The sequence below is a fragment of the Erythrolamprus reginae genome, chromosome 13, assembly GCF_031021105.1.
Source record: "Erythrolamprus reginae isolate rEryReg1 chromosome 13, rEryReg1.hap1, whole genome shotgun sequence".
Taxonomy (NCBI): Eukaryota; Metazoa; Chordata; class Lepidosauria; order Squamata; family Dipsadidae; genus Erythrolamprus; species Erythrolamprus reginae.
In genome coordinates, this window is record NC_091962.1 from 10,136,270 (window position 1) to 10,207,768 (window position 71,499).

The 71,499-nt window shown below is 45.4% G+C and overlaps 2 protein-coding genes across 2 annotated transcripts; one reads left to right on the plus strand and one right to left on the minus strand.

Annotated features, from left to right (window-relative positions):
• Positions 1–1,234: 1,234 nt before the first annotated feature.
• On the plus strand, positions 1,235–9,865 carry LOC139175209 (calmodulin-1). The gene is made up of 6 exons (XM_070766180.1): positions 1,235–1,486; positions 2,970–3,000; positions 5,481–5,624; positions 6,758–6,864; positions 8,212–8,347; positions 9,175–9,865. Exons 1-6 carry the CDS (start codon positions 1,484–1,486, stop codon positions 9,201–9,203), a joined length of 450 nt encoding a protein of 149 aa, XP_070622281.1. The 5' UTR covers positions 1,235–1,483; the 3' UTR covers positions 9,204–9,865.
• Positions 9,866–12,124: 2,259 nt separating this feature from the next.
• On the minus strand, positions 12,125–56,357 carry RPS6KA4 (ribosomal protein S6 kinase A4). Its single transcript, XM_070766181.1, has 17 exons — positions 56,123–56,357; positions 47,562–47,636; positions 44,983–45,201; positions 44,757–44,872; positions 43,194–43,301; positions 41,982–42,062; positions 40,468–40,571; positions 39,124–39,274; positions 37,720–37,881; positions 31,757–31,882; positions 30,362–30,495; positions 29,328–29,421; positions 27,435–27,605; positions 26,119–26,310; positions 22,462–22,621; positions 20,304–20,467; positions 12,125–17,818 (listed from the first exon to the last, which is right to left on the minus strand). Exons 1-17 carry the CDS (start codon positions 56,169–56,171, stop codon positions 17,612–17,614), a joined length of 2,313 nt encoding a protein of 770 aa, XP_070622282.1. The 5' UTR covers positions 56,172–56,357; the 3' UTR covers positions 12,125–17,611.
• Positions 56,358–71,499: the final 15,142 nt, after the last annotated feature.

The following is a 71,499-nucleotide window of genomic DNA, read 5'->3' on the forward strand; positions in this document are numbered from 1 at the left end:
CCAATTTTCCTTCTTTCCTTTCCTTCTTCCTTTCCCCCTTCTTTTCTCTCCCCCTCCAATTTTCTTTCCTTCCTTCCTTCCTTCCTTCCTTCCTCTTCCCTTCCTTTCTCCCTCCAATTTTCCTTCTTTCCTTTCCTTCTTCCTTTCCCCCTTCTTTTCTCTCCCCCTCCAATTTTCCTTCCTTCCTTCCTTCCTTCCTCTTCCCTTCCTTTCTCCCTCCAATTTTCCTTCTTTCCTTTCCTTCTTCCTTTCCCCCTTCTTTTCTCTCCCCCTCCAATTTTCTTTCCTTCCTTCCTTCCAAAAGGGTGATGAGTATGGTGCTGCAAATGATAAGTATATACAATATATATGTTCAGTCATGTGCATCCTAACATTAATCTGCTTTGAAGTAGATTTTCCCCCCCTCAGATCAGCACCTTCCCAGAAGGCTGTGCATTTACAATAGATGGGACTTGTGTATATCCCACAAATCTCACCTCCTTCCTGAAATATTGGGTTGGGTTGCTCTAGTGCAGTATTTCTCAACTTTCAGTTCCTGTAAGATGAGTGGATTTCCAATCCCAGAATTCTCAGCCCACCTGCTTGTATGCTGGATGGGGAATTCTGGGAGTTGAAGTCCACCCATCTTCATCACTGAAGATGTGAAGCACTGCTCTAGTATGTGTTCATTCTCAAGGTCACTTTGGAATAAACGAAATGCTATTTAATATTTAATGTATTATTTAAAAATTTATTTATTTATTTATTTATTTATTTAAACGGTAAATGTGGCTATTTTGAATATTTAATTGAATTATTGCCAAGAATTTTTTAAAATTACTCAACCAGTATTATTGGCTGGCAAAAGTCTAAAAAAAATAGTGTTTTGCAAATTTAAGATTTTTCAACTTCCAGAATTCCCCAGCCAGGTGACTGCATAGTTTAGCACCTTAAATATACTCCTCCCCTTAGACACCTTTTTTGGTGGCTTCCCTTTTAAATCTCCCTCTCTTTATTGACAACCGACAGTACAGTATTTCTTTCCGGGTCAGGCCTCCTCCTCTTCCACCTCTTGACTCCGCCCCCCCTTTTTTAAAATATTCCTCCGCCACCCCCCACCCCCCCGCCTGTTACGGCTTCTCCTTTAAGCAGCCCCCTCGACGCAATGCAGGGGAGGCTGAACCAATGAGGGCCTGCTCAGCGGGTCACGTGAAGGGCAGAGCGGGAAGGCGGAGCTAAGGACGAGGGCCCGGATGGAGGGCGGCGCCAATGCAAATCCGGCTCGCTCGCCGGGACTTGTTTGGCGCGGCGCGATTCGCTGGCGCGGTGAGGCGGTGCCGAGCAACGGTCGCCGCCTGCCGTTGGGAGGGAGCGCTAAGGCGCATGCGCGAAAGAGTCAGCATCCTCGGCGGTGGCGGCGGCTCCTTCTCCGGCCAGCGGCGGAGGAAGACGGGCGGGATTCCAAAGCTGAGAGGACGCGGCGCTGCTCCCTCGCCCGGTCGCCATGGTGAGGGAAGGAGGCAATTTTGTGGGGGGGGGAACCCCCCCCGGGCCGCGCGTGAAGCCCAAAAGGGGCGGGGCAGGAAAGGGGAGGGGCCGAGTTTGACTGAGGGGACTATTGAAGACCCTCTGCCCCCCCCCCATATATACTTAGAACCCCCCCTTCAACAAGAAGTATCCTCCTCCCGAGACAACTGAGGGGCTTTTGACCAGTGGGGGGGCGGGTAGAGGTCTCGGGAGCGGCCTGCGAGGCGAGGCGAGGTCAGCACCACAGGAGGGGCGGAGCTAGGTGAGACCACGCCCCCTTGGGAATGGTGGGGAGAGCTGGAGGGGGCTAAGAAAGGAGGGAGGGGTTTCTGATGGACACCCCCCACCCAATTTTACCCAGTTAATATTACCTTTATTTATTATTTATTTACTGGATTTCTACACTACATATGAAAAACAATATACCATATCTTGAATCCAATGAATTAATTAAATATCTTTTTAAAAAACCCATAAAAACCAACCATTTCATACACTCAACATTCTCTCAACACATTGGTTGGCCAGGGGGCAAGGATTTAATGGCTCCAGGCCTGGTGGCATAAATGAGTCTTTGGACTCTTAAGGAAGGCGAGGAAGGTGCGGGCAGTTCGGATCTCCAGGGGGAGCTGATTCCAGAAGGCCGGGGCCCTCACAGAGAAGGCTCTGCCCCTAGGCCCCGCCAAGCAACATTGTCTAGTTGACGGAACCTGGAGAAGGCGGACTGTGGGACCTGACCGGTCACTGGGATTCATGCAACAGAAGGCGGTCTCGGAGGTATTCTGGTCCCATGCCATGTAGGGCTTTATAGGTCTGTAGGTCAGTGGTTCAAATCTCATCACTGGCTCAAGGTCGACTCAGTCTTCCATCCTTCCAAGGTGGGTAAAATGAGGATCCGGAGTGTGGAGGCAATAGGCTGGCTCTGTTAAAAAGTGCTATGGCTAACATGTTGTAAGCCGCCCTGAGTCTAAGGAGAAGGGTGGCATAAAAATCGAACAAATTTTTTAAAAATATTTAATCTTATCAATTTACAGGTAGTCCTTGACTTAATAGCAGATTGGAATTACTGGAATTAATTTAATAATAATAATAATAATAATTTATTAGATTTGTATGCCGCCCCTCTCCGAAGATTTACAAGTGGCACTGCAGAAAGGGACTTATAACTGTTTTTCACACTTACGACCAAGGCAATGTCCCAATAGTCACGTGATGAAAATTCACACTCTTGGCAATGGGTTCACATTTACGACCTTTGCGCCATCTTGGAGCCCATCGCCAGGCATCCGAATGTAAATCGCGTGGCCATGGGGATGGTGTCGCTTTTTGCAGTGCTGTTCTAACGGTCGAACAGTCTCTTCACGGACTGCTGTAAATTGAGGACTGCCTGGATACTATAAGGAGGAAGCTGGCATGATGAGAAGGGAAGTCTTGACTTTTTATTTTCTTGTTAACTTTTGCAGGCTGACCAACTGACTGAGGAGCAGATTGCAGGTAAGAATTGGACCTGTCTGTGGAATAGTTGCAGAATTGATTCGGATAGCTGGGAAAAAAAACAGATCTCCAACCTAGATGCCTTGCAAACTCAACTGTCTTTTAGACAAAGACAGTTGAGCAGTCCCACAGTCAGCCATTCTTCCTCTGAAAAACCGAGAAAAAGCGTGTGATCTCCTTTCTCTTTATTTATTTTTGAATTATTATTTTTTTAATAATTCATTATACGAAATAAAAAAAGAAAAGAAAAACAAAACAGTAGGGGAGGGAAAAGTGTAGGAAAATTAAAGAAAAGGCATTGACAACCAACTCAACTTTGCAACAAACCTATCGAACTGGCAGAACCAAAAATTGAAGTTTCCTTTTTTCCCCCACCTTGAGTGCAAAAGTCCTGAATTTGTTTCCAGGTGAAAACAAAAGTATTTGTGCTTTTTTCCCCCTTTAATCGAAACATCTGTAGCATCTGCTATCTTTTCTCATAGGCTCTTCTTAGGAATTCATCCTCTTTGTTCTTTTGTGGCTACTGTCATACAGCTGGGTGCCCTCTGGATGTATTAACTCTCAGTTGTGGGAAACTCTCCCGCCCCCACCCAATCAAATATTTTGGGGAATATTAAACTTCAGAAGAGAAGGATTTAGGTGTAGTGATTTCTGACAGTCTCAAAATGGGTGAGCAGTGTGGTCAGGCAGTAGGAAAAGTAAGTAGGATGCTTGGCTGCATAGCTAGAGGTATAACAAGCAGGAAGAGGGAGATTGTGAGACCCCATTTGGAATACTACAAAATACCTACAAAAAGATATTGACAAAATTGAACGGGTCCAAAAACGGGCTACAAGAATGGTGGAAGGTCTTAAGCATAAAACGTATCAGGAAAGACTTCATGAACTCCATCTGTCTAGTCTGGAGGACAGAAGGAAAAGGGGGGGGGGGACATGATCGAAACATTTAAATATGTTAAAGGGTTAAATAAGGTCCAGGAGGGAAGTGTTTTTATAGGAAAGTGAACACAAGAACAAGGGGACACAATCTGAAGTTAGTTGGGGGAAAGATCAAAAGCAACATGAGAAAATATTTGACTGAAAGAGTAGTAGATGCTTGGAACAAACTTCCAGCAGACGTGGTTGGTAAATCCACAGGAACTGAATTTAAACATGCCTGGGATAAACATATATCCATTGTAAGATAAAATAGTATAAGGGCAGACTAGATGGACCATAAGGTCTTTTTCTGCCGTCAGTCTTCTATGTTTCTAATATTAAAATGGCAGGACGGAATATTTCCCCTAAAGAGGAAAAAAAATCCATAAGGGAGTCAGAAACCAGCCAGTCTCCCTGCCCCAAGCCAAAACTGAGGAGGCTAGCTTTTAGAAATGCCGATTGGGTCATCTAGTCACAAAGACTTCTGGGAGTTGGTCCACAAGTCTTAAGTTGCCAAGGTTGGAGACCGCCACTTCAGAGCCAGCCACAACCCCATGCGAACCCAGCAGGTATAAAACCCACCGATTCTCAATTCAATTTTGTCAGCTGTCCCAGTGCCGCACACTGCTAGTGCTTCTGCTACATTTAATGAACCCAACTTTCCTTCTAATCGGCCTCCACTTTATTCCTGGCTTGGAACTGGAACTTTCTTCCAACACTAACAATAATGTTCACCTTAATTGGAAGAGATGGCAGACCTGTAGGGCATCTGGAAACCAAGGAAGGCTGAAGACTTAAACCAGTTTGGTTTTTATAATAATGGGTTTTTAACTGTTTTTAGTATTGGATTATTATTATAGGCTGTTTTATTACTGTTGTTAGCCGCCCCGAGTCTGCGGAGAGGGGCGGCATACAAATCCAATAAATAAACAAATAAACAAACAAACAAACAGGAATAAGAGCTTAGAAATGCAAATTGGTAAATGCAAATCAATCTATCTATCTATCAGTCAATCTGTCTACAATCATCTATCTTCTATTATCTATCCATCTACTATCTGTGTGTCATCTACTATCTACTATCATCTATCATTTATCTTCTAATTATCTTCTATCTATCATCTACCTTCTGTCTTCTATCATCTAGCTATCATCTTCTGTCCAATTATCATTTATATATATATCTTCCATCTGTTATCTATCATCTGTCTGTCTGTGTCTGTCTATCTATCATCTTCTATCATCTCATTTATCCTGTCTAACTATCTTCTATCTTCTTCTATCTGTCTTCTATGTATCCTCTATCACAGTGTTTCTCAACCTTGGCAACTTGAAGATATCTGGACTTCAACTCCCAGAATTCCCCAGCCAGCATTCACTGGCTGGGGAATTCTGGGAGTTGAAGTCCAAATTTCTCCCAAGTTGCCAAGATTGGGAAACACTGCTCTATCATTTATCTTCTAACTGTCATCTATCTTCTATCGATCTCCTTTGCTTTGTTAAAAGTTTGGACAGAGGTGGCCAATTTGGATCTGACCTGGCTTTCTTGATTGTTCCTTTCAGAGTTCAAGGAAGCCTTCTCCCTCTTCGACAAAGACGGCGATGGCACCATCACCACCAAGGAGCTGGGCACCGTGATGCGCTCCCTGGGTCAGAACCCCACCGAGGCAGAGTTGCAGGACATGATCAACGAAGTGGATGCAGATGGTGAGCAGGGTGGTTGGGAGGCTACTTGGGGAGAAGAACAGAGTTGGAAGGGACCTTGGAGGTCTTCTAATCCATCGCCACGCTCAGGCAGGAGATCCTATATTATTTCAGGCAAATGTCTGTCCAGTGTCTCCTTGAAAACCTCCAATGTTGGATCAACATCTAGAGGCAAACAGTTCCACTGATGAATTAGGAAATTTCTCCTTCCTTCTAGGTTGCTTCTCTGCTTCATTAGTTTCCATCCATTGCTTCTTGTCCTGCCTTCAGGTCCTTTGGAGAATAGCTTGGCTCCCTCTTCTTTGTGGCTGCCCCTCAAATATTGGAAGACTACCATCGTGTCACCCCTTCATTACACTACTCATGCCCAGTTCCTTCATATACAGTGTCCCCTCGATTTTCGCGGGTTCGAACTTCGCGGAAAATCTATACCACGGTTTTTCAAAAATATTAATTAAAAAATACTTTGCGGGTTTTTCCCCTACACCACAGTTTTTCCCACCCGATGACATCATATGTCATCGCCAAACTTTCGTCTGCCTTTAATAAATATTTTTTTAATAAACTTTAATAAATAAACATGGTGAGTAATAATCTGAATGGTTGTTAAGGGAATGGAAAATTGCAATTTAGGGGTTTAAAGTGTTAAGGGAAGGTTTGTCATACTGTTCATAGCCAAAAATAGTGTATTTACTTTCGCATCTCTACTTCGCGGAAATTCGACTTTCATGGGCGGTCTCAGAACGCATCCCCCGCGAAAAGCGAGGGAACACTGTATTTTAGCCTCCAGTCCCCTAATCATCTTTGTTGCTCTTCTCTGCATTCTTTCCAGAGTATCAAACATCTTTTTTATTTCATGCCCACAGAACCGGGAGCAAAAAAAAAAATTGGATTTCACCACTGCATTGACTCATATTAAAGTGATTGTCCCCTTGGACAAGAGAGAGGAGAGGCTAAAGTTGATTTTTGCAGAGTTTCATCTTGGGGGGCTGTGTGTGTGTGGGGAGGAATCTAAATGTCTTTGTTGGAGAATCGAGCATTGTGTGTGTTGCATTCTCGTGCCTGGGTAGCCAAGAGCTGTGTTTATTTTATTTTATCTTTTTCTAGTCAGTTGATCTGACTGATCCTTTTCTCAGGCAACGGCACCATCGATTTCCCAGAATTCCTCACCATGATGGCCCGGAAAATGAAAGACACAGACAGCGAAGAAGAGATCCGCGAGGCCTTCCGAGTGTTTGACAAGGCGAGTTTGATTAATTTTGGGCTCTGCGTGAAACTTCGGCTGCTCCTTGAGTTGCGGCCACAACGGAGCCCCAAATTTACGTTGCTTGAAACACTGGCGAAGCGAGTATCGCCCCATTTGGTGACTTTTCTTGCCGTTGTTAAGTGAATTATTGCATTCATTAAGTTTGTCGCCCGGTCGGGAGATGACTCTTCCCTTCCCTGTTGAATTTGCTCATCAGAAGGTCCCAAAAGGGGATTGCGTGACACACCCCGGGAGCATAGTTCCCTCTAAGCTGAGCAGTCAGCAATCGCTCACTTAAAAATCATCATCAACTCAGAGTTTTCCAAACCTGCCCAGAAGCCGAGAGGGAAAGAGTGAGAGGGAAGGAGAGAGAGAGGAAGAGAGAGAAACAGATAGAAAAAAGAGAGGAAGGAAAAGAAAAAGAAAAAGAATGGGAGTAAGGAAGAGAGAAAGAAAATCAAAATCTAGTTTGAAACTAGCTCAACTATTTAAGTGGCATTTTGATATTGATAGAGTTGCCCTATTATGAGCTCACTGTTATAGACACACAGTACAGTATTTTATTTTGAAATTCTCTGAGGCAAAACAGGGTGGGTTTTTTATTTATTTATTTGTTTGTTTGTTTATTTGCCGCTCAGACACTATACTTTTCCGCCCCCCCCCCAAAAAAAAAAAATTAGAGGGAACACTGCCTGGGAGGCCGCAACCGTCATAAACCATGAGCCAGTTGTCAAATGTCCAAATTTTAATCGTGTGATCACGGAGGTTCTGTTATTCAATTCAATTTATTAGATTTGTATGCCGTCCCTCTCCGAAGACTCGGGGCGGCTCACAACAACGATAAAAACAATATTATAATGGCACAAATCTAATATTAAAAATAACTAAAAACCCTATCATAATTAAAAACCAAACAGCACATACATACCAAACATAAATAATACTAAGCCTGGGGAAAGATGTCTCAAATCCCCCATGCCTGGCGGTATAGGTGGGTCTTAAGTAGTTTACGAAAGGCAAGGAGGGTGGGGGCAGTTCTAATCTCCGGGGGGAGTTGATTCCAGAGGGCCGGGGCCGCCACAGAGAAGGCTCTTCCCCTGGGGCCCGCCAGACGACATTGTTTAGTCGACGGGACCCGGAGAAGACCCACTCTGTGGGACCTTATCGGCCGCTGGGATTTGTGCGGTAGCAGGCGGTTCCGGAGGTACTCTGGTCCAATGTTAACGGTCGTAAGTGTGAGAAATGGCCCTGTGACTTTGAACGGACACTGAATGAATGGTGTTAAGTCGAGGCCTGCCTGTGTCTCACCTGTCCTTCCTTCCTTCTCTCTCTCTCTCTCTCCAGGATGGCAATGGGTACATTAGCGCCGCCGAGCTGCGCCACGTGATGACTAACCTGGGCGAGAAGCTGACGGACGAGGAGGTGGACGAAATGATCCGGGAAGCAGACATTGACGGGGATGGGCAAGTCAATTACGAAGGTAAGGGGCCCAAGGCTCTCGGGCACCTTCAGCTGAGTGGCTGGAGAACCTGCCGTCTCGTGCAGGTGGCATTTATTGCAGGCCCAAACGGTTTATTGAATACTCATACTGGGCAAGCAGAGCTCTAAAGAACACTGAGGACTAGAAACGGATGAAGGAAAGGGAGGTTCGGATTCCCCTTTTTGACAACCTGCATGAAAAGAGATGGCTTTGCGAGTGTAGTTTTGTTTCCATTTTGGTGCCTCGTCTGCTTTTAAGTCTGGCTGACTGGGGAATTCTGGGAGTTGAAGTCCGCCCTTCTTCAAAGCTTCCGCGGTTCAGAGACGCTGATCTACAGATGCAGATGAACAGGGTTGAAAGGGACCTTGTGGGTCATCTAGTCCAGCCCACCCCGCCGAAGCAGATGCGACACAGTCATTTCAGGGCCAATTTTTAACCTTTTATCTGCATCTTTTGCTAATGAATATCCTGCGTCTGTCAAGACGGCCAGGGAATCCTGGGAGTTGAAGTCCTCCCTTCTTCAAAATGGCCGGGAGTTGAGAAGACAGTGACCTGCAGTAATTTTAGACCAATTTTTAGGGGAAACCCCCCCCCCCTTTTATTTGCACCTTTTGCCCTATCCGTCAAAGGGCCAGGGAATTCTGGGAGTTGAAGTCCACCCTTCTTAAAAAGTGACCAACGTTTGAGAGGGACGGATCGTCAAACAGTCTTATGTTCTCAGAACAATTTGCTCGTCTACATAGATTCCTTCAATGTGGGGATGGTGTGTATGTGTTCCTTTCAGCAGCCCCTGACGCCCTTCTCCGTCCTCTCTCCTTGCTCCGTAGAATTTGTACAGATGATGACCGCCAAATAAGACAAGCCGCTGCCTCTTCCCCACCCCCGCCCACCCCTGTTCAGGATGGAAGGATGGTCCGCTTCCCGCTGGGATATTACCCAGCCCTCCCTGTCTTTTGTCTGTGTACAACTCACGCCCCATTGACGCTGTAGCAGTTTGTGGCTGTCCCCTGCTCTGCCTCCCTTTCCCCCCACCCTCCTTGTGCCGCGGTGGTGGCCGGGGACGGTGCCTCCAAGCCCTCCGCGGAGAGCGACGGGGCAGAACAAGCTCCGAGTACGGGATGCCCTTTGGAGAAGAGGTGGGTAGGAAGGTGAGGCCGCCTCCTCTATCCCCCCCCGGTTCAACCCCTGCCTTGCAACCCACAGTCTTCCTTCCCTCCACCCCTTCATTCATGGACTGTTGTCGTACGCAGCCTCGGTGCCGACTCCTGCCATCGAGCGTTGTCTTCCTAGGACTATCTGCATCCTCTTGGATATATTGTAATTGTTCACCTAACCGATACCATCCTCTCCGCCCCACCCTCTCCACACCCTCTCCATAGCTTCAGGGAATGCTTCTGTTCCATTCCAGTTGATGTAAAGGTTTCTTTTTATGATTATGATTATTTTTTTTATTATTATTTCTCTCCCCCTCCCCCTCTTCGTTCTTCTTTTCAAATAAACTTTGTGTTTCAAATCTGACGGAGCCAAATCTGCTTGTGTAAAAACCATGCCCCTGAAGCTGTGCTGCTTTTGGGGGTGGATTTGGGGCAATTGGGGCCTGGGGTTGTGATTTGCAGCAGCCGAGAAATCGTTGGTTGTGAATTGTTTCGTCCCACCTAAAAGATGCCACTTTCACCGCACAAGGAGAGCAGAAGACTCCTTGAAAGGACCGTTCCTGGTTTTCCCTTGTGACCTGCCACCTCCCGCATAAGGAAAACCTGACGTTTCCTGCCAGCATCATCCCCTCCTTTGGCAGCGGCGGGAGTTACGGTCCAGCTCTGCTGAAGAGGGTCATTGAAAAGGAGGAATTTTAATTTCTCTAAATTGCAGACTAGAGAATGAAAAACCAGCTCTGGCGATTTGTCGGGAAAAATTGGGAATAATAATAATAATAATAATAATAATAATAATAATAATAATAATTATTATTATTATTATTATTATTATTATTATTATTATTATTTATTAGATTTGTATGCCGTCCCTCTCCGAAGACTCGGAGGCGAGGGAAACCAAGGGAGAGAGAGAGAAACTATCAATATAACTGGTGAAGTTTTTAGATTCCGTCCAAAGAAAATTCGAAGCAAATAGGTAAAATTTGTTGATTTCTGCAGACCCAGGGCTGTTTTCTTGCAGACGTTTCATGACCAAACTAGGTAACATCAGTGTGCTAGGGTGGGGTGGGGTGGCGCTAGCTCATTTTATTGGCTCCGTTCAACCCTCAGCTCCATACATTCCCCTTCATGGGTGTTCTGTCTGGGTCACTCCGGAAGCTATGACCAACCCAAAAAGATAAGCCAGACACACCGGTAAAATTCAAACACAGTTTTATAATGTTCAAGAGAAACGAAGCTAACAGAAAATGTCCTTACAAAGCAGGAAAACACTGGAACTCCAAATATATACACGAAGGCAATTGTCCATGCATCAATATAGGATTCTTGCTGCCAAGACGAGGCTGTAGATAACAGACATACACCTCCCACGGTTCTTCAAGACTGCTGGGCCACGAGCCAGGAACAGAGACGCCGAGAAAACAATGCAGGTTACAGCAACTCCAAACTGATAACACTCCACATGGCTTCAAGAGCTTGCCTGCCTTATAAACCCTTCCCTGCTAATGAGGACCAGACCCAAGCCCTGGTGTTCTGTATTCAATGCTGATAATATTTCTTCAATTGATCCTTCCTTTGATCTAGACATCTCTGTCGCATGTTAATGACAGCTTGTGCTTCATCACCTAATGACTCCAAAGACTCCAAGCTACTGGCTGGGGAGAGCCCCTCCCCGGGGCTCCCATGCTGTTCTTCCTCGTCACATTCCTGACTGGACTCTCCCCCGTCCGACTGCCCAGCCCCCTCCTCTTCGCTGTCACCCTCCTCCAGGCATGGAGCCAGCAGAGAGGCAGCTGGTCTTTGATCTGCCTCAGGCTGAACCACAACAATGGGTACCACACAAGTGTCAAAGGTTTCAAAATGGCAGAAATGTGCATTCAGGCCCACAACCAAGGAACGGCTGCACGAATGCCTATAAAAAGAGAGCAGTCCCCACGTCCTTATAGTCCTGATGATGTCACCTAGTTGGGTAATAAAACATCTGGTAATGACCTTTAAAGCGCTTCATGGCATCGGACCAGAATACCTCCGGAACCGCCTTCTACCGCACGAATCCCAGCGGCTGATAAGGTCCCGCAGGGTTGGCCTTCTCCGGGTCCCGTCGACAAAACAATGTCGTTTGGCGGGCCCCAGGGGAAGAGCCTTCTCTGTGGCGGCCCCGGCCCTCTGGAATCAACTCCCCCCGGAGATTAGAACGGCCCCCACCCTCCTTGTCTTTCGCAAGTTACTCAAGACCCACCTATATCGCCAGGCATGGGGGAATTAAGACATCTCCTCCAGGCTTTCTTATATTTTATGTTTGGTATGTATGTGTTGTATGGTTTTTAAATTGTTGGGGGTTTTTAATGTAATTATTAGATTTGTTCCATTGTTATACTGTTTTTATTATTGTTGTGAGCCGCCCCGAGTCTTCGGAGAGGGGCAGCATACAAATCTAATAAATTGAATTGAATCTGCAAAACAACCCCCCCCCCCCCCCAGCCAAGCTCAGAGAAACACCAAGTACCCCACAGCCATCGCCCTCTCTGCCCTCCCTTCTAGCATTGGTGATGTTCCCTAGTTGGGCCATGAAACGCCCCCACCCACCACCCCCAAACACCCGAAGGAGTCTGAGAAAAAGCGATTTGGCTTCAAAGACGATTTTTATTTTCAAATAAAAAATACACATGGTTTGGTTGCATGGGCCGGGACACGGGTATCTCCGGGCCTCTTGTGCTACTAAAAAGAAGGATGTTAAAAGGACGGCCCCCCACTTGCTCGTCTCCTCCTTGGCACGGAGCGGAGGGGCCTATATGGCAGTTAAGACATACACACGTATGTACAGTTGCGCGTGCACACGGATGTCCCTTGCCCCATGGAAGAGGAGCCTCTTCGCTCCCCACGGGAAACAGCTGCCGAGTTGCAGACAAATGGAAGCAGCTGGCCAAACCATTGAGAAGGACCACCGGCACTACACCTAGTCTTCCACTTAACGACCACGATCGAGCCCAACATTTGAGTTGCTGAGTGAGACACAATAGCAGTACTGCTTAGACTTATATACCGCTTTGCAGCCCTCTCTAAGCAGTTTACAGAGTCAACCTCTCGCCCCCAGCTGTCTGGGTCCTCATTTTACCGACCTCGGAAAGGACGGAAGGCTGAGTCAACCTTGGGCCTGTCAGGATTGAACTCCCGGCAGTGGGCAGAGTTAGCTTTCAATATTGCACTCGGAAGGAAGGAAGGGAATAGTACGTAGACTTATACACTGCTTTACAGCCCTCTCTAAGTGGCTCACAAACGGGTTTTGCACTGCAGTGGATAAGTTGGTAACCCGACTGATAAGTGAACCTGGCTTCAGATCACGTAACCCCCCCCCCCCCCGTCACAAAAGTGGGGAGGGAATTTCGCATGACCTTGGGAATGGTCGTAAGTATAAGCCAGTTGCCAAAGCGCCTGAATTTTGATCTCGTGATCGTGGAGATCGTTTAGTGTGAAAAAGCAGGTCCCCTGTTAACTTCTTTCTCTTCTGTTCTAACTTCAAAAATGGTCACTAAATGAAACCATCTCCCCAGATGTTGAAGTCAAGCGTGGAATTTCTTTCTTTCTTTATTATTCAGGGAGAAAAACGAGCAGCACCCCTCCCTGCCCGATACTTCTTGTTTTAAAGCACCCAGCACGCTTCCTCCTCTTTCCCAGACCCAAGACAAGTAGATGTATTGGGCACTTCCAATTCTATCCTTGATGTAAGATCCCCACCGCACCCCATTGCAGAAGTAGCCAAGTTCTAGAGCAATGGTTCTCAACCTGTGCTCCCCAAGACGCCTGGAGGACATCAAAAGATTTGGAAAAAATACACTATTTTAAATCCTAATGGCCAAAATCTTTTGGCCACCAAACCAAAGGGACTCCGTGGGGGGAACGAAAATTTAAGAACCGCTGCCCTAGAGCAACGTTTCGTATAGAAACATAGAAGTCTTGACGGCAGAAAAAGACCTCATGGTCCATCTAGTCTGCCCTTATACTATTTTCTGTATTTTATCTTACAATGGATATATGTTTATTATCCCAGGCATGTTTAAATTCAGTTACTGTGGATTTATCTACCACGTCTGCTGGAAGTTTGTTCCAAGGATCTACTACTATTTCAGTAAAATAATATTTTCTCAGGTTGCTTTTGATCTTTCCCCCAACTAACTTCAGATTGTGTCCCCTTGTTCTTGTGTTCACTTTCCTATTAAAAACACTTCCCTCCTGGACCTTATTTAACCCTTTAATATATTTAAATGTTTCGATCATGTCCCCCCTTTTCCTTCTGTCTTCCTTCTGTATCCTTGCTAACTTTAAGGTTAGGTAAGCTTCAACTCCCAGAATTCCCCAGCCAAGAACAATAACCCAACGCCACCTGGAGAATTCTGGGAATCGAAGACCAGCCGTCTTAAAAATCCACCAAGGCTGAGTAACATTGGATCTGAAGTGATCCACGGTGGTGCTTTTCTCATCCTCAACAGAAACTACAAATTTTCCTCCAAGTTGAAAGTTTTCTCTCTCTAAGGTGCCCTCTCACCAACTCCCATTATAATATTAAAAACCATCAAGTTTTAAACGATGGCAGAATGCGGGTTCTTTTAAGGGAACCCCCAATGCTTCAAGCAACAATGATCTTCCCATTTAATGTCGGTTAAATTGGCTGCCTGTGTGTATGTCTAGGGGTGGGGGAAATACTGACGCCGTTACTTATTTTTTCCATGCTAGGCATTGCTTGAACTTTCTCCCAATTCCTTGTTCCTCAAATCGCAATATGTTGCTAATTGCACTTCCCTTTAAAGTCTCTCTCTCTCGCTCTTCCTTTCTCCCTTTTCTCAGGCCTTTGTCTTAAAGCTGTTTTGGTGCAATTATACTGTGTTTTTCGGAGTACAGTGGTACCTCGACATACGAGTTTAATTCATGCTCGTATGTCGATCAATTCGCATCTCGAACGAATGCATTTAGGTTTTGCTTTTCGCGCCCAGATAACTGGAAACATGGAATTCCTGCGCCACCTAGTGGACGCTCGGCTTGTATCCCGAATTTGAGCTCGGGTGTCGAACAGAAATTTTGCTCGCGTCTTGGCTCGTAACTTGGAATACTCCCATCTGGAGCAGCTCGTATCTAGAGGTACTACTGTATAAGATGCACTTAAGAAAATAAGGGTGGGGGAAAAAAATCTGCCTATCAGGTATTCATCTGGCTAGCGTCCTTAGTCTGGTCAGCTTCAGCACATTATTTTATCCCCTGGTTAGGGCTGGGGAGAAAAAAATCAACTTCATAGGGAGTAGCAATTAAAACAAGCCTGCAAAGACTTAGGGCTGGAAAAACTTTTTTGGAGAGAGAAGCAATGAAGAAACCCTGCAAGATTGCTGTAAAAAAAAAAAAGCTCCGAAAAATACAGTATAATGAGAAACTCGTACCCCTTACAATCACCCATTTACAGCTTCCGTCATTCCCAATCAAAATATTCCTCAACGTGCTACCACTCGTTCTTAAAGTAATAATAGTAATAATAACAACTTTGTCAAATCCCCAGCCAGAAATTCAGTGCTTAACGGGTCTGGCTTTACTGAAAAGTTCTGTTATTGGGGGTGTTTTTCTTCTACATAAATTACATAGTCCTCAAAATGCTGTAGGCAACGTATCTTAGGTTTCCAAACATTGGTGCAACAAGTTTCTCCTTGAGAATAAAAATTCAAACAGGAGTGGGTTCTCTCTCCCCCCCCCCAACTGCTTTCCCCTGTAGCTTAAGCAATAGGGATTTAAAATGAAAAAAAGAGGAAGAAATAATGACAATTAATACTGCTCTGTAGGAAGATTGGCGAGGGGCTTAAGAGAAGCCCCTCTTGCATTTAGTACAACTTCAAGCGTTGATATTAATCCACCTCTTAAGAATTCGACATCTTTGATTTTCATGAAAGGAGTACCTGAGTAGAATTCAGTGGGGAGGTCTTTCTTTTTTTTAAATGTGTTTCTTCCTATAAATAAGGGTTTAAATAAAAATGTAATCTCAAGCAAGCCGGCGGACAGAAATTCTTCTTAATGATGTGATTCTTTTTTTTCCTGTTCTATATTTCAACTTTTTTTTTCTTTTTAATCTACTGAACTAGGACAAAAGGAGCTTTCTTTCCTCTCGCGCACACAGACAAAAATTTTAACGTGAAAGACTTGCGCAGCCATTCGCTCCCATGCTTGCCTTCAATATATATATATATATATATTTAAACAGACAGACGAAAATTGCTTTCTTAAAAATATACTCTCCCTTTCGCCCCTCCCGCCCACCCCAAACTGCCTGAGCTTATCAGATTCACCCAGAAAAAATAGATCTGACTGGATCTCTCCCCCCACCCCAAATGTAGAACCTCTCAATATTCAACTCTATAATTCTGTAGATTTAAGGGTGGGGAAGGGGTTGCCATTTAAGAGTCTCTCGCTCTCCGCCAGGGGAAGAAAAAAATACACATTTTCCTACACATTTCCTATTTGACTTCTTTCTTCCAGACACAGAAACAGATTGATGCGTCTTATCCTGGTTTGTTGTTCTGTTGTTGTTTCTCTTACATATATCTATATACTGTACATACATACACATAGGTAGTCCTCGACTTAATGACCACAGGGACGGAATTTCCACCGCAGAACAAAGTCTTTTTTTTTTGTCGCGGTTCTTCAGCGATTCATTGCGGTCGTTACAAACGGAATCGCGTCATTAGGCAAATCTGGCGTCCGGCCAGGAAGCCCACCAATGAAAACATGGTCTGTGGAAATTTTGCATTCCTGGGGCGCTACTCTGCCTGTCGTAAATAGACGTTCATTGGCGAGCGCCCGAATGTTGGAGAAGTGACCGTAGAGGTGCTAAATAAACAGTCATAAGTGTGAGGACTAAGTCATGTCACTTTTTTTCAAGGGTGTGGTAACTCGGGGTTAAACCCAAGGATCTTTCTCAGAATGAATTTTCGAGTTTTATCTGTTTTTAAAAAATTACTCCTGTGGGGTTTTTTTATATACAAAAGTTTGACGATCAGGAGTCCGTCCCGCTCAGCAAGAAGCGGTAGCCCCAGATGTAAGCCTTGGGCCAACCTATCATATAACCTTGTTGTTTTTTGCCTTAGTGCGACATCGCACACTAACGCCTAATCATAGTTGGAATGGTTTAGTGTACTGTATGGATCTTGGCGCTAAAGCTTTGCTCTTAAAAGTTCTGTATCCGACACAGAAGCGTACGGGAATCTCACCCCCCCCCCCAAAAAAGATAAAATACAGGTAGTCCTCGACTTACAGCCATGACAGAGCCCCCACATTTCTGTTGCTAAATGGGACTTTTTCATTTGACGGCCTTTTTCGCCGCATTTGTCAAGGGAATCGCTGACGTTCTTAAATTCCGGACGTGGTCGTTAAAGTGAATCTGGCTTTCCCCGTCGACTGATCAGAAGGTCGCAAAATGCGACGCTACAACCGTCGCAAGTATGAGTCAGCTGCCAAGCGTCTCAAATCGCTGCCATGTGACCTTGGGGATACTGCAACTGTGTGAAAAGTGGTTACGCGTCCCTTTGCTCAGGGCTGCTCTAACGTCAAACAGTCACCGTAAATCGAGGGCTATCTGTCAAAGAGGATGGTTTTTTGGCCTCAGAAGGATCAAATCCCTTCCTATTAACAGCTTTATACACACACACACACAAAAATTAAATTAAATGCTACCCCTTCCTTAATTTTAAAAAAAACGCCATTGCAAAAATACAGCTCACCACCAGGAGGACGGCCGACAGGAACCGCCGCCCTCTGCTGGTTGCTTGGAAAATGGCAGCCTGTGTCTGCACTGGCCTTCATTCATTCTCTAGCTTGCACTCCCCTGGATTTCTCTGCCTTTCCCGGCAGATAACGGTCACCTTGAACTGCCCTCCATCAAAAAAAACCCCAACAACCCCTGCCCCATTCTGAATGAAGGTATCACATCATGGTGGGTGGGTGGGTGGCCCGCAAATGGGGGATGGGGGAGCTGAAGCTGGGCTCCCTGATGCTCCCCAGACAGCAACATAGACAATAAATACCCCCTTATTTTTCCCCCAACCAGCGTTTCAGTGCTTGGCCCCTTCCTCGGCTGCTACGAAGGAGGGTCGTGGCAAATGGTGGGGATCTTGGCTTTGGGGGGACAGGAGGAAGACCCCGAAGAAGAGGAGGAAGAGGAGGAGCTGCTGCTTCGGCGCCCCTCAGCACCGGTGCTGGACATCTTGAGCTTGCGCCGTTTGGCCAGAGGGGCGTTTTCAACGCTTTTCAGGAAAAACCCTTCGCGTTTGCCCTTGTTGAAGGCCTAGATGACAGAGAGAGAGAAAAGAAGTTAGTTAGATAGATAGATAGATAGATAGATAGATGATAGATAGATAGATGATAGATAGCTAGATAGATAGCTAGATAGATAGCTAGCTAGATAGATAGATAGATAGATAGATAGATAGATAGATAGATAGATACTGGTATATATGTGATTTTTTTTGTCGAATCCATTATCAGCAAAAATATGTTACATATACATACATATATACAGATATATATATACATATACTGTATACTATATCTACATCAGCATGAAGCTTACAACTTCAGCCTGATGATGGTGAATGTGATTTCACCGAAACGTCGCATAGACACTCAAAATATTACACGGGGCAAAACCCGAACTCAGAACAATCTACATACATACATATATACATACATATATAAGTAAATCTATCCTAGTCTCCCTTAATTTTCAAATTCAGCAAAAAACCCAACATGTGACATATATATATATATATACTTTCGTAGATTTTCACAGGTACAGGTATGAAGGTCTTGGCATATTTGGGTTTCTTCCTCCCGCCCTAGAACAAGGACAGAAGCACCAGCCTGAAGATGACGATTGGGACCTCGTGGAAACCGCCAGAAATCTCTGAATTCTACACGGGAAGAAACCTGAATATGCCAAGACCTTCATATATATAAGAAGGATTTCCTTCTATTTCCTTTTTTAACTTCATGTATTTTTGTATCTAACAGAGGTGGGTTCCTCCCAGAAACCGATAGTAAACCGGTGGTGATGTCATGGAGTCAGTTTTGTTAGTGCCGGTCCATGGACGCCATCTTTTTATTTTTTTAAAAATGTATTTTTTTCCCTTGTTTTTGCTTCTGCGCATGGGCAGGTGCTGTGATTTCGGCACTGGGCCACGATTTGTTTTTTTTTGCTTTTTGTGTTTTTGGCTATTTTTTGTCTTTCCAAGAAGCGATTGGACAACCATTTGTCTGAAGTGGTGTATGGTTTCCTGCCTGAGCAGGGGGTTGGACTAGAAGACCTCTAACATCCCTTTCAACTCTGTTATTCTGTACTCCAGTGATGGCAAACCTTTTTTTCCTCAGGTGCTGAAAGAGCGTGTGTGCATGAGCGAGTGCCCACACCCATAATTCCACACCCTGGAAACGGCCTGTTTTCCAACTTCTGGTGCCAAGTAGGCTCCTGTTTCGCCCTCCCCAGGCTCCAAAAGCTTCCCTGGAGCCGGGGATGGATAAAAACGCCCTCCCCCATCCCCCGGAGGCTCTTTGGAAGCCAAAAACGCCCTCCCAGAGCCTCTGTGTGAGCCAAAAATCAGCTGGCCGGCACACACATGCACGTTGGAGCTGAGCTAGGGCAACGGTTTGCGTGCCAGGAGATATGGCTCCATGTGCCACCTGTGGTGCCCGTGCCATAGGTTCGCCATCACTGTTGTACTCTATTCTAATTAGTGAGCCATAGATATACAAATGCGGAGTATGTTTGAAGACGCAGCTGATAAGTTTTTGTATTTTTGCCTCCTCCAAAAGGGAGAGGTGGCTGATAGCTTTCAAGTGGCACTCATGGGCCTTCTCCAGGTGCCCTTCTCCCATTCAACCACACTTCATCCCGTCTCATCTGTCCCCTCAAAAATAAAATAATAGAAACATAGAAACATAGAAGTCTGACGGCAGAAAAAGACCTCATGGTCCATCTAGTCTGCCCTTATACTATTTTCTGTATTTTATCTTAGGATGGATATATGTTTATCCCAGGCATGTTTAAATTCAGTGACTGTGGATTTATCTACCACGTCTGCTGGAAGTTTGTTCCAAGGATCTACTACTCTTTCAGTAAAATAATATTTTCTCATGTTGCTTTTGATCTTTCCCCCAACTAACTTCAGATTGTGTCCCTTTGTTCTTGTGTTCACTTTCCTATTAAAAACACTTCCCTCCTGGACCTTATTTAACCCTTTAATATATTTAAATGTTTCCATCATGTCCCCCCTTTCCCTTCTGTCCTCCAGACTATACAGATGGAGTTCATGGAGTCTTTCCTGATACGTTTTATGCTTAAGACCTTCCACCATTCTTGTAGCCCGTCTTTGGACCCGTTCAATTTTGTCAATATCTTTTTGTAGGTGAGGTCTCCAGAACTGAACACAGGATTCCAAATGTGGTCTCACCAGCGCTCTATATAGCGGGATCATAATCTCCCTCTTCCTGCTTGTTATACCTCTAGCTATGCAGCCAAGCATCGTACTTGCTTTCCCTATCATAATCCCCCAGCCCGGCAGTAAAGTCTACTTACCTTCCCTCCCAGTTCAGAAGTACCGCCCCTGCGCATGCGCAGAGGTTTTTAAAAAAACAGAAAATAGTGACAGGTGGGCAGAGCGTTGTGCGGCTGCCGCTACTGGTTCCCCGAACCGCCGCTGGCCAGCGCTACCGGTATGCATGAACCGGTAGAGTTTTGCTCTCTGCCCCACCCTAAAAAACCCTGGTCTGCTCACCATAAACGTCACATTGACGCCCGTTCGCACGGCGGGCCCGGAGCTTTCGAGGATGTCCGGCGTCATGAGCGGCGTGGACGAGAGGGCGCTACCATCTTGGAGCCACTCATTGTAGCGTAAGTTGGACATTTTCAAGCGCTTGGCAGGATCCACTGTCAGAAGACCTGGATGGGGAGAGAGAGGTGGATGAGATTTAAACCATAACAACCACCCTCTCGGCAAACCAACCAATGTCTCTCCCCACCCTAGTCAATTTTACTACAGCGGTACCTCTACTTACGAACTTAATTCGTTCCGTGACCAGGTTCTTAAGTAGAAAAGTTTGTAAGAAGAAGCAATTTTTCCCATAGGAATCAACGTAAAAGCAAATAATGTGTGCGATTGGGGAAACTACAGGGAGGGTGGAGGCCCTGTTTCCTCCCAGGAGATTCCTAGAGAGGCCCCACAGAGTCTTCTCCCCACGTTTTCCGGCCCTGTTTCCTCCCAGGGGATTCCTAGAGAGTCCGCACAGAGGCTTCTCCCCGCCTTTTCCAGCCCTGTCTCCTCCCAGGGGATTCCTAGAGAGGCCCCACGGAGGCTTCTCCCCGCCTTTTCCACCCCTGTTTCCTCCCAGGAGATTCCTAGAGAGGCCCCATGGAGGCTTCTCCCCGCCTTTTCTGGCCCTGTTTCCTCCCAGGAGATTCCTAGAGAGGCTCCACAGAGGCTTCTCCCCGCCTTTTCCAGCTCCGTTTCCTCCCAGGAGATTCCTAGAGAGGCCCCACGGAGGCTTCTCCCTGCCTTTTCCAGTTACAGTTTCGGAGGCTCAGGTTTGTAAATGGAAAATAGTTCTTGAAAGGAGGCAAAAAAATCTTGAACACCCGGTTCTTATCTAGAAAAGTTTGTAAGCAGAGGTAGGTAGAGGTACCACTGAACAGGTAATCTTACTACAGATAATCATTGCGAACAGCACTGGAAAGAGTGAGCTATGGTCGGTTTTCACACTTGTGACCATTGCAGCCGCCTCCCCACCCCCACGATCACATGATCCAAATTCTGATGTCACACTTAATGCCCGTTGCCATGTCCCAAGGTCCCGTGATTTGTGACTTCCTGACAGGACAAGACGAGGGGGAAACCACATTCGCTTCACAACCTTCCCCCGGGGCCACTGTAACTTCCAGTGGTCACAATGGGGGGGACGTTGATGAGTTGAGGATTATCCTTAGTCAAACCGAAAACCCTTGTGGTTTGTGCCAAAAAAAGAGAGATTAAGTTGGTGTCTTCAATGCAGAAGTTAGCTGGCGAAACCTCCGGTTCCTTTTTTTTTTCTTGCCGTGGGATGGAGGGGTTTCCCGCAAAGCCGAAGGCTGGTTTTGCACAACGTGCCTGAACTCAATTAACCTTGTTTTCTGCATCTCAACCACATATTTATAATCATAAGCTTGCCCAAACAGGCTGGCGCTGCACAGCCAAAACAGGGGTGTCAAATCGAGGGCTGGATCCGGCCTACGAGGTGCTTAGATCTAGCCCGCGAGGCTGCCCTGGAAACAGCGAAGGACCGGCCCGGGCTGCCTTGTCCAGCAAAAACAGCTTGGGAGGGCCACGGGCAGCCCATCGGAGGCCTATTTTTGCTGGCAGAGGCTGGTGGGAGGCCATTGCAGCTGAAAGGGAAACATTGGTTACAGGAGGGTGTTGCAACCAAAAACAGAGCTCGGGAGTCCGTTTCCACTGGCAAAACCCTTTGGCCGCTACGAAAACCCCCACAAGAGTGATGTGGAGCTGCCCCCCCGAGGTCAGCAGCCTCCCCGGCCTCCTGCAACACTTTGCTGGCCAAAAACAGGCTGCACGGACAACCCCCAAATGGCCTGTTTTTGGCCAGTAGAGTGCTTCAAGAGGCCAGTGAGCCAAAAACAGGCTTTGGTGTGTGCACACAACCCCTTTTGGCCAGTGGAGGCCCCGCAAGCCGGTCATTTCATATTTCCAGGGGGCGGATTTAAGCATCCCGCAGGCCGATCCGTCCTGCCGGTGGCCTTGAGTTTGACACCCCTGGCCTAGGGCATTAAGCCAATGCAATCGACCTGACCCAAGTTAAGCATGTTGTGCGAATGCAGAGGACCCCTGTTGCTCTCCCCCCTGGGAGGCCTCCCCATTGCCACGCCCGGCTGCCCATCCCCATCACCTCGAACGAGTTCCTTGGCTTCTTGGGAGACGTTTTTCCAAGCTTCGCTCTCTAGGGAGAACTGCCCTTCCTTGATTTTGTGCATGATGTCCGCCGCGTGGCTGGCCCCACTGCCTTCCAGGCTGCTGTGGAAGGGGACCTGGCCGGACAGCATGGTGTACTGGAAGGAGGAGAAGAGAAATGAGCCGACGGGAGGGGCCCAGCGACGTCTCCCCTCCCCGTAAGGACTTGCAGCCTGTCCTACCTTGAAAGGTGGCAGTAAAAGGGGGATGCCCACCCGGAAAAATTTAGAAACATAGAAGTCTGACGGCAGAAAAAGACCTCATGGTCCATCTAGTCTGCCCTTAAACTATTTCCTGTATTTTATCTTAGGATGGATCTATGTTTATCCCAGGCATTTTTAAATTCAGTTACTGTGGATTTATCTACCACGTCTGCTGGAAGTTTGTTCCAAGGATCTACTACTCTTTCAGTAAAATAATATTTTCTCATGTTGCTTTTGATCTTTCCCCCAACTAACTTCAGATTGTGTCCCCTTGTTCTTGGGTTCACTTTCCTATTAAAAACACTTCCCTCCTGGACCTTATTTAACCCTTTAACATATTTAAATGTTTCGATCATGCCCCCCCCCCCTTTTCCTTCTGTCCTCCAGACTATACAGATTGAGTTCATTAAGTCTTTCCTGATACGTTTTATGCTTAAGACCTTCCACCATTCTTGCAGCCCGTCTTTGGACCCCTTCAATTTTGTCAATCTCTTTTTGTAGGTGAGGTCTCCAGAACTGAACACAGTATTATTCCAAATGTGGTCTCACCAGCGCTCTATATAGCGGGATCATAATCTCCCTCTTCCTGCTTGTTATACCTCTAGCTATGCAGCCAAGCACCCTACTTGCTTTCCCTACTGCCTGACTGCAGGAGCTTTGGCTGAAGGAAGCTGCCCTGAACCCCTGGCTCCCCTCGATGCCCCCCCCAAACAATTTATGGGGGGCTTGGCAACATCCTCAGTGCTAGAAGGGGAGGGAGGATTGCAAAATGTAGGAGGGGGAGGACTTTGGGGTCCTTGGTGCTCTCTTGAACTTGGTTGTTTTCTCGCAGATGTTTCATAACCTAGCTAGATAACGTCATCAGTGCTAGAAGAGAAAGGGGGGTTGTGCAATGGAGGAGGAGGAAAAGGAGGACCACTGTGGGGTCCTTGCTGCTGAGCTTGGTTTTCTCGCAGATGCTTCGTGACCCAGCTAGGTAACACCATCACCCTACGGTTCAACCCAACAAACATCCCCTCCCATTATTTACAAAACCCACCGGGCTTTTTTGTGCAACCGGCCCCCAGCTTTGCGCCAGATATATCATGTCAGCCCGCCTCCAGTTCTCTCGACAGCAGAAAGAATCTCTGAAGTCCCTGGAGATTCTTAATGCACAATTATTAGAATCTCTGTTCTTAACACTCTCTCTCTCTTCCCCCCCCCCTTATTCTTTTTTCTCCACACGTTTGTATCTATAGTTACAAAGCCGTTCTGAATCTTAACCAAGAAATCAAGTGACATGTACAACCACAAAGTGAAATGTCACACGCACACACACTCGCACACAAATTGGAAGCTGTGTGGGTGTGACCCAGGAGCCATGCAACTCTGCCGGATTTCAATTCACACGGTTCCCTTCCCCTCTCCTCCTGGCCCACATGGGGGCTCTTGGATTGCAGAAAAGCCACGATTGATGGCTTTACACCCATTATCAATAAAATGGAGAATATCGGGAGCTCAGAGTTGCAATGGCTAGTGATGCTAGCCCTGATACAAACATAGAAACATAGAAGACTGACGGCAGAAAAAGACCTCATGGTCCATCTAGTCTGCCCTTATACTATTTCCTGTATTTTATCTTAGGATGGATATATGTTTATCCCAGGCATGTTTAAATAGATTTATCTACCATGTCTTCTGGAAGTTTGTTCCAAGGATCTACTACTCTTTCAGTAAAATAATATTTTCTCATGTTGCTTTTGATCTTTCCCCCAACTAACTTCAGATTGTGCCCCCTTGTTCTTGTGTTCACTTTCCTATTAAAAACACTTCCGTCCTGGATCTTATTTAACCCTTTAATATATTTAAATGTTTCGATCATGTCCCCCCTTTTCCTTCTGTCCTCCAGACTATACAGACTGAGTTCATGAAGTCTTTCCTGATATGTTTTATGCTTAAGACCTTCCACCATTCTTGTAGCCCGTCTTTGGACCCGTTCAATTTTGTCAATATCTTTTTGTAGGTGAGGTCTCCAGAACTGAACACAGTATTATTCCAAATGGGGCCTCACCAGCGCTCTATATAGTGGGATCATAATCTCCTTCTTCCTGCTTGTTATACCTCTAGCTATGCAGCCAAGCATCCTACTTGCTTTCCCTACCGCCTGACTGCACTGTTCACCCATTTGGAGACTGTCAGAAATCACTACGCCTAAATCCTTTTCTTCTGAAGTTTTTGCTAACACAGAACTGCCAATACACGATGTTACCTAGTTTGTTTGTTTGTTTTGTCCAATGCACAGTGAAGGTTATAGAGGATATACCTGAAGTAAAATATATCAGAAAAAGAAGAGAAGAGAAAATGTAGGAATAAAATACATAAGTGAAAGAACAGAAGAGAAGATTTAGGGATAGAAGAGAAGATATATGAGATACAGGAGAGACAATAGAACAGGGGACGGAAGGCACGCTGGTGCTCTTATGCACACCCCTTACTGACCTCTTAGGAATCTGGAGAGGTCGACCGTGGATAGTCTAAAGGTAAAATGTTGGGGGTTAAGGAATGACACTACGGACTCCAGTAATAAGTTCCACGCTTCGACAACTCGATTACTAAAGTCGTATTTTTTACAGTCAAGTTTGGAGCGGTTAATATTAAGCTTGAATCTGTTGTGTGCTCTTGTGTTGTTGTGGTTGAAGCTGAAGGAGTCGCTGGCAGGCAAGGGTGTTGCAGCATATGATCTTGTGGGCAATGCTTAGATCGTGTTTAAGGCATTTAAGGGTCATAAGACGTCTGCAAGAAAACAGGAATCCCAGAGGGCACCAAGGACCCCACAGTCCTGCTCTCCACAATCCCCATTCCCTTCTAGCACTGATGATGTTACCTAGTTGGGTCATAAAACGTCTGCAAGAAAACCAGCCATCTCAGAGTCAAAGGGCACCAAGGACCCTACAATCCACCACCACCACCACCTCCTCCTCTCCACAATCTCCATTCCTAAGGACTCCTCATTCCTTCTCTTCTTTTTCCTCCTCTTCCTCTCCCTTCTTCCCCCTCCTCTCTACAATCCCCATTCCCTTCTAGCACTGATTATATTACCTAGTTAGGGTAATGAAATGTCTATAAGAACCCAGCCAAGCTCGGAGAGCACCCCTTCATTTAGAACTTAGATTCTGTCCAACGACTTAGTCCAGGGGGAGGTAAAGTTGGCTCTTCTATGACTTGCGGACTTCAATTCCCAAAATTCCTGAGTTAACCATGGTAGCTTAGGAATTCTGGGAGTTGAGGTCCACACGTCATAGAAGAGCCAACTTTCCCTCCCCCTGACTTAGTCCAACGACTTAGTCCAAATGAAGTCCAACGACTTCGTTTGTGAACGACTCTCCTTGTCCTCCTTTGCGATCCCAACTCACCAAGATCACCCCGAGGCTCCAGAGGTCACAAGATTCATCGTAGCCTCCATCTTGCAGAAGCTCCGGGGCTGCATACTGGAGGGTGAAGCAGGGGGTCTGCATGGGCTGGGAATTCTGGGGGCAGAGGCGAGCAAAGCCGAAGTCGATCACCTTCACGGGGGCGCCCTCCGACTCGTCGGCGTAAAGAATGTTCTAGAAGCAAAGTCACAAAGGGTGACAGGTAGTCCTCGAGCAACCCCTTTTATTGTCCTTTCTCTCTTTTTTAAAGCAAATTTCTAGCGCATCGCAATATTTTTACACAGATCCATACCCATTTTTTTACATTGCCTCTACTGAATAATATACATTATATCATATATTTACATGTTTCTTATTTTTCATCAGTCATTTCACATTGTTTCACATTCCTTTCTCCCCCCCCCCTAATCCAATTGTACCATCTGTTCCATGTTTCATAATATTCTGAATTATTTAGCCCTTTAAGCTCCATTGTCAGCCTGTCCATTTCTGCACACCTGTAAATTTTATCTATTAAGTACATTTTCTGATGGGATTGAGTCATTTTTCCAATACAGTGTTCCCTCGATTTCCGCGGGTTCGAACTTCGCGAAAAGTCTATACCACGGTTTTCCCCACCTGATGACGTCATATGTCATCGCCAAACTTTTGTCTGCTTTTAATAAATATTTTTTTAATAAACTTTAGTAAATAAACATGGTGAGTAATAATCTAAATGGTTGCTAAGGGAATGGAAAATTGCAATTTAGGGTTTTAAAGTGTTAAGGGAAGGTTTGTGATACTGTTCATACCCAAAAATAGTGTATTTACTTCCGCATCTTTACTTCGCGGAAATTCAACTTTCGCGGGCGGTCTCGGAACACATCCCCCGCGAAAAGCGAGGGAACACTATATTGCGTGTATGCTGTCCTCGCAGCTGTTATAATATGTATTGTTAAGTATTGTGTCTTCTTGGGATATTGTTTCTTCATTATTCCGAGTAAAAATAATTCAGGAGTGAACTCCATTTCTATTTCCATTATGCTTTGCAGCCAATTGTATACTATTTTCCAGTAACCTTTTGCTTTGGGACATGTCCACCACATATGGAAGGAGGTACCTAACTCTTTTTTACATTTTCAGCAGTTCCATTGTGTAGCGGTATATAAGTCTAAATACTATTGCTATCTTATAATTCAATTTTAAAGCAAAAAAAAAAATTGTCGGGTTGAAAACAGAAAACTTCCATAAATGCAGTTTTGGGCTCTTTCACCCAACGGCTTCACTGGGAACCCAGCCTCCCTTTTTCCTAAGCGTACCTCGGGCTTGAGGTCCCGATGCACCACTCCCGAGTCGTGCATGAAGCTGACGGCGGAAACCAAGCTGCGCATAATCTGGCTGGCTTCTGACTCGCTGAAGTGTTGCTTCTTCTTGATCCGGTCCAGAAGCTCCCCGCCCCTCAGCAATTCCATCACCAGGTACGTGTGATACTATGGACAAAGAAGGCCAACAAGGGACATACATACAGCGGCGCCTTGGTACTCAATGGCTTCGAAACTCATCGAATTGACTATTTGACGCATTTAACACACCGACAATTTTTGTCCCGGTACTCATAGTTGATTTAGTACGTAACACACAAGCTAGAACATGTTGAAGCTGGCTGCCTTGTGACTCCTTACGGTCTGCCAGTGGAGCTGACAACAGTTCCAGACAGTGAGGAGTTGGGGAGGAACATGGGCCATTCCTGGAGTCTGGGGAAGGCTCTTGGTCTGAGGTAGAAACAGGGCCAGGGCTGTCTGACAGTTATCAGCTGCCTTTGGAGTCAGACATCAGTGAGGCAGAGGAACAGAGCTGCCAGACGAAGGGAACAGCTAAGGAGCAAGGGTCGACTTAGGAGTAAGGCCACTGGTGAACGATGAATGGCCCCTCCCAGAGGGCATAAAAGAGGAGCAAAAGGAGAGGAGAGTTTGCACGACACCATAATTTTGCTTAATTGGTTCATGACTCTCAAGAGACTCCTTGCCAATTTTTGAAGAAAACGTGGCAGCTCTCCAAGCCAGATAAGGTCAGTGGCTATAAATTTACCCTTGAAAGACTTTGCTGGATGTGAATGAGAAGAATTCACAAAAACGTAATTAAAAAAGGGAGGTTTGTCGGGACAAGGAGTCTGCTTCATGGTTCGTGGCATCCTATGTGGGAACACAATTTGTTTGGTACATTCCCTCACATACAGAATGCCTTTCATCCTGCCTTGGGCTGACCTCTGAGGAAGAATCTGGGGAGACATCCCAGGGAGATATGAGAGGCTTACTCATTGTTTTTGCTACTCATTGCACCTCTTGATAAATTTTGACGAGCCGTATACTAATGTCTCCTGAGTTTTCACCCCCATGCACACGACAACAACCCTGTGGGGTAGGGTCATCCTAGATCAGGGGTGTCAAACTGGTGGCCTGCGGGCCAAGACCAGTTCCATGAAGGCAAGAGATGTCATGTGATGTCAACGTGACACGGCGAGGTTCATACCCATGTCCTAGACCAGTGATGGCGAACCATTTTTGATTCGCATGCCAAAAGGATGTGTGTGTGTGTACGCTTGCATGCGTGCATGTGTCCATACCCTTTCCTTCCCCCCATGAATGCGCCCCTGCATGCTGTCCCGCGCATGCGCACAACCACCCCAATCCCCACGCATGGGATGGTGAAAAAAACAGCCAAACCAGAAGTTCAGAAAAACAGACTTCCGGTTTACTTGTTGTGCTGTTTTTTTGCCCTTCTGGGCTTCAGGAAGCTTCCCTGAGCCTTCCAGTGTGCAAAAAACAGCACAATGGGCAAACCACAACTCTGTTTTCAAAACTTCCGGTTTGTCCATTGAGCGCTTTCTTTGCACTCCAGGGCTTCAAGGAAGAAACGGCCTTTCCCAAGGCTGAAAATCAGCTGGCCGGTGCGCCCATGCGCATTGGAGCTGACAAAGGGCAACATCTCGCGTGCCCTCAGATATGGTTCCGTGTGCTACCTGCGGTACACACGCCATAGGTTCGCCATCACGGTCGTAGACCAAGAGGCCAGCCCGAGTCCCATTAAAAAACTTCCATGTCTGAGGTTGGACTTGAATTAGGGTCTGTCCAAATCTCGGGATCTAACCCCCTCATCCAAAACCAAGTTAGGTTTCTCCAGGTGCTTCCTCTCCGAGAACAAGGGACCCTCACCTGGTCTTGATGAACGTCATGAAGCTTGACGATGTTCGGGTGGGTCTCGCAGATCTGCAGAGCCGCCACCTCTCGCTGGGTGTTGACTTCCATCCTGCGCCGGGAAAAAGGAGGAGAAAGATGCCACTGTCCATCGCAGTCGATTGCACGACTATAAAGTCCTTTTTGTTGTAGGTGTTGCCTTTGCAGCCCAACCCATCATTCCTTCGTTTTCTGCGCAGTGCCAATTTCGACCTGCCGACAGCCTCTCCAGCTAGCTTAGTGACACCGCTGACGTGAACGTCCCACACAAAGAGAGAATTCTTCATTTCAGGGATTTGAAATATACAGTGGTACCTCTACCTAAGAACGCCTCTCCTTAAGAACTTTTCTAGATAAGAACTGGGTGTTCACAATTTTTTTGCCTCCATTTTCTACTTAAGAACATGAGTCATTAAAAATTTCCCAGGAAATTTGAGAGCGGCACGAAGGCCCAACCAGTTTCCTGCCATTCTCCCTGAGTTTCTCCCTCTGGCGCAGTGTATGGGAGGCAGCCTCGCGCCGGGTGTATGGGAGGGACATGCTCCTCGCCGCCTCCAAGTCCCTCTTTTTTTTTTAAGCCTTAACATTTTTGATTTTTTTGATTCCCCTCACCTTTCCTTCTTCCTTCAGCAGTGACTGTCCTCTTCCTCCTCCTCCTTCTGCCACCCAAATTCCGAGCTTTTATTTCTTTCCTAATGGGTTTGCACGCATTATTTGCTTTTACATTGATTCCTATGGGGAAATTGCTTCTATTTACAAACTTCTCTATTTAAAAACCTGGTCGCGGAATGAATTAAGTTCTTAAGTAGAGGTACCACTGTATAGTGTAGTGTAGTGTAGTATAGTATAGTATAGTATGAATATAAACTATGAAATATAAAAATATAAAATATGAATTGAATATAATATAAAATAATAAAAATATAAAATATATAAAATAATAAAACAGAACCTTTCCAGATGGACGAGGCAAGCTAAGAACAAAAAACCGACATAAAATAAAAACTTGCTACCTTTTGCTGATGATTTTGACCGCAAATTCCATCCCGTTTTGCCGATGTCGGCAACGGCGGCAGACAGAGAAGCTTCCCTCGCCCAGGGGCGGCTCCACCAAGTCCATCTCATATTTTTGGAAGAACGAAGAATCCTGAGAGAGAAAGAAGAAAGAAGGAGGGAGTTAGTAGGCCAGAAAGGTGATTCTTGCTGTTAGCATTACAAGTAGAATCACTTAATTTGTCTTCTAAATCACCTCCAATGCTTACAAACTCTGTGGATCCAATTATTACCTGGCCTATCGCGAAAACCTTTGACTTTTAACATCCTGGAAGGGCTGGCTGATTTTCTAAAGGCGGTCCTTGACTTACGACCAAAGTTTACTTCAAAGTTACGGACATAAGCCCTGGCAGTCATTAAGAAGGTCGGCAGGGGAGAGGAGTCATTCCCTTAACAACGGCGGTGATTTGCTTAACAACACCATGGCACGAAAGCTCGTAAAATGAGGCAAAATTCACTTAGCCAACGTTTCACTTAGCAACAGAAATTCGGCGCTCAATTGGGGGTCGTAAGTACAGTGGTACCTCTACCTAAGAACGCCTCTCTACTTACGAACTTTTCTAGATAAGAACCGGGTGTCCAAGATTTTTTTGCCTCTTCTCAAGAACCATTTTCCACTTACAAACCCGAGCCTACGAAACTGTAACCGGAAAAAGCAGGGAGAAGCCTCCGTGGGGCCTCTCTAGCAATCTCCTGGGAGGAAACAGGGCTGGAAAAGGCGGGGAAAGGCCTCTGTGGGGCCTCTCTAGAAATCTTCTGGGAGGAAACAGCTGGAAAAGGTGGGGAGAAGCCTCCAAGGGCCCTCTCTAGAAATCTCCTGGGAGGAAACAGGGCCAGAAAAGGCGGGGAGAAGCCTCTGTGGGGCCTCTCTAGGAATCTCCTGGGAGGAAACAGGGCCAGAAAAGGCGGGGAGAAGCCTCTGTGGGGCCTCTCTAGAAATCTCCTGGGAGGAAACAGGGCCAGAAAAGGCGGGGAGAAGCCTCTGTGGGGCCTCTCTAGGAATCTCCTGGGAGGAAACGGCCTCCACCCTCTCTGTGGTTTCCCCAATCGCACGCCTTATTTGCTTTTACATTGATTCCTAGGGGAAAAATGGCTTCTTCTTACAAACCTTTCTACTTAAGAACCTGGTCACGGTACGGATTAAGTTCATCAATAAGACCCAGGAAACTTTTTTGAGGCCCCGTTCACACATCCCGTCGTGTTCAAAGTGAGTTGCACGAACCCAGCCAGCCCCTCCGGTTTGTAAACCAGGATTTTCCATTGTGGTCTATTGTGCGATTCCACCCCACCACATCCACAAAATTTGCCCCACTCACTTCCTGCTTCTCCTCCCCCCGAGAGCAATTCCCCCTTACCTTCATCATGGCGCTGCGGGCCACCGCAGACCTTCCGGGACGCTCCCTGTCGCAGGCTGCCTCAAGTACGTCAGCGGTCACAGCATTGCGGTTGAAGAGGATGGACGGGGCGATGAAGGAATATCCCTTTCGGAAAGGAAAAAAAGCAGAGATGGCATTGCGATCACCCAGACTTGGAAAGAAAGGCATCAAACAATTATGGGAATTCGGCATATCTAGCGCAGTGGTTCCCAATCCTTTTTTAAAAGTCATACTTCACCTAAGTGTGTGTGTGTGTGTGTGTGTGTGTGTGTGTGTGTGTGTGTGTGTGTGTGTATGTATATATATATATATATATATATATATATATATATATATATTTTACACTGCTCAAAAAAATAAAGGGAACACTTAAACAGCACAATATAACTCCAAGTCAATCAAACTTCTGTGAAATCAAACTGTCCACTTAGGAAGCAACACTGAGTGACAAATCAATTTCACATGCTGTTGTGCACATTCAACTTTGTACAGAACGAAGTATTCAATGTTTCATTCATTCGGATCTAGGATGTGTTATTTGAGTACAGTGATCCCCCGGTTATTGCGTCCCCGACCATTGCGAACAGGGTAATTTGCGATTTTTCAACCCGGAAGTCAAAATACCATCTACGCATGCGTGCCCTTTTTTTCTATGGGCACGCATGCGTAGATGGCAACCGGGAGATCAGCTGCTGGGCGGCTTCCCTGGGTCTTCCCCCTCTTGCTGGCATCAGCGAGGAGTTTCCCCACCGCCCACGCAAACTCCTCGCTGCCGCTCGCCCGCCCTTCGCCTGCCCACGCCGTTCGCTCCCCCTGTTGCTGGCGGGAGGGCGAGAAGCCCTCCCCAGCACCCGCTCGCCCGCCCTTCGCCGCTCGCCCGCCCTTCGCCCTGGCCGCTTCTTCCCAGCGGAGAAATTCCAGCCCCCACCTGGTCCCGCCCGATCCTCCTCCCTGAGGCAGCTCGCCCTCCCATGGCCGCTTCCTCCACCCTCCAGCGCAAGCCCTCGCCACCGCAGCCAACGCGCGCTGCGATCTTCAAGCCCGGCTCCTTTCGGCCCAGCATCCCGGGCCAAGCAGCTGCCTTCCGTGACTGAGCCTGGCTGGCCCGGAAGATCGTAGCGCGCGTTGGTTGCAGCGGCGAGCGAAGCCAAGCCGGCAGCAATGTCGCCGCCGCTGCAGCCAACGCGCGCTACGATCTTCCGGGCCAGCCAGGCTCAGTGACGGAAGGCAGCCGCTTGGCCCGGGATGCTGGGCCGAGAGGAGCCGGGCTTGATCCGCTGAGCCTGGCTGGCCCGGAAGATCGTAGCGCGCGTTGGCTGCAGCGGCGAGCGAAGCAAAGCCGGCAGCAATGTCGCCGCCGCTGCAGCCAACGCGCGCTACGATCTTCCGGGCCAGCCAGGCTCAGCGGATCAAGCCCGGCTCCTCTCGGCCCAGCATCCCGGGCCAAGCGGCTGCCTTCCGTCACTGAGCCTGGCTGGCCCGGAAGATCGTAGCGCGCGTTGGCTGCAGCGGCGGCAACATTGCTGCCGGCTTGGCTTCGCTCGCTCGCCGCTGAGGAGCCGAAGATTGGGGGGCGGCGCGGCTCTTTTAAAACATCGCCGCCGACATGGGGGGCTTGCTAGCACCCCCCCAAACCCGGGTTGGGGGTTCGGGGGGGTGCTAGCGAGCCCCCCATGTCGGCGGCGATGTTTTAAAAGAGCCGCGCCGCCCCCCAATCTTCGGCTCCTCGCTAGCGCTGCGGAAGTTTAAAACACCATCTGCACATGCGCAGATGGTGTTTTTACTTCCGCAGCGCTACTTCGCGAAAACCCGCTCGTTGCGGGGGGTCCTGGAACGGAACCCTCGCAACGAGCTGGGGATCACTGTATTCCCTTTATTTTATTGAGCAGTATACATTTTTCCAAGATATCATAAAGAAATATCCTCAATTTGCACCCTTTATACTTTTATCTCCCATCTGTTTTCCTTCTATATTTTGTGTTACTCCCCTCCCTCTCTCCCTCTCTCCCTCCCCTCCCTCCTACCACTGGGATACATGAGGCAGAAGACGGTCCTGTAGGGCTTAATAGGTCATGACCAACACTTTGAATTGCGTTCAGAGACCAATCGGCAGCCGATTGGGTTCACCGAGTGCTGGAGAGACATGGGCAGGCCCAAGACTGCTCACGTGGTTGCCTTTTGTAGTTTCCAGACACTTTTCAGAGGTGGCCCCATGTAGAGAGCATTGCAGTAGTCAAACCTCGAGGTGATGAGGGCCTGAGTGACTGTGAGCAGAGACTCCCTGTTCCAGGTAGGGCCGCAACTGGTGCACCAGGCGGACCTGGGCTAACGTCCCCCTCGCCACAGCTGAAAGATGGTGTTCCAAGCTCAGCTGTGGATCGAGGAGGACGCCCAAGTTGCAGACCCTCTCTGAGGGGGCAGAGACTCCCCCTCCTTAGGGTAATGGATGGACAGGTGGACAGCCACTCCATCTTGTTAGGGTTGAGCTTGAGTCTGTTGACACCCATCCAGACCCTAACAGCCTTCACATGGGTGGAGATGTAAAGTTGAGTTTGATCAGCGTACTGATAGTAACTCACTTTTTGTTCTCGGATGATTTCACCCAGCGGTTTTTGTTTTTTTTTTAAAATAATTTTTAATTGGATTATATACATATTAAAAACACAGAAACAGATCATTGTATTGTCAGTTTGTAAGTACAATTGTAAGATGTCTGTTGTATGACAGTACAACATATAACCCTTTCCCTCCCCCCTCCTGCTGTTTCCTTAACAGCTTATCTTGTTATAAATTCACGGTCGTTCGTATCAGCGTGGTTATACATATATCGAAATACAGTACTACTAATAGTACAGGTAAAAAGAATTTATCAGCAAATAAGTAAAGTATTGTTCACCTATATTTGGTTTGTTTTTGTGTTTTCTTTTACTTTTTATTTTAACCTTATGTACAGCTATTCTTTTTTCGGTTGTTGGCCCAGTTATAAAAGTTTTTCCACGTGTCTTTATCTTGTATTTGTTTATCGCTTTTAAGTTTTTGTGTTAGTGTGTCATATTCTGCACAGTCAAATATTTTTTTAATCAAATCTCTTTCCGTTGGTAAATCTTCTTTCTTCCAATTTTCTGCTATAGTGATCCTGCTTGCCGTAATTTATTTATTTATTTATTTGTTTGTTTGTTTGTTTGTTTATATATTTATTCATTCATTTATTCATTTATTCATTTATTGGATTTGTATGCCGCCCCTCTCCGCAGACTCGGGGCGGCTAACAACAGTAATAAAAACAGCATGTAAATCCAATATTAAAACAGCTAAAAATCCCTTATTAAGTGTTGTATTAAATGGTAATCTTCTTTTTTGATTCTCATGTCTATGATACCTAGTAGGAAGATCTCTGGTTTAAGTTGCAGATTGATTTTAGTAATTTCCTGTATCCGTTTTCTAATTTTATTCCATAATATTTTGATTTTTGGGCAAGTCCACCACATGTGGAAGAACGTTCCGTTTGTGTTTGAGCCTCTCCAACAATTTGGTTTTAATTTAGGATAAGTTTGGGCTAGTCTTGATGGTGATATATGCCACCTGTAGAACCCAGCGGTTTCATGTAGATATTAAACAACAGGGGGGAGGGTGAATCAAAATTTGTTGGGTGAATCAAGCACCCACATTTTGTTCACTCGACAACACCCCCCCCCCTTGCACCCAAAGGATGCTGCAATGGTTATCAGTCCGTCCTAAGTCACATTTTTCAGTGATTCTTGTAACTTTGAACGGTTGCTAAATCTGCGATTGTTAGTCGAGATAATTGCCCTCTATCATTCTCATATAGAAGGGGACCATCTCTTTTTGAACTCTTAAGTGAATCCCAGATCCTGGGGTGTCACGTCACTCAAAGGACCCCTGAAATGTCAGCGCAGGCGCAACCGTTGCTGGCTGGTTGCTTGGAAGTTTGAAAGAACATTTTGAAAGTCGCCAATCCAAAAAAAAAATCTAGTCCTCCAAGACGAAAACAAACCCCCACTTTTCTTCTGTTCCACCGTCTTCGCAGATGAGTAAGTTTGTGCAAGGCACTTCCTGAAACGATTTCGATCGTTGAAAGAAAAACAACTGGTTTCAACGCGAAAAAACCACAATTTTTCTGCCCCCTTTTTTAACGACTCGGAAAGATAGAAACATAGAAGACTGACGGCAAGGAGGGCAAGAGCATATAGACTTACGGTATATACTTATATACCACTTTACAGGGCTTTTTCTAAGCTGCCGGTTATTCTGACCGACAAGCTCATAGAAACATAGAAGACTGACGGCAGAAAAAGACCTCATGGTCCATCTAGTCTGCCCTTATACTATTTACTGTATTTTATCTTACAATGGATCTATGTTTATCCCAGGCATGTTTACATTCAGTCCCTGTGGATTTACCAACCACATCTGCTGGAAGTTTGTTCCAAGGATCTACTACTCTTTCAGTAAAATAATATTTTCTCATGTTGCTTTTGATCTTTCCTTCAACTAACTTCAAATTGTGTCCCCTTGTTCTTGTGTTCACTTTCCTATTAAAAACACTTCCCTCCTGGACCTTATTTAACTCTTTAACGTATTTAAATGTTTCGATCATGTCCCCCCTTTTCCTTCTGTCCTCCAGACTCTACAGATTGAGTTCATTAAGTCTTTCCTGATACGTTTTATGCTTAAGACCTTCCACCATTCTTGTAGCCCGTCTTTGGACCTGTTCAATTTTGTCAATATCTTTTTGTAGGTGAGGTCTTTTTTAAAAAAAGAAAAGAAATATCCCATCTCTTTCCTTTTTCTCTGCAACTTTATATTCATTTTAATTCTCCCTCATTCTAGTAATTTTGTGGCTCCTTGGTCCAGGAAGTTTGATTATATGGAGAAATCCAATGCATCGAAATGAAAATTTGGATTGATTTAATTGTCATTTTATATGAATTTACACATCCCAAGGTGCCTGCTCTGGGACTGGAGTTTGAGTCTTAATATTAGCCTAGCCTTTTCCCTATCCTTAAAAGTTTGTTTTGCCATGAATATTGTTACCGATAGAACATTATTTCCAACATTAACACACCGCCAACAGATTACTGCAAATAGAGGTATAACAAGCAGGAAGAGGGAGATTATGATCCCGCTATATAGAGTGCTGGTGAGGCCACATTTGGAATACTGTGTTCAGTTCTGGAGACCTCACCTACAAAAAGATATTGACAAAATTGAACGGGTCCAAAGACGGGCTACAAGAATGGTGGAAGGTCTTAAGCATAAAACGTATCAGGAAAGACTTAATGAACTCCATCTGTATAGTCTGGAGGACAGAAGGAAAAGGGGGGGACATGATCAAAACATTTAAATATGTTAAAGAGTTAAATAAGGTCCAGGAGGGAAGTGTTTTTAATAGGAAAGTGAACACAAGAACAAGGGGACACAATCTGAAGTTAGTTGGGGGAAAGATCAAAAGCAACGTGATGAAATATTATTTCACTGAAAGAGTAGTAGATCCTTGGAACAAACTTCCAGCAGACGTGGTTGGTGAATCCACAGTAACTGAATTTAAACATGCCTGGGATAAACATATATCCATCCTAAGATAAAATACAGGAAATAGTATAATGGCAGACTAGATGGACCATGAGGTCTTTTTCTGCCGTCAGTCTTCTATGTTTCTATTACAATCTTTTCACAAACGCTTGCAATGAACCATCCAATGACAGAGAGTCTTCAAGTTATGACCGCCATCCTATGACATCTGATTTTATGAACCCAGAGGTCGTAATTATGAATGCTGCAGGGGTTAAACAAACTCATTGTTTGTTATTTTGGTTACGTTTTGCCGTAAATCTTACTAAGCGCTTTAAAACAAAAAAAAAACACCCATCATAAAACAAAGTCTGCCATCTGCAACACCTATGGAAATATGGTGAACGCACCTGGAAGACACGGTCTAGGCTGGGAGGGGTCCCAGCCGGAGAGTAGATGGGCTCCAAGCTGGTGAATTCTTCGGCAAAGTTCCGCACGTCCAACTCGTGACGAATGAGGGGTTTAAAGGGCGGCCTGAGGCGGCGCGCTGCTAATTCATCCCAGTCCAAAGCCTGGAGGGGGGAAAAATAATTGGAGAGAAGATATGACTGGGCTGCAGAGATAAACCAGCTCAACGTCGGCAATTTCAAGATGGGTGGACTTCAACTCCCAGAATCCCCCAGACAGCATGCGTTAAGATGGATGGACTTTGATTCCAATAATAATAATAATAATAATAATAATTATTATTATTATTATTATTATTATTATTTATTAGATTTGTATGCCGCCCCTCTCCGAAGACTCCGGGCGGCTAACAACAATATAAAAAGACAATGTAAACAAATCTAATATTAAAAACAATCTAAAAAACCCCAATTTAAAGAACCACTCATACATACAAGCATGCCATGTATAAATTCTATAAGCCTAGGGGGAAGGGAAATTTCAATTCCCCCATGCCTGACGACAGAGGTGGGTTTTAAGAAGCTTGCGAAAGGCAAGGAGGGTGGGAGCAGTTCTAATCTCCGGGGGGAGTTGATTCCAGAGGGCCGGGGCCGCCACAGAGAAGGCTCTTTCCCTGGGGCCCGGCAGACGACATTGTTTAGTCGACGGGACCCGGAGAACGCCAACTCTGTGGGACCTTATCGGCCGCTGGGATTCGTGCGGTAGCAAGCGGTTCCGGAGGTACTCTGGTCCAATGCCAAGTAGGGCTTTAAAAGTCATGACCAACACTTTGAATTGTGACCGGAAACTGATCGGCAGCCATTGCAGGCCACGGAGTGTTGGTGTAACATGGGCATACCTAGGTAAGCCCAATATTGCTCTCGCAGCTGCATTCTGCACGATCTGAAGTTTCCGTGGGCGAATCTGGGAAGCCCCACGATGGCTCTCGCGGCCGCGTTCTGCACAATCTGGAGTTGGATGGACTCTAATTCCCAGAATTCCCTAGACAGTATACGTTAAGATGGGTGGACTTCAACTCCCAGAATCCCCCAGCCAGCATGCTTTATGATGAATGAACTTCAATCCCCAGGATTCCCCAGCCAGCATGCTTGAAGATGGGTGAACTTTGACTCAACACTGGCTAGAGGATTCTGGGAGTTGAGGTCCACACCCCTTAAAAGTCACTGAGGTTAAAGATCCCTGCTCAAAACAAAGCTAACCCCCCCCCCCAACCAAGCGCAATAAATTCAGGCGTTGCGCAGTGACAATCCCAATCCTTGCGCAAACGGTTCTCCGGAGGGGAGGTCATGCCAGGAATCGGCCCCGCTCAGCATCTCCAAGGCAGGCGCTAGACTTGCAAACCTTACCCTGAAGAACGGGTGGTCTTTAATCTCCTGGGCCCCCATCGGGCCGGACCCCAAGCGTTTCCTGGGGTCTTTGCACAGGAGCTTCTGCAGGAGATCGCGAGCCTCGTGGCCGATCACCGACGGGAAGGGCGGGCTGCACTTCAGGATCCTTCTAGAATAGCAAGAGCAAGAGCACTTAAGACTTATATCCCGCACATCAGAGTGTTTTACAGCCCCCCCCCTCTAAGCAGAGTCAGCCTCTTGCCCCCAACAATCCGGCTCCTCATTTTACCACCCTTAGAAGGACGGGAGGCTGAGTCAACCATGAGCCAGTCAGGATCGAACTACTGGCACGCAGCAGAGTTGATGTATGTATGGAAGAAAGGGAGGGAGGGAAGGAGGGCAAGAGCACATAGACTTATATACTTATATACCACTTTACAGGGCTTTTTCTAAGCTGCTGGTCATTCTGACCGACAAGCTCATAGAAACATAGAAGACTGATGGCAGAAAAAGACCTCATGGTCCATCTAGTCTGCCCTTATACTATTTCCTGTGTTTTATCTTACAATGGATCTATGTTTATCCCAGGCATGTTTAAATCCAGTTCCTGTGGATTTACCAACCACGTCTGCTGGAAGTTTGTTCCAAGGATCTACTACTCTTTCAGTGAAATAATATTTTCTCACGTTGCTTTTGATCTTTCCCCCAACTAACTTCAGATTGTGTCCCCTTGTTCTTGTGTTCACTTTCCTATTAAAAACACTTCCCTCCTGGACCTTATTTAACCCTTTAATATATTTAAATGTTTCGATCATGTCCCCCCTTTCCCTTCCATCCTCCAGACTATACAGATTGAGTTCATGAAGTCTTTCCTGATACGTTTTATGCTTAAGACCTTCCACCATTCTTGTAGCCCGTCTTTGGACCCGTTCAATTTTGTCAATATCTTTTTGTAGGTGAGGTCTCCAGAACTGGACACATATTCCAAATGTGGCCTCACCAGCACTCTACATAAGGGGATCACAATCTCCCTCTTCCTGCTTGTTATACCTCTAGCTATGCAACCAAGCATCCTACTTACTTTCCCTACCTAAGCTCAGCGTCTTAGCTGCTGAGCCACCGCGTGCCAAGCAAGGTGCCATTCAAATGCCACTTTTTTTATTTTTTTCATGCATTTTGCTTGGATTATTTTTTTTCCCCTCCACCCTGGGAATCAAGTTATGTCCGTCAACTTCATGGCTCTTATCTCTTCTCCCCGCCATCCTCCGTTCCATCCCTCTTGTATCTGGATTGATTTTGCTCTTCATTTCATCATCTACCTGCCCCCCCTTCTCCAGTTCTCCCCCCCCCCCCTGACCTCACCTGGAGACTTCCGCCTGGGAATTCTTCTCTCCTTCGAGGGTGAACGGAGACGCGCCGGTCAAAAGCTCAAAGACCAAGATGCCCAAACTCCACCAGTCCACAGACTGCAAGAGGGGAAAAATTCATGACTGAACCGATATAATACAGGGGGTCCTCGAACGTACGACCGTCCGTTTAGCGACCGCTCGAAGTTCCAGCAGCGTTGGAAAATGGGACACACAACCGTTCCTCGTGGTTATGACGGTCACAGGATGAAAATCCAGGCACTGGGCAATTTGGAGGTTGGGGTGTCCATGGGATCCCTATTTGTGATTTTTCCCGCTGGCTTCCGGCGCTCAAAATGAACGGGGCATAGAAATATGGAAGACTATACTATTTCCTGTATTTTATCTTAGGATGGATATATGTTTATCTCAGGCATGTTTAAATTCAGTGACTGTGGATTTACCAACAACATCTGCTGGAAATTTGTTCCAAGGATCTACTACTCTTTCCATCGAATAATATTTTATCACGTTGCTTCTGATCTTTCCCCCAACTAACTTCAGATTGTGTTCTTGTGTTCACTTTCCTATTAAAAACACTTCCCTCCTGGACTTTATTTAACCTTTTAACATATTTAAATGTTTCGATCATGTCCCCCCTTTTCCTTCTGTCCTCCAGACTCTACAGATGGAGTTCATGAAGTCTTTCCTGATACGTTTTATGCTTAAGACCTTCCACCATTCTTGTAGCCCGTCTTTGAACCCGTTCAATTTTGTCAATATCTTTTTGTAGGTGAGGTCTCCAGAACTGAACACAGTATTATTCCAAATGGGGTCTCACCAGCACTCTATACAGCGGGATCATAATCTCCCTCTTCCTGCTTGTTATACCTCTAGCTATGCAGCCAAGCATCCTACTTGCTTTCCCTACCGCCTGACTGCACTGTTCACCCACTTTGAGACTGTCAGAAATCACGACCCCTAAATCCTTCTCTTCTGAAGTTTTTGCTAACACAGAACTGCCAGTGCAATACTCAGATTGAGGATTAATTTTGCCCAAGTGCATTATTTTACATTTGGAAACATTAAACTGCAGTTTCCATTGCTTTGGCCATTTATCTAGTAAATCAGGGGCAAGGAGTGGTGGCCTTCACATAATTTACCTATCGGATCACCTAGCACTGAAAATTTGAGTGTACTGTGCTTTGCTCTCGCACACAAATGCATGTGGCATAGAAAATGTGGCTAAATAGGACGGCATATCGCCGGGGCGGCTGGGCAGCCGTCTGCAGGTCGCTACTACCAGTTCACCCGTACCAGCTAAATCCCCCCTCAGTGGCGGTGGGGGGGCTCTGGATTCACTTAACAACGGTGTGATATGTTTAACGACTGGCAAAAGCAAGATCATTCCCTTCCCCACGCCCATTTTATCGTAAGCTTCCGCGCAGGCTGTTACTGCCGATATGTGAGAAACCTGCTTTCCAGTTTTTCAGGCCTGGGGCGGAGAATTTTATAGGCCAACCTTCTCACCTTGCCGTGTCCACTTTTGCTGCGTACGATCTCGGGGGCCATGTATTCGATGGTGCCGCAAAACGAGAAGGTCCGTTCTTTCTGTGGCAAAGGGAAATGAAAAGAAAAGGAAGAGAAGGGAACGGAAGGGAGGAAAAGGAGGAAAGATGGGAAAGAGGGAAGGAAGAAAGGCAGATAAGATAGGCAGCCATATTAGAGGAAGGAAGAAAAAGAGGGAAGGAAGAAGGAAAGGAAGGAAGGAAGGAAAAGAGGGGAGGAAGGAGAAGGAAAGAAATAAGGGAAGGAAGGAGGGAAGCAGGCAGATAAAATAGGCAGTCATATTAGAGGGAGGGAGGAAAGAAGGGAAGGGAGAAGGGAAGGAAGGAAGAGAAAGACATGTAGATAAGTTAGGCAGCCATATCAGAGGAAGGAAGGCAAAGAGAGAAGGAAGAAGGAAAGGAAGAAAGAGAGAAAGAGAAAGAAGACAGGCAGATAAAAGAGGCAGCCATATCAGAGGAAGCAAGGAAGGCAAAGAGACAAGGAAGAAGAAGGAAAGGAAGAAGGAAAGGAAGAAAGAGAGAAAGAGAAAGAAGGCAGGCAGATAAAAGAGTCAGCCATATCAGAGGAAGAAAGGAAGGAAGGCAAAGAGAGAAGGAAGAAGGAAAGGAAGAAAGAGAGAAAGAGAAAGAAAGAAGACAGGCAGATAAAAGAGGCAGCCATATCAGAGGAAGCAAGGAAGGCAAAGAGAGAAGGAAGAAGAAGGAAAGAAAGAAGGGAAGGAAGAAAGAAAAAGAGAAAGAGGAGGAAGGCAGATAAGATAGATAGCCATATTAGAGGAAGGGAGGGAGGGAGGAAGTTTTGATAACAATTAGTAAAGAAGCACATTTTGTGCAGTCTGAAGACTGGAGAAGAAACTAGATCAGAATCGAAGATTATCTAATCCGGGGAGGGGGGGGGGGGTCTCCAAATCTGACAATTTGTGGACTTCCAACTCCCAGAATTCTTCAGCCAGCCATAAGGAATTCTGGGAGTTGAAGTCCACACATCTCTTCTTAAATGGCTGGCAAAAGCTGTTTCTTCAAGCAATGCTGCCCCCCCTCACCCGCCTACAAAGACTCAAACCCACCCACTCCCGCGCCCATTTCTACTCAAGTTCTGTCTAAAACCTGATCCTCCAAGAACCAGACAATCACGGAATGCCGCTATGGGAAGAAAGAAGCAATTCGAACTCACATCCTCCGTCACAAATTCCTTGCTCAGTCCGAAGTCGGTCAGCACCACGTGACCCTCGTTGTCCAGCAAAATGTTTTCCAGCTTCACGTCCCGATAAATGATGCCAAGCTGAGGAATGAGAAAAGAAAAAAAAACCTCTTTGGCCCCTTGTGCCTACAAAACCTATTTTGTCAGTCCTCAACTTACGGCCACAAGCACCAGTAAATTCAGTCATGAAGCATTGCAGTTGCTAGAGGACACATTCCCATCACCACACCAATTTTACGGCCTTTTTCTTTACCGTGGTTGTTAAATGAATCACCCCCAGTCGTTAAGTGAGACATCGTGTGACCGTGACTTGCAGCCTTTCCTGCCGGCTTCCCACCTTAGCTTATCAGAAGCCAGCTCGGAAAGTCAGAAATGGCGATCGTGTGTTCCCAGGATCCCGCGACTGTCACAATCATATGACTTTTGACAAGTGCTCGAATCGCATCGCCGTAGGGACCACGGCGATGGTCATAAATTTGAGGACTGGTCATAAGCTGCTTCTACCTCCGACCCCACTCTGAGTGCTGTCATCACTTCAAACAGTCAAGGACTGTGGTCGTAAATTAAGGACGACTTGCAATAAGATTTTTAACTGCCGCATCTCGCAGCAGGAACCTTGGCGCCTGAAACTCAGCCAGACCAGCATTCCCTATCAATGCTGGGTTAGTTGAAACCGAGGTCAAGGTAAAAGAATCCCTACAAATTATTCCCTCTGCATTGTTGCCGACTCTATTTTACATTCTGTTCTGTTTCCTATTCTATATTCTATTCTATATTCTATATTCTATGCTATTTTCTATTCCATTCTATTTCCTATTCTATTGTATTTTCTATTCTATATTCTATTCTATTCTATATTCTATATTCTATATTCTATGCTATTTTCTATTCCATTCTATTTCCTATTCTATTCTATTTTCTATTCTATTCTATTTCCTATTCTATTCTATTTCCTATTCTATTCTATTTTCTATTCTATTCTATATTCCATTCTATTTTCTATTCCATTCTATTCTATTTTCTATTCTATTCTATTTCCTATTCTATTCTATATTCTATTTTCTGTTCTATTCTATTTTCTGTTCTATTTTCTGTTCTCTATTCTATTCTATTTTCTATTCTATTCTATATTCCATTCTATTCTATTCTATTTCATATTCTATTTCCTATTCTATATTCTATTCTATATTCTATTCTATTTCCTATTCTATTCTATTTTCTATTCTATTCTATATTCCATTCTATTCCATTCTATTTCCTATTCTATTGTATTTTCTATTCTATTCTATATTTCATTGTATTGTATTTTCTATTCTATTCTATATTCCATTCTATTCTATTCTATTTCCTTTTCTATATTCTATTCTATATTCTATTCTGTTCTCTATTCTATTTTCTATTCTATTCTATTCTCTATTCTGTTCTATTTTCTGTTCTATTTCTGTTCTATATTCTATTCTACTCCATTCTCTTCTATAGTTCAGGGGAGACGTGCGACCTAGAGGTTTTAAGGTGAGTGAATGAACGAGTTCTCACCTTGTGGAGGTGTTCAAGTGCCAAAATGATCTCCCCGCTGTAAAACTGTACTTCCTCCTCCGAGAAATGGTCCCGTTGGTACAAGTGAGTGAACAGCTCGCCTCCGCTCACGTAATCTAGGAAGGAAGCAACCGGAGAGGCTTGGACGGGACCCTCGGACGCAGGCCGACCTCCCCAGCCCCTCCCCTCCCATCCTACACACACAAACACACACACACACCCCTACCGAGAATGAGATGGAGCTTGGACTCCGTCTGGAAGGCGTAGTGCAGCGTCACGAGGAACGGCGACTGGCGGACGTGCTCCAGGACGGTCCGTTCGGTCCGCGTGTGCTCGGTCGTCTTGGCCTTGGCGACGATGGCCGCTTTGCGGAGCACTTTCATGGCATAAAGCTTGTTGGCGTCGTGGCCGGTGAGTTTACGGACCAGGAACACCTTCCCATAGGCTGAAGCGCAGAAGGGGGAAAGCAATTGGTGGTGGTGGTGGTGGACTTAGCAGGCGGACCTTTTATTTATTTATTTATTTATTATTTGGATTTGTATGCCGCCCCTCTCCGAAGACTCGGGGCGGCTCACAACAAGTGAAAAACAATCCAATACAAGCCTGTTTAGCGACCGAGGTTAGGGCAGCACCGATACAAGCGACTTGTGACTGTTTTCCACACCGACGACCATTGCGGCATCTCTGTCGGTCATGGGATCAAAATGGGGACGCCTGGCACTTGGCTCCTATTTATGGTGGACGCAGGGTTCCGGGGGGAAGGGTACGCGATCCACTTTTGCGGCCATCTGACACGCAAAGCCAAACTCACTTAGCAACGGGGTTCCTAACTTAACTGCAGTGATTCACTTAACCAAGTGTGGCCCGAAAGGTGCGATAATAATAATAATAACAACAACAATCACCTCCTGAAATAATAGTACTGTATTAAGAAGAAGGAAGAAAGAAGAGAAGGAGCAGAAGGAGGAGGAGGAGGAGGGAGGAGGAAGAAGAATAAGAAGAAAGGAGGAGGAGGAAGAAGAAGAAAGGAGGAAGGAGGAGGAGGAGGAGGAGGGAGGAGGAGGAGGAAGAAGAAGGAGAAGAAAGGAGGAGGAAGAAGGAGGAGGAAGGAGGAAGAAGAAGAAGAATGAGAAGAAAGGAGGAGGAAGAAGAAGGAGGAGGAGGGAGGAGGAAGAAGAAGAAAGGAGGAGGAAGAAGAAGGAGGAGGAGGAGGGAGGAGGAGGAGGAGGGAGGAGAAGGAGGAAGAAGAAGGAGAAGAAAGGAGGAGGAAGGAGGAGGAGGAGGGAGGAGGAGGAGGAAGAAGAAAGGAGGAGGAAGAAGAAGAAGAAGGAGGAGGAAGAAGAAGAAAGGAAGAAGAAGAAGAAGAACAACAACAGAGTTATAAGGGACCCTAGAGGTCTTCTAGTCCCACCCCCTGCCTAGCCAGGGAATCCTACATTACTTCAGACAAAAATTTCTAGTGTTGGAGCATTCACCACTTCTGGAGGCAGGTAGTTCCACCGGTTAATTGTTCAAACTGTCAGAAAATTAGTTCTAAGTCGCTTCTCTCCTTGTTTAGTTTCCACCCATTGCTTCTTGTTCTCCCCTCAGGTGCTATGGAGAATAGCTTGACTCCCTCTTCTTTGGGGCAACCCCTGAGATATTGGAAGGCTGCTATCATGTCTCTCTCCCCTGGTCCTTCTTTTCATGAAACTAGCCATGCCCAGTTCCTGCAACCGTTCTTCATATGATGTAGCCTCCGGTTCCCTAATCCTCTTTGTCGCTCTTCTCTGCACTCTTTCTAGAATCTCAACATCCTTATTGCATCATGGGGACCAAAACTGGATACTGTATTCCAAGTGTGGCCTTACCAAGGCCTTATAAAGTGGTATTAACCCTTCACGTGATAATAATAATAATAATAATAATAATAATAATTATTATTATTATTATTATTATTTATTGGATTTGTATGCCGCCCCTCTCCGCAGACTCGGGGCGGCTAACAACAATAAAAAACAACTAAAAACCCCTATTATAAAGCCAAACACACACAAACATACAATGCATGACTTGTAATGGCCTAGGGGGAAGAGCTATCTCAACTCCCCCATGCCTGGCGGTATAAGTGACTCTTGAGTAGTTTACGAAAGACAGGGAGGGTGGGGGCAGTTCTAATCTCTGGGGGGAGTTGGTTCCAGAGGGCTGGGGCCGCCACAGAGAAGGCTCTTCCCCAGGAGCCCGCCAAACGACATTGTTTAGTCGACGGGAGCCGGAGAAGGCCAACTCTGTGGGACCTTATCGGTCGCTGGGATTCGTGCGGTAGCAGGTGGTTCCAGAGGTAATCTGGTCCAATGCCATGTAGGGCTTTAAAGGTCATGACCAACACTTTGAATTGAAACTGATCGGCAGCCAATGCAAGCCACTGATCTTGATTCTATCCCTCTGTTAATGCAGCCTAGAACTGTGTTGGCTTTTTTGGGCAACTGCTGAACACGGCTGGCTCCTATTTAAATGGTTGTCCACTTGCCTAAATGTTGAACCTTACTTTAAAAACGAGGGGACCCTCACTTTTAACAACACCCCGGTTAGCAATGGAAAATGTGCGCTCAACGGCTCTTGTAATTCGAGCATTGCAGCTTTTCAATCCCCTCCCCACCGAATCAGAGTGAAAAATAGCTTCAATTTCAAGATTCTTAATGGGTTTTGTTTTTGTTTGCAAAGGGGGAAAAATGCTGTCTCTATCATTAGGCAGAGCAAAGCAGAGGGGGGAGAGAGAGGGGGGGGGGAGTGCTAGCTTAAAACCTTGTAAACATAGTTACTTACCTCCGGTACCCAAGACTTTGAGCAGTTCGAAATTTTCCATCCCCACTCTCTCTTCATCGTGCCCGGTTAAATTTGCTACCAGAAAACAGAGACAAAACTACATGTGTTTTCCCATCAATAAAAGAATTTTTTTTATCCCAGCCCGAGAATTTTAAACCCAAATTATATTCCATGCATAACATCCTAACATTGGAAGGACACCCAGGAGTCATGTATTATTATTATTATTATTTTATTATTTATTGGATTTGTATGCCGCCCCTCTCCGTAGACTCGGGGCGGCTAACAACAGTGATAAAAACAGCATGTAACAATCCAATACTAAAACAACTAAAAACCCTTATTATAAAACCAAACATACACACAAACATACCATGCATAAATTGTAAAGGCCTAGGGGGAAGGAATATCTCAGTTCCCCCATGCCTGATTGCAGAGGTGGGTTTTAAGGAGCTTACGAAAGGCGAGGAGGGTGGGGGCAATTCTAATCTCTTGCGGGAGCTGGTTCCAGAGGGCCGGGGCCGCCACAGAGAAGGGTCTTCCCCTAAATCCTGCCAAACGACATTGTTTAGTTGACGGGACTCGGAGAAGGCCAACTCTGTGGGACCTAACTGGTCGCTGGGATTCGTGCGGCAGAAGGCGGTCCCGGAGGTAATCTGGTCCGGTGCCATGAAGGGCTTTATAGGTCATAATCAACACTTTGAATTGTGACCGGAAACTGATCGGCAACCAATGCAGACTGTGGAGTGTTGGTGTGACATGGGCATATTTGGGGAAGCCCATGACTGCTCTCGCAGCTGCATTCTGCACGATCTGAAGTTTCCGAACACTTTTCAAAGGTAGCCCCATGTAGAGAGCGTTACAGTAGTCGAACCTCGAGGTGATGAGAGCATGAGTGACTGTGAGCAGGGAGTCCCAGTCCAGATAGGGCCGCAACTGGTGCACCAGGCGAACCTGGGCAAACGCCCCCCTCGCCACAGCTGAAAGATGTAGCCTAACCTTCTCCCATTTTTAGTGGAAAAATCATCACTGAAATCCCAGCCTGAGTTTGAGGACCAGAACCAATGTGAATTGGGTCCAGGCTGGGGCTGTTCCATGTAGCAGAATTTGTACTCTCAAGGGGAATGATTTTACAAGAGAATAAGTTTTTAAGACATCTGGGGAGCTGAGAGAAATCAAAATAACCAATTGAAAGAAGGGGAAGATGAAAATATTTAAGGGGGGCAACAGAGTTACCTTCTTTTATCCACACACACATACCCCCAAGTGCAAGGATTGGCTTGGATGATTTTAAAAGAGGGCCTTCAAGACAATTGCAAAACCAAACATATCTGTTTTTTAAAAACAACGTTTTATTTATTTATGTAGGAGAGAAGTGCCAAACCAGGGGGAAATAGTAAGCTTTCAAAAATAAGCGAAACAAAGTTTCCCTAAAAACAATACGAAAACAAGCACTCCAGAAAGAGAAGAGAATAAAATGGAATGGAATAGAAGAATAGAAACATAGAAGATTGACGGCAGAAAAAGACCTCATGGTCCATCTATACTATTTTCTGTATTTTGTCTTAGAATGGATCTATGTTTATCCCAGGCATGTTTAAATTCAGTGACGGTGGATGTACCAACCACGTCTGCTGGAAGTTTGTTCCAAGGATCTACTACTCTTTCAGTAAAATAATATTTTCTCATGGTGCTTTTGATCTTCTCCCCAACTAACTTCAGATTGTGTCCCCTTGTTCTTGTGTTCACTTTCCTATTAAAAACACTTCCCTCCTGGACCTTATTTAACCCTTTGACATATTTAAATGTTTTGATCATGTCCCCCCTTTTCCTTCTGTCCTCCAGACTAGACAGATTGAGTTCATTAAGTCTTTCCTGATACGTTTTATGCTTAAGACCTTCCACCATTCTTGTAGCCCGTCTTTGGACCCCTTCAATTTTGTCAATATCTTTTTGTAGGTGAGGTCTCCAGAACTGAACACAGTATTATTCCAAATGTGGTCTCACCAGCACTCTATATAAGGGGATCACAATCTCCCTCTTCCTGCTTGTTATACCTCTAGCTATGCAGCCAAGCATCCTACTTGCTTTTCCTACCGCCCGACCACACTGCTCTCCCATTTTGAGGCTGTCAGAAATCACTACCCCTAAATCCTTCTCTTCTGAAGTTTTTGCTAACACAGAACTGCCAATACAATACTCAGATTGAGGATTCCTTTTCCCCAAGTGCATTATTTTACATTTGGAAACATTAAACTGCAGTTTCCATTGCTTTGACCATTTATCTAGTAAAGCTAAATCATTTACCATATTACAGACGCCTCCAGGAATAAGACCCCTCCAGGAATAAGATCCCTCCAGGAATAAGACCCCTCCAGAACAGAACCGAAAATGGGATAGAATAGAATAGAAAAAAATGGAATGGAATAGAAGAAAAGGAGGAGGAAGAAATAAAATGGAATGGAATATAACAGAACATGGGATAGGATAGAAAATGGAATGATATAGAATAAGTAGAGAATAGAATAAATAGACTAGACCAGGCTAGACTAGAGAATAGAATAGAACAAAACAGAATAGAAAATATATTACAATAGGATAGGATTCAATTCTTTATTGGACACCAACTGGACACACAAGTAATTTGTCTCCCGTGCATAAGCTCTCCGTGTGCATGCAAACAACAAAGTGACAGGTCATAGATCATAAATCATAGTTACAATCATTCACCATAACATGCAAACAAGTGATAACGATCACTTTATCAGCGACAACCAGTACAGGATGATGAAAAAAAAATATATATCAAAAGAATGGAACTCCAGCGATGGGCTGCTCGAATGACAATCCGGCACAAAAAATAACAGTGCCCTTACTCCTGATATTCACGCCATTCCTAGTGAATGCTGATCATAGCGGCCTGTCAGTCCTGTCAATCAACTAAAAATAAATGAATACATTTGCTGTCCCCACACGCACCGCCTCTTAAAGTCCCCCAGCAATTGTCAGTCTTTAGGGCCACGGAAATTAATTAACTAATTAACTTAACTGTCCTGGATTTAAAGGCTATCTGACTGTGACCAGCATTGGCATTTTGGATTCAGCAGACTGAATTTATTATACAGGCTTCGTTTCAGACATCTGGGCCCTTGCTAGGTTTTGTGTGCGCGTGTCTGTGTGTTTTGTAATCTTTAGCTTGAACATATTTTTTTTTAAAAAAAATTAAACTTCATCAGACCATATTTTCCCAACCTAACACAACCCTAGTCTCTCCCACTCCCCTGATTTATTCATTGATTTAATTTTTTGAACTAGAGCAAGGGTTCCTAAACTTGGCAACTTTAAGACTTGTGGACTTCAACTCCCAGAATTCTCCAGCCAGCAATGCTATGCTCTGCTTTGCTAGGCTGGCTGGAGAATTCTGGGAGTTGAAGTCCACAAGTCTTAAAGTTGCCAAGTTTGGGAACCACTGAACTACAGCAAGGATGGTCACACCAACTGGTAGTCTGTGAGAGGCAGTTTTTTCTCAACTCAGCAATTTTAAGCTGCGTGGACTTCAACTCCCAGAATTCCCCAGCCAATTTGTTTTAAAGGTCTTGGACTTCTGCTCTCAGAATTTCCTAGCCGACATGTTTTAAAGATGGGTGGACTTCAACTCCCAGAATTCCCCAGGCAGTGCGCTTTAAAATAGGTGGACTCCACTCCCAGAATTCCCCAGCCAGCGTGCTTTAAAGATGAGTGGATTCCAATTCCCAGATTTCTCCAACCAGCGTGGCTTAAGATAGGTGGACCTCAACTCCCAGAATTCTCCAGGCAGTGTGCTTTGCCCAGGTCCGCCTGGTGCACCAGTTGCGGCCCTATTTGGACAGGGAGTCACTGCTCACAGTCGCTCATGCCCTCATCACCTCGAGGTTCGATTACTGCAACGCTCTCTACATGGGGCTACCTTTGAAAAGTGTTCGGAAACTTCAGATCGTGCAGAACGCGGCCGCGAGAGCCATCGTGGGGCTTCCTAGATTTGCCCACGTTTCTCTGTGGCCTGCATTGGCTGCCGATCAGTTTCCGGTCACAATTCAAAGTGTTGGTTATGACCTTTAAAGCCCTGCATGGCATTGGACCAGAGTACCTCCGGAACCGCCTGCTACCGCACGAATCCCAGCGACCGATCAGGTCCCACAGAGTTGGCCTTCTCCGGGTCCTATCGACCAAACAATGTTGTTTGGCGGGCCCTAGGGGAAGAGCCTTCTCTGTGGCAGCCCTGGCCCTCTGGAATCAACTCCACCCCGGAGATTAGAACTGCTCCCACACTCCTAGTCTTTCGTAAATTACTCAAGACCCATCTATACCACCAGGCATGGGGGAGTTGAGACACCTTTCCCCCAGGCTTTTTTATATTTATGTTTGGGTATGTATATGTTGTTTGCTTTTTAAAATATGATAGGGTTTTATGTGCTTTTTAATATTAGATTTGTTTTCGCTGGAATATTGTTTTTATTATTGTTGTGAGCCTCCAGGAGTCTTCAATTTAATAAATTCAATTTATTAGATTTGTATGCCGCCCCTCTCCGAAGACTCGGGGCGGCATACAAATCTAATAAATTGAATTGAATTGAATTTAAAATAGGTGGACTCCACTCCCAGAATTCCCCAGCCAGCATGCTTTAAAGATGAGTGGATTCCAATTCGCAGATTTCTCCAACCAGCGTGGCTTAAGATAGGTGGACTTCAACTCCCAGAATTCTCCACCCAGCACAGTTAAAAGTTATACATACGGCTGGTGAATTTTGGGAATTGATAGTCCATCCAACTTAAAGTTGCTGAGAGTGAGGAACACTGAAGTAGGTTGAGCCAGGACATCCCAAGGGATCCAAGGGGCAACTCTGACCCTGGCAGTACCTCCTCTTCGCCCAAAACATTTGCTCACATACACGTCGCACCTCCGCACCCAATTCCCTGGGAGTCGCCCCATTTCCGGGCTGAATTACAGGTTAGCCAACAGGCAGTCAAGCGGGCCTGCACTTGCCCGGGAGGCTACCAGCCCAAGGGGCCTCTTTTCCAACCACAGGTACAGACAGGACCGATCAGATCCCCAAGGGGAAATGTGGGGGAAATCCCAGATTTCCCCATTTTCTTCAATCACACACCAGCGTTCAGATCAAACTTCCCTGCATGCCTTGTGCTTCAAATTAATTTAAAATAAAAAACCAGGGCCATTTTAAAACCATTTCCTTCTCCTTCGGGGTCTCTTAAGTAAAATCATTGATCCACGCTAAAAGCAGTCAGAAAGAGGAGACCCACGCACGCCCATTAAACACCCATTCTCTCTCTCTCTCTCTCTCTCTCTCTCTCTCTCTCTCTCTCTCTCTCTCTCTCTCTGTATATATATGAATAATAATTATCTTTTGGGAGCGGAACACCACGAAAATTTCATTTCAATGCACGCCAATTAGCGTACATTAAAAGTGACAATAAAGTTTTTATTCTGTTCTACCTCGGCTGCTCTTTTCCTCGTCGTGATTTGCAAGAGTGGAATATATATACCGGTATATATATTTTTAAATATTCCATCCAGGCAATTCAAAGGAGAAAACCCTAAATCCAAAACAAAATCTGTTCCGTCATCCATCTCTCCTACCAAACACTCAGCAAACACCTCCCACAAAACAAGATCCTTGTTGTTATGTTGTGCTGGTTTCCCGGCATGCTGTTCTCAAAGGTAGACTCCCTGGCTAGCTGGAAGCTCCCTTTCTGACATCTTGACTGACAAATGCAAATATCCCGTGTTGCCTCAAACTTCTTTGGCATGTTTGGCAAGGATTTAGGGGTAGTGATTTCTGACAGTCTCAAAATGGGTGAGCAGTGTGGTCGGGCGGTAGGAAAAGCAAGTAGGATGCTTGGCTGCATAGCTAGAGGTATAACAAGCAGAAAGAGGGAGATTATGATCCCGCTCTATAGAACGCTGGTGAGACCACATTTGGAATAATACTGTGTTCAGTTCTGGAGACCTCACCTACAAAAAGATATTGACAAAATTGAACGGGTCTACAAGAATGGTGGAAGGTCTTAAGCATAAAACGTATCAGGAAAGACTTAATGGAACTCAATCTGTATAGTCTGGAGGACAGAAGGAAAAGGGGGGACATGATTGAAACATTTAAATATGTCAAAGGGTTAAATAAGGTTCAGGAGGGAAGTGTTTTTAATAGGAAAGTGAACACAAGAACAAGGGGACACAATCTGAAGTTAGTTGGGGGGAAAGATCAAAGGCAACGTGAGAAAATATTGTTTTACTGAAAGAGTAGTAGATCCTTGGAACAAACTTCCAGCAGACGTGGTTGGTAAATCCACAGTAACTGAATTTAAACATGCCTGGGATAAACATAGATCCACTGTAAGATAAAAAACAGGAAATAGTATAAGGGCAGACTAGATGGACCATGAGGTCTTTTTCTGCCGTCAGTCTTCTATGTTTCTATGTTTCTATGTTTGTGTGTATGCTTGCTTTTAATAATGGGTTTTTTAGTGTTTTTTAAATTATTAGATTTGTTCTTACATTGTCTTTGTTATTGTTGTGAGCTGCCCTGAGTCTACGGAGAGGGGCGGCATACAAATCTAATAAATAAAAATTAATAATAATAATAATAATAATAATAATAATAATAATAATAATAATAATTAAAGGGCCTGTTAATGTGCGTTTGGGGCCGCACTTATTTGCTCTACGATCCAGATTGACGGTAATTAAGGAACGGAAAGGAAAATCTTGGAAGGGGGACGGGTTTGATTGACAGGCAAGGCAAATGCACTGTACAGTATACACCTACACCTGGGTTCGGGGAAGGTGGGCTGGTGATTCACGGGCACACATAAACACCCCCCCCCCCCGCCCAAGGATAAAGGAACCGCATTCACACACGAATCCGTTTAACTAGACTTTTGACAGCTGCAGACAGACCGAAAGTGGGTTTCTTCCAAGTCTACTATGGGTCCCTGTTTTTCAAACCTGGCAACTTTGAGTGGTATGTGTGCGTGTGTGGGTGTGTACACTTCAACTCCCAGAATGCCCCAGCAAATACACACACACACCCCTCAAAGTTGCCAAGTTTTGGAAAACACGGATCTATAGGTGATCAGCCAAGGGTTATATAAAGCAGTGTTTCCCAACCTTGGCAACTTGAAGATATCTGGACTTCAACTCCCAGAATTCCCCAGCCAGCATTCGCTGGCTGGGGAATTCTGGGAGTTGAAGTCCAGATATCTTCAAGTTGCCAAGGTTGGGATACACTGATATAGAGGAAGGTTTTAAGGTTTCCAACAGGAAAATGGACAACCTCCTTAATCTGCACCCCTTGGCTGCAAAAAGGAGGGGAGTGGGCTGCCTTAGGGCTGTACCCCAGCCCAGTGGGGGTAGGAGGGGGTCTCCTTTCCTTGTCTGCACCAGCTCCCCCCCCAAAAAAAACCCCTGGAAATTTTAAAGGCCCGAATTGCCTTGCCCACCCTTTCCAAACATACCCTACAGTTGAATACTGATCAGCTACTGAAGGCAGAGAAGGGGGGGGGCGTTAAGCCCTGAACCCCCCCTTTAAGAAACAGCCTTCTGCACCCCACCCACCACCCACCTGCCGCCGCGGCTGCTCGCTCGCTGGCTCGCGCCCCCAGCCCGCCCCCACCTGCCAATCCCGGCGGGGGTGGGCTGGTGATTCACGGGCACACATAAACACCCCCCCCCCGCCCAAAAAACCCCAAGCACACACACATAGACAACCCAGCCTCGGTTCCAGCTGGGTGGAGGGGCGGGGCTTGCATCCACGAAGGGGCGGGGCTTCCCCACTTTGAAAAATAACTCTCGGCCAGGCCTGGCCAGCTCCAGCTTTTTTTTTTTGCAAGGGGTCTCGTGTGTGTGGGGAATCCCTAGCCCGGGTTGGCCCTGCCAAGCGCCTGTTGTCTCTTTGCCCGGCTCTGGGTTCCAGTCCTGCTTTGCAAAGCTAGGAAGGGGGGAGGAGAGAAGCAACTGGTGGCTCGGCGGGCGCCGGTTCTGGGGAGAGAGAGGGTCCCCGGGTGACCCCCTCCTCTGCGCTCCTGGTCGTGGGGAGCTTCCCAAAGAGACGGTGCGTCTTTGGAAACACTCCCCCCCCCCCCAATCACCCTGATCTCTCTCCTCCTACAGGGGCGGCCGATCCCCCTCCGATCCAGCTCGCCCCCCCCTCAACCCGCCCCCACTCCAAGAAGGAAAGCTGTGCACCGCGTCCCCCCTCTCCAAATAGCACCCCATCGGCGCGCCCGCGTCTCGGCCCCCAACTCCGCGGGCCTTCCTCCCCGCCCTCCCTCCAGCAAATCGACGGTGGGAGGGGGGGAGGAATCCAGGTTGTCACCCTGACATTTCACCCACATACACACCACCGCCGTCCCATCAGCCCCCACCCCGCTCGGGACCCCCCGCGCCCCGGCTTTGGAGAGGCTCTAAGGGCGCGCGGTGCGCCCTAGGCGCGGCTGGCGTCTCCAAGGTCCCCTTTGCGCTCCAAGCCCCTCCGCCCGGGCTCCCTTCCATCTCGGGGGGGTACCGTTGGTCAGGGGCAGCTCCACCGTCTCCTCCTCGGTGCCGTCGTCCATGGCCGGGCCGTCTCCTTCCTCCTTTTCTCCTCCTTCCTTCCTTCCTTCCTCGCCTGTCTAGAGCGCTGCCTCCGCTCGCCTTACATGCCGCGCGGCCCGCACCGCGACGCTTCCTGGTGCAGCGAGCGAGCGCCCGCCGCCGCCGCTGCCTTCTCCAGGCCTGAGTCAAGAGGCAGGAATGCGAGAGAGCCCGGCGGAGGAGAGGAGGAGAGGAAGCGCCAGGCAAAATCCGGGGACCCGCCCCGGGGAGGGCGACGCGGGACCCCCTTTCTGGCCACCCACTCCCCGAAAGTTGTCATCCGCCCGCTAGGCAAAAAAGGGAAAATTTAAAAAAGAGCGCAGCGCCATTTCCTACGAGCCCCCCCTCCTTTGCCAAAGCCACAGGTTTTTTGCGGGGGGGGGGGGCAATCGGAGCGCTTCTACTTCCCTCTCTCGTCTGCAGTCCCCCTCCCCTCCTTCCTCGGCGGGGAAGGGGTCCAGTTTTGGGCATCCAAGGGCTCTGCCTGATCCCTTGAAAAGGGGCCGAAGGTGCAAGTACTTTTTCCTCAGGCTCACAGAACCTAGAACATTAGAAAATTGCAGAATAACAGAGCTAGAAGGGGACCTTAGAGGTCATCTAGTCCAACCCCCTGCTCGAGCAGGAAACCCTTACAAAATTGCAGAATAACAGAGCTGGAAGGGGACCTTAGAGGCCATCTAGTCCAACCCCCTGCTCAAGCAGGAGACTTTCCCCCTTCAAATAAATGGTGGTCTAGTCTCTCTTTGAAAGCCTTCAGGGAAGGAGAGCACCCACAACTTCTGGAAGCAAACTCTTAGCCAGGGAAGGTTGGGGGATCTGGATTTGGGAAGGGGGCTGCTCCCTGGATCCTTTTCTTTCCGTTCAAAGCGGGAATTTGGGAAAGGCGCAGACTAATCTGTTTTGATTTCCAATGCCCCGGACCCTTCCCAAGCTCAGAGACCCAAGGCTGAAAAATCCAGTTTAGGCAGAACTCTGGAAAATAAAAAGAAGCCCACTAAAACAAGTTGGTTACAATCTGATTAAACTAGCAGGCCTGAGAAAACCCAGAGGGGAGGAGGCGATGTTGGGGGCTCAAATGAAATGAATCGATTGTTTAAACAATCCTGAAATTCCGATGGGGGTTTCCAGAGATGGGTTATCTTGTTTGCAGAAGAAGACTTGCAGAAAGCTTCATCAGTGTAGAGGTGTCTCTAATTCTCCATCCAAAACATGAAGATAATAAAATAATAATATAATAAATATATATCTATATATCTATATATTAAATATGTTCTGCTGGCGTGTTTCAACCGCACGTAATTACAGGGTAATTAGTCTAGGAAGACACGCACCACACGATAAAAGGAAAACCCAAAAGTTTTTATAAACAGAAAAACAGAAACAGCTCCCTTTTTATATGTCAAAGGGATTTTCTGGTACACACAAGGCACAGGTTAAATGCAATCCAATTGCTCACCCAATAACTGGGAAATTGAGTCCAATTCTAAAGTCGAGAGAGTCCACACAGCACAAAACAGAACAGAACAGCACAAAAACCACGATCTTGATGAAACAATGAATCAGATAAACTGCCATGAGGCTAAAACACCAGGTTGCACCTTTATCTGTAGCACTAATTACAGCAGCCCCACCCAACCACAGGTGGCCTCATTTTCTCTTGTAATAATCCTTCAGTTGTTGTCTCCTATGCATCTCTCTACGGATCCAAGGATGATACAGATGATTGATCTCCTCCTGGGCTGTCTGCCAAACTCCCCTCTTCCCTGTCACTCACGCATCCTTGGTCAGAGGAGGCCTCGTCGGCAGATTCCATCGGGAGCAAAACATGCCTGCAGCATGTGGATGTTTCCCCCACATCCACCTGTACATTCCTTGGGGTAGGAGCTGGGCCAGAACTAACCACAACAAAATGTAAATATATAAATAATATAATAAAATAATTATTACTAAAAAAACCCAGAATATTGGAAGAATAGAGTTGAAATGAGAGAATAAAATATAGAAGACGGAAGAGAATAGAGAATAAAACAAAGAAAGAATAGAAGAGAGAATAAAATAGAGAGAAGAGAGAATAAAATATAAAGGAGAAAAGAGAAGAGAAAATAGAAAATATAGAAGAAGAGAAGAGAAAATAAAATATAGAAGAGAATAAATAACAGAAGAGAAAAGAGAAGAGGGAATAAAATAGGGACGAGAAGGCTTCATCTCCACTTTGTTAATATTACAGGAATTTGATTTAAAATGAGGTCCTTCCCCTTCGGTGCAAATATGACTTCTGAAAAAGAAGTGATTTCCCCCACCACCACATTCCTTAGTGGGCCTGCTTTGCACATTTATTTTATTTATTTATTGGACTGGTATGCCGCCCCTCTCCGCAGACTCGGGGCGGCTAACAACAAGGATAAAAACAGCATGTAACAATCCAATTAATAAAACAACGAAAACCCCTTATTATAAAAGCAAACATACACGCAAACATACCATGCATAACTTGTAATGGCCTAGGGGGAAGGAATATCTTAACTCCCCCATGCCTGATGGCAGAGGTGGGTTTTAAGGAGCTTACGAAAGACAGGGAGGGTGGGGGCAGTTCTAATCTCCGGGGGGAGTTGATTCCAGAGGGCCGGGGCCGCCACAGAGAAGGCTCTTCCCCTGGGGCCCACCAAACGCATCCTACTCTTGTAAAGATTCAGCCCTCTGGGGTTGGAAAGGCCAGGGAGACATTTGCAGAGAAGCTGCAGGGATCATCTGAAGGCAACCCCAACCATAGTTCCCTCTAAGCTGAGCAGGGAGCAATCGCTCACTTAAAAATCATCATCAGCTCAGAGTTTTCCAAACCTGCCCAGAAGCCGAGAGGGAAAGAGTGAGAGGGAAGGAGAGAGAGAGGAAGAGAGAGAAACAGATAGAAAAAAGAGAGGAAGGAAAAGAGAAAGAAAAAGAATGGGAGTAAGGAAGAGAGAAAGAAAATCAAAATCTAGTTTGAAACTAGCTCAACTATTTAAGTGGCATTTTGATATTGATAGAGTTGCCCTATTATGAGCTCACTGTTACAGACACACAGTACAGTATTTTATTTTGAAATTCTCTGAGGCAAAACAGGGTGGGTTTTTTATTTGTTTGTTTGTTTGTTTGTTTGTTTGTTTGTTTATTTATTATTTCTGTGCCGCTCAGTCCCAAAGGGACTGCCGCTCAGACACTATACTTTTCCGCCCACCCACCCCAAAAAATTAGAGGGAACACTGACCCCAACCATTCTAAACAACAACAACAACAACAACCAGGAAGGAAGTGATTTGTGCAAGCAAAACAGAGTAGGGACACTCTAAAAATCCGTGATAGGAAGCGAGCCTAGAAAAAGACACTCTGCAATTAAGAGTTATTTCGAAAGTTCTCCCCCCCCCTTTATACTTCCTCTTTCCTGGTCTTCAGAAAATCTTTATTTAATTTGTGCCTTCAGTGATTCGCTACTCCCCCGCCCCCAATCCTTCCCTAAGTCTTTAGGCACAGCCACTTAAGAGAGGAAGCGGGTGCAGCTCTAGATAAAAATCTCCTGTCAATCAAAACTGAGCTCAGAGCTCCATCTTTGTCTTTTCCTTAATTCCATTTATCAATTTATTAGGTGACGGAGGCGGGGGGGGGGGCTGCAGGGGGGCAAGATTTGCACCAAACACCCCTACATTTGTATCCTCCAGCAACATTCCTGGCAGAATTCTCAGAGGGAGGTGGGAGTCTTCGGAGAGGGGCGGCATACAAATCTAATAAATAATAATAATAATAAAAATAATAATAAAATCCTAGGGCAGTGATGGCGAACCTATGGCACGGAACCACATCTGCTGGAACGTGAACCGTTGCCCTAGCCCAGCTCCAAGGTGTATGTGTGTGCCGGCCAGCTGATTTTTGTCTTGCACAGAGGCTCCGGGAGGGCGTTTTTGGCTTGCAGAGAGCCTCTGGAGGGATGGGGGAGGACATTTTCACCCTCCCCCCCCCGGCTCCAGGGAAGCCTTTGGAGACTGGGGAGGGCAAAACACGAGCCTACTGGGCCCACCAGAAGTTGGGACACAGGCCATTTCTGTCCTCCCGAGGGGCCTCTGGGGAGCTGGGGGAATAATAATAATAATAATAATAATAATAATAATAATAATAATAATAATTAATAATAATAATCACCACCCAGTCTGGAAGGCCTTGTAATCTTCACAAAGGGTTTTCACATATTTTTCAGGAAAAAGGAATTTCCTTGGTAGCTTGTGTGTCTTTGCGAGTCTCAGCTTGCAATGATGCATTATAATCACTGGGAAGGAAGAAAGAAAGGAAGGGAAGAAGGAAGGAAGGAAAGAAGGAAGGAAGAAGGAAGGAAGGGAAGGAAAGGAAGGGAGGAAGGAAGGGAAGAAGGAAGGAAGGAAAGGAAGGGAAGAAGGAAGGGAGGAAGGGAAGAAGGAAGGAAGGAAAGGAAAGAAGGAAGGAAGAAGGAAGGAAGGCAAGGAAGGGAGGAAGGAAGGGAAGAAGGAAGGAAGGGAAGAAGGAAGGAAAGGAAAGGAAGGAAGGGAAGAAGGAAGGGAGGAAGGGAAGGGAGGAAGGGAAGAAGGAAGGAAGCAATAGCCCCTATCTATCTATCTCTCTATCCATCCATCTATCTATCTCTCTATCCATGCATCCATTATCTCTCTATTTATCTAATCATCTCTCTCCATTTATCCATCGCTGTCTCTCACTTCTATATGCATCCATCCATCTTTCTTTCTTTTTTTCTTTCTTTCTTTCTTTCTTTTAAAAATGTGTGCAAAATAACCCCCTAACACACATACACACACAATCACTTTAAAAAGGGAAAAATCCTCTAGGCTTAATAACTCTGCGGCCCCTCTTGAATGAGAATGTTGTTTCTCATTCACAACCAGCCTAGAAAAAAGCCAGCTGAGTGTCCATCCTGCGAGGTAGACCAGAGAAGAAACACAACCATATATCATTTGATTTTATTGTGCAGCTATGTTAGATGAACCTTGCAAAACTGGAAGTCTAGGCCTCACCCCCCCTTTTCTTTGCAGCCCCAGAAATTTGGAGGGTCCCTTCTGAAGCTCTTGCCCTGCCCTTGTTCGTGCGGTGGGCTCTGCGGCCTCTTATTTGAGAGCATTAAATTGTACACAACTGAATTATACATAAGAATGTGGGAATTATAATTTTTTAGATTTTTTCATAGTTTTTTATATTATTATTATTATTGTTGTTGTTATTGTTATTATTATTTATTAGATTTGTATGCCGCCCCTCTCCGCAGACTCGGGGCGGCTCACAGCAGTGATAAAACAGTATACAATGACAAATCTAATATTAAGTCTAAAATAACAATTTTACATTCAAAACCTAAAAAACCCCTTATATAAAAACATACACATAGGCAAGTACGCTGCCAAAAGGTTTTGTGCTTCTATTTGTGGAAAGAAAACGCTCAGTCACACTTTTTTCTCCTTTGTTGACAATTCTGTCCCACGAAGAGCTCTGCCTAACACCCAAGTCTTTTTTTTTCAAAGAGCAAGTTGAACATTCTCGCCACTCTAGGAAGAAAGCTCTCTCACTCCCTGCGCTCCCATTCGGCACAGATTTGGCCCCTCTAGGAACGAACACTTTCATTTCCTGAATCGCCCCGTCCGCCACGCCCACTCCGGCCGGCGCCCACTCAAGACGAAGCCGGATTGGACGCAGCGGCCGCCCACTTTTTTTCTGATTGGTGGGAGAGCGCGAGGCGGTGTCGTAAATAGCCGAATGGGCGCGCGCAGTTTTTTTCCCCTCTCCACCCCTTTTTTCCTTTCGGGAATTTTTCCTGTAAGTGGCGCGAAAAGGAAGCGATGGTGGGGCCGAGGATGATGGATGCTGTGGTTGCCGACCTCAAGGTCTTCGGGCTGGATTTCCATTGGACGCCATTGCCGAGAAATGTAAAGATAAGGCAAAGGGGGAAGGGTGGGTGGGGGAGATAAAGAGCAGTGGATAAAACCGGGCGCTAGTCCTCATGAAATTTTGGGGTGGGGGCCTGGTTTAAACCTATAAATTTACCTCTTTTTACAGTAGCCTTCCATTACTTCTAATAAACAACAAAGTGGGTGGAACAGGCAGTCAACCCATGAGAAACCAATTCCTGCTGTTAGTCAAGGTGGACTGTCCCTGAATGTGGAGGTTTCATAAACAGGAGTCAAGGTTTGGGTGAGAATCGGGGGTCTCTCTCTTGATCACTTTATTCAATTGATTTGAGTTTATTTTGAAGTGGGACACCCCCCTCTCTTTACAGGAATCTCAAGTCCTGGGTTTGTCCCAACACACTTAAACTCCAAATAATAATAATAATAATAATAATAATAATAATAATAATAATAATAATATGACGAATCCAATACTTAAAAACAACATCTAAAAACCCATGTCATTAAAAACCATACAATTCAATCACACCATACATAAGTAAATCACATTAGCCTGGGGATACCTCAAGTACCCCATGCCTCGCGGCATAGGTGGGTCTTCAGTAACTTACGAAAGGCAAGGAGGGTAGGGGCGGTTCTAATCTCTGGGGGGGAGTTGATTCCAGAGGGCCGGGGCCGCCACAGAGAAGGCTCTTCTCCTGGGGCCTGCCAAAAGGCATTGTTTAGTTGCCACGACCCAGAGAAGGCCAACTCTGTGGGACCTTATTGGCCTCTGGGATTCATGCGGCAGAAAACGGTCCCAAAGGTATTCTGGTCCGATGCCATGTAGGGCTTTATAGGTCATTACCAACACCTTGAATTGTGACCGGAAACTAATCGTCAGCCAGTGCAGGCCGCAGAGTGTTGACGAGATGTGGGCGAATCTAGGAAGCCCCACTATTAACTCCCCCTTAGTGAGTTTTGCATGGAAGATGGCATTGCAACTTAACCCAGCTACCAAGGGTGGCAAGACGAACTTGGTTAACCATGAACTGGAATTATTGTATTTATTAGTGATTTATTAGGCTTGCATACTATGGTGATCTCCAAGAATTGGGGACAATTAATAATACAAAGATCGAACAGTGAAATGAAAACGGCCACAGAAAACACTGACCCCAGAGAAACCAACTCAAGCTCTAGAAATTGCAGCCCCATTATTATCCCATGTTATGGATCTGTTTATGTATCAAATTTAGATGTGCTTTATTAAGAAACTCAGGTAGGAATAGAATTTTGTAACTTTGAATGGTCACCAAATGAACTCTTGTAATTTGAAAGCTACTTGTATTTGCACATGTGAATTTTTTAAAACAATTTTATTCCCCCCCCCCCCACTATCTCTTTAATAGAAAGTTTACAGTCTACTAAATCCTACTCTAATTGTAAAAAAAAAAATGAGATGATACGATGGACCTTTTCCGTCATAATAAAGCTAAACTTAACAGTAAATCTAACTCCTAAGACATTTAACAACCTCAAATGGCCTAGATTGCAACTCCCAGAATTCCCCAACAGGCGTGTTTTATTGGAATAAACAAACAGCCAACACAACCACATTTTTTTGTGTGTTTCTTTTTCCCTTTTAGATGCTGAGTAATAAGACGACAAAGCCCAACAGGAAACAACAGGATCGTTGGTCCAGCGTGGAGGATATCGGCTCTATTCAAGAGTCATATCCTCTCTAAAGATGGAAGAATGTGGCAGTGTTCCCTAGTGATCAGACCCATGATGGCGAACCAATGGCATGCGTGTCAGAGATGACCCACAAAACCCACTCTGTGGGTACGGCCTCCATCACCAGCTGCTCTTTTTGTTTCCAGCCCTTTTGGGGGGAAGTTTTCAGGCCGTTTTTTTTTTTTAAAAAGGCTGGAAAAGGCCAGGTACACACAGTATGCTGAGACAGTCCCCTGGGAGGATTTATTAAGACCCCCAAACTTCAGAATCACACAAATTGCTTCCCATCTTTGATTGATGCCTGATTGATTGATTGATTAGCTCCGTGGGTCATTCACATCTCTTGGCAACCCCATGAATAGATTCCCCCCCCCCTTCACACTCAGGAGGCCAGAAATGGTCTGTTTCCCAACATCTGGTGGGCCCAGTAGGCTCGAGTTTCTCCCTCTCCAGGCTCCAAAGCCTTCCCCGGAGGCTTTCACTAGAAGCCAAAAATGCCCTCCCAGATCCTCTGTGTGAGCCAAAAATCAGCTGGCCTGCACTCCAACACATGTTGGAGCTGAGCTAGGGCAACGGCTCAGGTGCGGGCAGATATGAATATCTCCGGGACCGCCTTCTGCCGCACAAATCCCAGCGGCCGATAAGGTCCCACAGAGTTGGCCTTCTCCAGGTCCCGTCGACTAAACAATGTCGTTTGGCGGGACCCAGGGGAAGAGTCTACGGAGAGGAGTGGCATACAAATCCAATTAATAATAATAATAATAATAATAATAATAATAATAATAATAATAAAGAGCCTTCTCTGTGGCGGCCCCGACCCTCTGGAACCAGCTCCCCTCGGAAATTAGAACTGCCCGCACCCTCCTTGCCTTTCGTAAACCTCTTAAAACCCACCTCTGCCGTCAGGCATGGGGGAACTGAGACATCTCCCCCGGGCCTATACAGTTTATACATGGTATGTTTGTGTGTATGTTTGCTTTTAATAATGGGGTTTTTAGTGTTTTTTAAATTATTAGATTTGTTTTTACACTGTCTTTATTATTGCTGTGAGCCGCCCTGAGTCTACAGAGGGGTGGCATTCAAATCTAATGAATGAATGAATGAATGAATGAATGAATGAATGAATGAATGAATGAATAAAAATAAAGTTCCACCCGGGCCATAAATTCGCCGTCACTGGACTAGTACATATGCATGAGGGGGGGAACCTTTATCTTTTTAACCGGGTTTGCCCAACGCAAGATATGGGCCACCCACTTCTTTGAAAATAAGCCGTATTGGTAATTGACATCGAAGGACAAAAAACAATCTGGCTACTTCCAGAAACCAAATTTAAACCATGAATACACAATCACAGCCCAGACAACCATCTTATTATTTTGCACTTTTGGACAAGCAAGCATCCCTTTTGAAAACATTGAACTAGGGGTGGCTGGGGAAGGAAAGAGTTCCTGTAACTGAGAAAGAAGGAAACAGTTTCAATTTTGGGTCAATTTCTTTCCCTTTCAGGAGGCTGAGACCTCATGTATCAAAAACTCCTCCATTTGTATCATTTAAGCAGAATTCTTAGAAAGCAAAGCAAAGCAAACCAGTTCTGGATTATTATTATTTTTCTTTATTTATTGGACTTGTATGCCCCTCTCTGTGGACTCGGGGTAGCTCACAACACATATAAATACTGTATATGTGTAAATAATATATACAAATATATTATTATAGTAATATAATATAATATAGTAAATAATATATATAAATATATTATTAAATATGTATACATATATATAAATATATATATATTAAGAAATATATATATTATTTTCCCTGGTGCAGAGCTGAAGGGATTGGATACTGTAGCCTGGAGGATAATTCTCTGCCTTACAAGGTAAAGGTTGCAGGTTCAAGTCCCAGTGGGTATGGCTAGCTGATGAGGCCAAAATAAGGCCGAAATAGATCTAGTCTCCCATAATTTTCAAATTCAGCAAAAAAACATGTGACGTATATATACATACATACATATATGCATACATGCATACACATCTGAAATCTAATTAATATAATTATTTTTTTTTCTTAAAAAGAAACTGGCGAAAAAAATAACGAATTCAATATTTGTACCAGACAATAAAACCAAGGGGTGCTTGGCAATATTGCAGCAAGTCCAAAGTATGTATTTCCTAAAGTGTGTAAAAATTATAATTTTTTTATTTAATAAATTTGCAGATTTTCTTTAAACAATGTGTACTTGGGGGGGAGGGAACCTTTTGCAAGAAGGGATGATTCCTATCAACAACCCCATCCTGGAAGTGGCTGATGGGACTTGTCATCCAAGGCATCCCCAGTACAAGGCAGCCCTTGAGCTATGACCACAATTGAGCCCAAAATCTACATTGTTATGTGAAATATTTCTTAAGTGAGCTCTGCCCCATTTGATGACCTTTTTTGCCACAGTTGTTAAGTGAATCACAGCAATTGTTAAGTAAATAGCATGGCTGTTAAGTGAATTTGACTTTCTGGTTGACTTTGATTGGCAGGAGGCTGCAAAAATGGGATCACATGACCCCAGGACACTACAATCGTCATAAATATGAATCAGTGACCATGCGTCTGAATCTTGATCATGTAACTATGGGGACGCTGCAAAGGGTCCCAAGTGTGAAAAAATCATAAGTCACTTTTTCAATGCCATTGTAACTTTGAATGGTCACTAAATGAACTGTTGTATGTCGAGGACTGCCTTTATGAGCACAAATCTCCCTCTGACCTCTTAGTCCTCTGCAAAAATAATAAAAGAGATAATTTAAAAACTGGACCTTTGCAGTGGGGTGGGAAAGCAGCCTCCACCCTGAAAAAAAACCAAGGCTGGAGTTTTTAGGAGTAAAATATGGATGGAATCTGTAATCTCAGCTGTGTTCTATTCAACTATCATCTGAATTCTATTCAGCTCTAATTATCTATCTCAGCTGTGTCCAAAGGACCACAGACCAATGAGAGTTAAGAGTAGCTTAAAAGGAGTAATAAAACGGAATTTTAGCCAGGTGCAGTTAAGAGGCTAAACTATCACAGGTGCACAAGGGTTAAAATTGGCTTAAAGGCAGAATTGGTTCAGTCCCTGCAGGTGGCCTTATGCTTTCTTGAATAGAGTTCAACTCTCCAGGACTCAGGAAAGAAATTTTAGCCCAGGTTGAAATTCTTAAAACAAAAAAAACTTGTAGAAGACCAGTGGAAAGGTGAACTAAAATTGCTTCAGGTCTATGAATTGGACTTGCTTTTTTGAAATAAAGTCAAATCTTGAGGCTTGAGATAAATTTTTAGCCAAAGTTTAATTTCTTAGAATAATGTACTGGTGGAAGCTGAGTTAATCTCTGCCAAGTCCTGTTGAAAGGACCAAACCATCACAGAGAACTTTTCAGTGGGGTGGGAAAGCAGCCTCCACCCTGAAAAAAACTAGTTACTTCAATCTTTCAAGCAAAAGGGGTGATTGCTGGCTGGTGACACCATGAATACTACTCAAAATGGACAGTAATTTTGTGTGTGTGTGTTTGTGTGTGATGTATGGAGAGAGAGATGATACATATAGATAGAAGCAAACATGGAAGACTGATGGCAGAAAAAAACCAGATGGTCCATCGAGTCTGCTCTTATACATTTCCTGTATTTTATCTTAGGATGGATCTATGTTTATCCCAGGCATGTTTCAATTCAGTTACTGTGGATTTATCTACCATATCTGCTGGAAGTTTGTTCCAAGCATCTACTACTCTTTCAGTAAAATAATATTTTCTTTGCCCCAACTAACCTCAGATTGTGCCCCCTTGTATGTATGTATGCATGTAAGTAGATGATATCTATATAGACATGTATGGAGATATGTATACTAGATATGTATGATAGATAAGTATTTTGATAGATGATTGGATGGATTTAAAAACTGGGCCTTTGCAGTGGGGCGGGAAAGCAGCCTCCACCCATGAATACTATTCAAAATGGACAGTAATTTTGTGTGTATGTGTGATATATGTGTGATGTATGAAGAGAGATGATACATATAGATAGAAACGTAGAAACATGGAAGACTGGTAGCAGAAAAAAACCTCCTGGTCCATCTAGTCTGCCCTTATACTATTTCCTGTATTTTATCTTAGGATGGATCTATGTTTATCCCAGGCATGTTTAAATTCAGTTCCTGTGGATTTACCAACTCACATCTGCTGGAAGTTTGTTCCAAGTATCTACTACTCTTTTAATAAAATATTTTCTCACGTTACTTCTGATCTTTCCCCAACTAACCTCAGATTGTGCCACCTTGTATGTATGTATGCATGTAAATAGATGATACCTACATAGACATGTATGGAGATATGTATACTAGATATGTATAATAGATAAATATTTGGATAGATGATAGGATGGATAAATTTGGAGGGAGCAACACATTTTCAATTTTAATGTGGGCCAATGTGCCCACAGTAAAAAGTGACAATAAAATCTTGTTTTATTTTACACACTGAAAGGCATAGAGAGGAAGGGGTCAGGCTGTTTTCCAAGGCACCAAAAGGCCAGACAAGGAATAAGGGATGGAAGCTGACCAAGGAGAGATTATTCAACCTGGAAATAAGGGGGAACTTTCTGAGGGTGAAACAGAAGTTGCTTGTGGAGGTCGTGAGAGCTCCAACACTTTAAAGAGGAGATTGAATGGCCATTTGTCTGAAATGGAGCAGGGACTGCTGCTTGAGCGGGGTTGGACTAAATGACCCACAAGGTCCCTTCCAGCTCTCGTAGCAAGCTAATTTAAAGCACCTGCCCAGACCGCGTGCCTCCCTCAATCACCCACACCTGTGAGGCCAAGTGCCAGGTTCCTTTCCCACCAAGCGCTCTCCCACCGACCGCCCCGGCTGCGATTGGCTGCTTTGGAAACCTGTCCCTCGGATTGGCTGAGCGGCCTCTATTTCCCACCCCATTCTCCCCCGAGGGGGCGGGACACTTTAAAAACGTCGACGGACTGCTCGGGCTGAGGTAAAAGCAGCGCGTGCAGCCGCGTTTCGCTCGTGTTTTTTCCCCTCTCGGAAGAGGAGGCTGCGGGCCGTGCGAGGAACCCGTCTCTCCCCACGGCGCCCCCGCAGCCCAAGGCTTCGCAGATGGAGACCGCGATGGGTGCCTCTCGCACGGTGAGATAATCCTGCCTTGAGGCTCTTAGACGTTGTGGGACGCTGGGGGAGCTAATGCATATAGGGAGTAAAGAAGTAACTTGTGCTAGTACTTGTATATAAATAGTGTATCTTTGTATACCATGACAAAACAAATAAATAAATGAAATAATAAATATTGCCCGAGGTAATTTTAGTCTATTCTCCGAGTAAAAACGGCATTTGAGGTAATTTTAGTCTATTCTTGGGGAGTAAAAAAGGCAACTGGAGTAATTTTAGTTGATTCCCAGAGAGTAAGGAAGGCACCTGAGGTTAATTTTTACCACGCTGTGTATTTCCCAGGAGTAAAACACCACTGGTGGTTGAGGTGTATCTTATTTAAAGGACTCCCAACCCCACAGCTCACCTATGGGGAATTAACTCAGTCCCACGAAGTGAGTTTCCCTCAATGAAGTTTGGGAAATTTCTAGGTCCTGAATAATTTTAACCAAGGCTGGAGTTTTTAGGAGTAAAATATGGATGGAATCTGTAATCTCAGCTGTGTTCTATTCAACTATCATCTGAATTCTGTTGGGCTGTAATTATCTATCTCAGCTGTGTTCAAAGGACCACAGACCAATGAGAGTTAAAAGTAGCTTAAAAGGAGGAATAAAACAGGGAATTTTAGCCAGGTGCATTTAAGAGGCTAAACTATCACAGGTGCATAAGGGTTAAAAGTTTAATTTCTTAGAATAATGTACTGGTGGAAGCTGAGTTAATCTCTGCCAAGTCCTGTTGAAAGGACCAAACCATCACAGAGAACTTTTCAGTGGGGTGGGAAAGCAGCCTCCACCCTGAAAAAAACTAGTTACTTCAGCCTTTCAAGCAAAAGGGGTGATTGCTGGCTGGTGACACCATGAATAATATTCAAAATGGACAGTAATTTTGTGTGTGTGTGTGTGTTTGTGTGTGATGTATGGAGAGAGAGATGATACATATAGATAGAAACAAACATGGAAGACTGGTGGCAGAAAAAAACCCTCATGGTCCATCTAGTCTGCCCTTATACATTTCCTGTATTTTATCTTAGGATGGATCTATGTTTATCCCAGGCATGTTTCAATTCAGTTACTGTGGATTTATCTACCATATCTGCTGGAAGTTTGTTCCAAGCATCTACTACTCTTTCAGTAAAATAATATTCCCCAACTAACCTCAGATTGTGCCCCCTTGTATGTATGTATGCATGTAAGTAGATGATATCTACATAGACATGTATGGAGATATGTATACTAGATATGTATGATAGATAAGTATTTTGATAGATGATTGGATGGATTTAAAAACTGGACCTTTGCAGTGGGGCGGGAAAGCAGCCTCCACCCATGAATACTATTCAAAATGGACAGTAATTTTGTGTGTATGTGTGATGTATGTGTGATGTATGTAGAGAGATGATACATATAGATAGAAACGTAGAAACATGGAAGACTGGTGGCAGAAAAAAACCTGGTCCATCTAGTCTGCCCTTACACTATTTCCTGTATTTTATCTTAGGATGGATCTATGTTTATCCCAGGCATGTTTAAATTCAGTTCCTGTGGATTTACCAACTCACATCTGCTGGAAGTTTGTTCCAAGTATCTACTACTCTTTTAATAAAAATATTTTCTCACGTTACTTCTGATCTTTCCCCAACTAACCTCAGATTGTGCCACCTTGTATGTATGTATGCATGTAAATAGATGATACCTACATAGACATGTATGGAGATATGTATACTAGATATGTATGATACATAAGTATTTGGATAGATGATAGGATGGATAAATTTTGAGGGAGAAACGCAATTTCATTTTTAATGTGGGCCAATGTGCCCACAGTAAAAAGTGACAATAAAAGTATCTTGTTTTATTTTACACACTGAAAGGCACAGAGAGGAAGGGGTTCGGCTGTTTTCCAAGGCACCAAAAGGCCAGACAAGGAATAAGGGATGGAAGCTGACCAAGGAGAGATTATTCAACCTGGAAACAAGGGGGAACTTTCTGAGGGTGAAAGAGAAGCTGCTTGTGGAGGTCGTGACAGCTCCAACACTTTAAAGAGGAGATTGAATGGCCATTTGTCTGAAATGCTGCAGGGACTGCTGCATTAGCTTGCTACGAGAGCTGGAAGGGACCTTGTGGGTCATCTAGTCACTAGATGACCCACAAGGTCCCTTCCAGCTCTCGTAGCAAGCTAATTTAAAGCACCTGCCCAGACCGCGTGCCTTCCTCAATTACCCACACCTGTGAGGCCAAGCGCCAGGTGCCTTTCCCGGCACGCGCTCTCCCACCGACCGCCCCGGCTGCGATTGGTTGCTTTGGAAACCTATCCCTCGGATTGGCTGAGCGGCCTCTTCTCCCCCGAGGGGGCGGGACACTTTAAAAACGTCGACGGACTGCTCGGGCTGAGGTAAAAGCACTGCGTGCAGCCGCGTTTCGCTCGTGTTTTTCCCCCTCTCGGAAGAGGAGGCTGCGGGCCGTGCGAGGAACCCGTCTCTCCCCACGGCGCCCCCG

Excerpts from the sequence above, each read along its gene's own strand:
- LOC139175209 (XM_070766180.1), top strand. Across the intron at positions 5,625-6,757 it reads CAACGAAGTGGATGCAGATG|GCAACGGCACCATCGATTTC; the intron begins GTGAGCAGGGTG and ends TCCTTTTCTCAG. Across the intron at positions 6,865-8,211 it reads CCTTCCGAGTGTTTGACAAG|GATGGCAATGGGTACATTAG; the intron begins GCGAGTTTGATT and ends CTCTCTCTCCAG.
- RPS6KA4 (XM_070766181.1), bottom strand. The coding sequence starts at position 56,171 with ATGGACGACGGCACCGAGGAGGAGACGGTGGAGCTGCCCCTGACCAAC. Across the intron at positions 42,063-43,193 it reads AGGAATTTGTGACGGAGGAT|AAAGAACGGACCTTCTCGTT; the intron begins GTGAGTTCGAAT and ends CCTTTGCCACAG. Across the intron at positions 29,422-30,361 it reads GTCAAAATCATCAGCAAAAG|GATGGAAGTCAACACCCAGC; the intron begins GTAGCAAGTTTT and ends TTCCCGGCGCAG.